Source organism: Homo sapiens, chromosome 4 (assembly GCF_000001405.40).
Source record: "Homo sapiens chromosome 4, GRCh38.p14 Primary Assembly".
In the NCBI taxonomy this organism is placed as follows: Eukaryota; Metazoa; Chordata; class Mammalia; order Primates; family Hominidae; genus Homo; species Homo sapiens.
This window is the reverse complement of record NC_000004.12, coordinates 43,447,864-43,519,952: the sequence shown is the minus strand read 5'-3', so window position 1 is coordinate 43,519,952 and position 72,089 is coordinate 43,447,864. Positions and strand designations below refer to the sequence as shown.

The 72,089-nt window shown below is 34.2% G+C and overlaps 1 long non-coding RNA gene across 1 annotated transcript; it reads left to right on the top strand.

Moving 5' to 3' along the window:
* Nucleotides 1-27,409: 27,409 nt before the first annotated feature.
* Nucleotides 27,410-62,423, top strand: LINC02383 (long intergenic non-protein coding RNA 2383). The gene is made up of 3 exons (NR_146993.1): nt 27,410-27,517; nt 61,144-61,373; nt 62,183-62,423. It is a non-coding gene; the product is annotated as a long intergenic non-protein coding RNA 2383 (long non-coding RNA).
* The last annotated feature ends 9,666 nt before the right edge of the window (nt 62,424-72,089 follow it).

The window sequence follows — 72,089 nt, the reverse complement described above, 5'->3', positions numbered from 1 at the left end:
GTGGAGGTTGCAGTGAGCTGAGATAGTGTCACTGCACTCCAGCCTGGAGACAGAATGAGACTCCGCCTCAAAAGAAAAAAAAAAATGTTTTTTTTGTCATGTTCATGTACCATAAAAAGTGATACCTCAAGGTGTTACGTTTTCCTCTAGCCAGTAACTATGTTTACAAAGATAAAGAAAACTGAACAACTGACAATTATTTGTATCTGTTATATAATAGAACCACTAGTTTCTGAGAAACAATAAGTTGAGGGAATGACTAAATTACCTAGAAAAATAATTTTATTAATCATATTGAGTTGGTTGTGTTTAGTAGGTTCTTGTTCAAGTTTTCATACTTTTAGAAATAACTGAAACGTTGAGCTAGAATGTGGTTGGAACATTGAGTGGATTCCTATTTCTAAGAAATACCAATTTCATCCCTTATATTCCCACCATGATTGTGAACTGCTGGGTTCCCATGTTGTTTTATTCCTCCTGTGAATAAGTGGAAAAAAGGGTAATAACCTGAGTTGATTTACAGGTGTGTTCTTTAGCAGCAACTAATAAAACACAGGTTGTAAAGCATTTGGAAGATATAAAATTTAGGGCTAATGCATAATTATTTGTGCTGAAGATACCATGCTGCAAAAAGCAACTTGAATATTCCAGGTGTTTATAACCGAAAAAGGCTAATGACACCACAGCAGCTATAATTCATAAACAATAAAGATCTCAGTTCTGCAAGCCAGAGAAGAATGCAGTACACATTATAGGACATTATTCATTATTATAATATACAAAAAGTAAATAACCTGGGCCTCAAGGCAAGGAATGCTGTGGCACTATAAAATTGATTGCAAAGTAGTTTTTTAGTTTATGCTGACTTTCAGGAGAAGTAAGCTATGACTTATCCTGAAACATTTTTCATTTTAATTTTTACCAAGATCTGTAAGAGCCAAATACCCACACCAAAAAGAAACAGATGATTGTCAATTCCAATGTGTTTTATTGGCTCTATTCCTTCTTTTTTCAGCTTTTTGTTTGTTTCACTGACACAACCCCCTTAATGCTTTGTACTGACCCAGTTCCTGGGCCAATTCTGATTAAGCCAAGAAATATAGCCGTACTTCAATCAGAGGGCTTATAAAATCAATAAGGTTCTCACTTTACAGTCTATGTGATTGCTTTATGTATTATCTCTCACAGTTCTTCCCTTGAGAGAGTTCACTTCAGAAAATTTATCTCCATTGAGCCTTGATTCCATGTTAAACAGAATATATGCCCTATAATTATTTTAACTTTAAATATAAAAAGATGAGTTAATCATATGCCTCAGTTCATGGTACCTAATCATCATTGGTCACTGCAACACTCTTTGTAAGATTATTTCATTAATTATTTTGTTATCCCACAGTCTCATTTCCTAAAGTCTTCCCCAGCTCTTAGGGGAGAAATGCTTGCTACTGCACAATACTAGTAGGAAGGAGTACACGAAATGCTGGAGTCTCTCTTGGTCGTCTCTTTGTACTCATATGTCTTATAATAACAGTAAATGAAAAACTACAACTCAAATAGACAGGACCCAATGTAATAGACTTTTCAGAAATGAATTTTGAACTCATCATACCAGTCAAGAAACCATAGTCATCTGAGGCACTTTCTGATGCCAAAGAAAATATGAAATGGATTGTGGAAAATAGAATTTATTAATACCAGCTATGATTACATTATAATATGCTGGAAGGAGGACTAGCAGTTACAGGTTTCTTTCTTATTTGAGTTTGTGTGTATGTGTAAGTTTATGCATATGTGTATGTATCTGCATGTGTGTGTATATATATGTAAAATATTTGTGTATGTGTATATGACAATTGTTATTCTTTTTATTTTTTCACTCTAATTCCTCTATTATTAAAGAGAAGATGTGCTAAAAATGGTTAAACTTATATTTCAGTATTTAAGTTAGACGCTATTAAAGTTAACAAATATTAAAGAGGAAGTGTGACTTAGACAAATGAACATCACCTCAAGATATAAAAAGTAAGACTTTGTGTATCCTGTTTAGGAGAGTGGGGTAATATTTGGGAGGAGGGATTTTTACATGACACAATTTTATCTTGTCAGATGGAAACTTAATATTGCTATTGTGTTTATTTGGAAGTTAAATATGGTTAAAATGATGTGTATGGATACCAAGCAGACAAGGTGTAGACCATGGTGGACTGTTGTCGATTGACTTACCACACTGAAAACTATTTTTTCAAGAATTCCTTTTCCTGTATGGTTCTTAATTAGCACTTTCCAAAACAAAAAACTCACATGGGATTTAGAACGCATAATAGAAGCAGTAGACATATGATATGGTTTGGATTTGTGTTCCCACCCAAATCACATGTCGAATTGGAGGAGGGATCTGGTGGGTGGTGATTAGATCATGGGGGTGGATTTCCCTCTTGCTGTTCTCGTGATAGTGAGTGAGCTCTCATGAGATCTGGTGGTTTAAAAATGCATGTGACTTCACCCTTCTCTCTCTCTCTCGCCACCATGTGAAGAAGGTGCTTGCTTTCCCTCCACCTTCCACCATGATTGTGTTTTGAGGCCTCCCAGTCATGCATGCTGTTAAGCCTGCAGAACCATGAGTCAATTAAACCTCTTTTCTTCACAAATTACCCAGTCTTAGGTAGTTCTTTATAGCAGTATGAAAACAGACTAATACACCATAACTGTTACACTATACTTGTGTTCAGATGTGGTAACTTACAGATTTGAGGATAAATGATGAATTTCTGTCATCACTGTGCTCTTCTCCATGCTCAACTCTTTCCTAAACGCTGGTCCTTCTGATCAACCCTGACCCTAGGCTTACCACCACCATATACCTGGCTGTTAGTCCACAGAGACAGTAGTTACACAGATGCAAAAAGATGTACACATAACTCTCCATGAGTTCTCCACTCGTGATCTGCTTCAGCAGCTGAGTAGGTTTGGCTTCCTATATTGAGAGGTTAGTGACATTCTGCTAGAGCTTCTCCCCATGAACTCCAGATTCTATCCAACAGACAGCTAGCTTATTTTGATGCTAATAGACATCAAACACTTTTTTTGATGTATATGAAACTCACAATCTCAAAATGAACAATACCCAATGGTTGATCATTCCACATAAAACTTCCTCCCCCAGCTACCACATCTTCATTATCTCACTAAATGTTAACTTTATCTTTCTAAGGTATTGGTGTTATGTGTTTCTCTCTCAGTCTGTAGTTAATTTATCACCAAATCCTATTGGCTATTCTTTAAAATTCTTACAGAATTAGACAATATCATCTTAACGCCCTGACTTAAATCAGTACCATCTTTTACCTGGATTATTGCAAATAATCTCCTAACTGATATTTCTGCTTCTACTCTTAATATCCCATTGTCTACTTTCAACTGAGCATTAACAGTAGTTATTTTCAAATACATGTCAGGACTATGAAGAATATTGAGCTGTAAACCCTGTCAGAGATAGTGAAAGGGGCTTCAAAATATTCCTCATAAGGCTCTTTTACTCAAAACCTTGTAATAGCGCCCTGTTTCAGTATGAAAGATAGCATCCTATGATTTCCTACAATACCTCACATTGGTGGTTGCAAATGGAAAAGATTCCACACCCTGCACAGCATTTAAAATTTAATTTAGAAATATTTTTGTATTTCACAATGATTCAATGGTCACTGTGTGGATAGAAACAGTGATAGTTTACATCCTGCAACATAAGGGACAGTCTTATGCAACAAAATATTTGCCCTTATCTGGATAGCTTGACTCTCTTATTGGACAGTACTCTGGGTTAAAAGGTATTTATAATTATCTAAAACTGGAAACCATTTTGCATGTAGACACAAAGACTTCTGTGTTACTACATACACTGATGTTATAAGAATAAAACTACCATATTAATCAGTGGCAAATTATACATTGTTTTGTTCATATTTTACAAATAAATATTTATTTTATTTTGAAAATCACATTATTGATGGCAACAGTGCTTGTAATATTTAAATCACAAAAATTATAAAATAAAAATTATAATGGACACATAAGTCTTCAACTCTGCCATTATTCTTGAATTGCCGCTCTCTAGGGAAGCATGAGTAATTTTTTTTAGTTTTTAATTTTTAAAAATATATTTTGTGGGTAAATAGTAGGTGTATATATTTATGGGGTACATCAGATATTTTGATGCAGGCATGCAATATGAAATGAGTGCATCAATGAAGAATGGGGTATCCATTCCCTTAAGTATTTATTCTTTGAGTTACATACAATCCAATTACTTTCTTTAAGTTTCTTAACAACATACAATTAAGTTATTATTAACTAGAGTCACCCCATTGTGCTATCAAATTGTAAGTCTTATTCATTCTTTCTATTTTTGTTTGTACCCATTAACCATCCTCACCTTCCCTTAAAATCCCCCACTACGCTTCCCAGCCTCTGGTAACCATCTTTCTACCCTCTGTGTTCATGAATTCAATAGATTTGCTTTTTAGATTCTATAAATAAGTGAGAACATGCAAAGTTTGCTTTTGTATGCCTGGCCTATTTCACTTAACATAAGGCTTTCCAGTTTCACCCATGTTGTTGCAAGTGACTGGATCTTATTCTTTTTTTTATGGCAGAATAGTCCTGCATTGTATGTTAAGTACCATATTTTCTTTATCCATTCATCTATTGATGGACACCTAGGTTGTTTCCAAATATTAGCTACTAAAAACAGTACTGCAACAAACATAAGAGTACAGATATCTTTTCAATATACTGATTGCCTTTCTTTTGAAGGTGGAAGCAAAATCCAGAATGCTCAAGTTCCTTATATAAGATGGTATAGTATTTGCATATAACCAATGCACATTCTTCTGTATACTAGAAATCATCTCTGGATTACTTATAATACCTAATACAATGTAAATGCTACATAGTTGTTATATTGTATTTTTATTTTGTGTTGTTTTATGCTATTTTGAATAAGGTTTTGCTTCGTTTTTAATATTTTTAATTCCTGGTTGTTTGAATCCAGGAATTTGGAGCCATGGATTTTGAAGGCAATTGTATTGAGGAAACAAAATGTTTCCACTTTATCAACTAAGTTGATAGTACAAATGTAGAAGAAAGCATATTTTTACTAATCGGTATAAATGTCAAATTTTTTATAGGACTTGGAAGGTCAAGGAGGCCTTCCAAGTCACATGAAAAATGGCCTATGAGGTACAGAAAAGGAGGTAGGTCTTTTGACCTAGGCAATCCCAAACAGAATCTAAAAGGTAATTTTTCTTTGTCTCTTTCTTAAAACTCTTCCTTTCCACTTTGCTTTCCACTATTGCATTATTTGTTCTGGTAGTTGGAAATGGCAGAATAATTGTCATGTTATTGAAATTTTGACACTTGTAAAATCTTAGTGAAAACTTCTAGTAGTTTGAAATAATTTAATCAGGTTTCATTGCTTGACAGTCAGTACACCAGATATAGAATGCACTAACAGGTACTATTTACCTGTTTTCTGTACCATAATGCAGCTCTCTCCCTTCTCAAATCAGAGTATTTGTTATTTGCATTTTGGCCATGATTGTAGTATATGAGACAAATGTTATAAATGATATTTGATAAGAAGACTTAGAAATTAATCATAATCTAAGCTGAAAATCAATTATTATAATAGAGAAATATTTTGTAAATGTTCTTCAAATTCCAGAGGTAATAAGGAGTAATGAATAATTTAATAACACTAAACATGTTTTTATATGGCAAAATTCTTTATAAGCAGGAAAGGACAGCTGGGAAAATCTTTGAATTGTAGTGAAAACATTCATTTTCTTAATATAAAAACCTTATAAAAGAAGATAAGAGAAATATCCACATCAGTATAGAAAAACAAGAAGCACTGAAGTTCATTGAAAAATAAGTGCAAAGAGTTTTTAAACATGTGAAAACTTTCAACATCATTGATAAGAAAGATAAAAGTTCCCTATTTAATAAACACAGTTGGGAAAACTGGCTAGCCATATGCAGAAAACTGAAACTGGACCCCTTCCTCACACCTTATACAAGAATTAACTCAAGATGGATTAAAGATTTTAACATAAGACCTAAACCCTTAAAAACCCTAGAAGAAAACCTAGGCAATACCATTCAGGACATAGGCATAGGCAAAGACTTCATGATTAAAACATTGAAAGCAATGGCAACAAATCCAAAATTAACAAATGGGATTTAATTAAACCAAAGAGCTTCTTGAACAGCAAAACAAGCTATCATTAGAGTGAACAGGCAACTAAAGAATGGGAAGAAATTTTTGCAATCTATCCATCTGACAAAGGGCTAATATCCAGAATCTACAAGGGACATAAACAAATTTACAAGAAAAAAAAACCCATCAAAAAGTGGTGAAGGACTTGAACAGACACTTTTAAAAAGAAGACATTTATGTGGCCAGGAAACAAATGAAAAAAAGCTCATCATCACTGGTCATTAGAGATCTGCAAATCAAAACCACAATAAGATACCATCTCATGCCAGTTAGAATGGTGATCATTAAAAAGTCAGGAAATAACAGATGCTGGAGAGGATGTGGAGAAATAGGAATGCTTTTACACTGTTGGTGAGAGTGTAAATTACTTCAACCATTGTGGAAGACAGTGTGAGGATTCCTCAAGGATTTAGAACTAGAAATACCATTTGACCCAGCAAGTCAATTACTTAGTATATACCCAAAGGATTATAAATCATTCTACTATAAAGACACATGTACACGTATGTTTATTGCAGCACTACTCACAATAGCAAAGACTTGGAACCAACCCAAATGCCAATCAATGTTAGACTGGATAAAGAAATGTGGCACATATACACCATGGAATACTATGCAGTCATAAAAAGAATGAGTTCATGTCCTTTGCAGGGACATGGATGAAGCTGGAAACCAACATTCTCAGCAAACTAACACAGGAACAGAAAACAAAACACCACATGTTCTCACTCATAAGTGGTAGTTGAAAAATGAGGACATATGGGCACAGGGAGGGGAACATCACACACTGGGGCCTGTCAGGGGTTGGAGGGCAAGGGGAGGGATAGCATTAGGAGAAATACGTAATGTAGATGACAGGTTGATGGGTGCAGTAAACCATCATGGCACATGTATACCTATGTAACAAACCTGCATATTTTGCACATGTATCCCAGAATTTAACATACAATTAAAGAATGGACAAAAAGACTTATATGGACAGACTTCTATTGGTGTTGTACATAAAGAATGGCACAATTTGTGCAATTAACAGCAAAATTACATATGCATCAGGACTTTATTCAAGCAATTCTACTCCTAGGAATCTAACCCCAAAATACACTTGCAAAAACATAAAAATAAGGTATTTATATGGCTAATCAGTACAGTCCTCTGTGCTATGGAATGGTTTGAACAGATGACTAATTGAAAACAATAAAAAACTAAGGTAAGCCTCCCAGTGGAATACCATACTACTGAGAGAGAAGAAAAAAGATCACTATGCACCACGATGATTAATCATCTTTGCAATATAGATTTAGGTAAATATATCAAGTTACAAAAGAGTATCTGTAGCCTCTTGCCTTTTATCTAAAAATAAAGACTACAAATATGTGTCTATGTATGTCTGCACATAATTATATTTTAGACAATAAAAAAGGAAGTGTCAATAAAAAAATATGTGAAAAGAGTTTTCTATTGTGGAAAGGAGAGTGGAGAAGACAACTATGAAATTTAAGCTTACTTGACTATACATTGTTTTGTCATTTTGAATTAAGATTCATGTAAATGTTTTATAAAAGTATAAAAAAATTAAATTTAAATATAAAAAGCAATCTCTCAAAAATCAAAAACAATGTAAATGCAATAAATTCTCTTATCTTAGCATTGAGTATTCAACTTGTTTAATATATTTCTTTTATCTCTCTTTGTTTTTACAAATCCTGAGTAATTAAATGGAATAAAAGAGAGAAGAGCAGTAGGTTCTTTTATTTTAAAAAATGTAACTTGCATACTCAGTATATGCAAGACAATCATTATCTGGGGATAATGAGATAAAAGACAGTGTCCCCTTGTAAAAGAACTTATATTTCAATGGCAAAGATGGATACATATATTACAAGATGATATAAAATGTAAAACAGCAAGAAGTGGGAAACAGTATCAGTCACCTAATTCAAAACAGGTGTTGCATTTTTCTTTCTTGTATTCCTGTTCTGTGGTTAATTTGTTTATTTCTTTTGATCTCAATTCCAATTATTCCACAGATGTTTTCCCATTGTTTCTATTTTCTACTGTATTTTCCATTATCTACTCTAAGGAGGTTGGAGTGAATAGGAGAGAATGAACAGAATAGCTAAGTATTGCAGAAGAATACTTAACATATGCAGTCAGAATATCTGTGCAATAAATGTACTCTAAATGTATTCATCTTGGAAAAGAGTAATTTGGAAAATAGAAATTTCAGTTTTATTAAGAAGAAAAGATGTATTCCAATTATCTGTCTCTATGGGATATGGTTTGGCTGTGTCCCCACCCAAATCTCATCTTGAGTTGTAGCTCCCATAATTCCCACATGTTGTTGGAGGGACCTAGTGAGAGATAATTGAATCATGGGGGCAGTTTCCTCCATACTGTTCTCATGGTAGTTAATAATTCTCACAAGATTTTCTTTATAAATTGCCCACTCTGGGGTATGTATTTATCAGCAGTGCAAAAACAGACTAATATAGTAAATTGGTGCCAGTAGAGTGGGGCACTGCTGAAAAGGTACCCAAAAATGTGGAAATGACTTTGGAACTGGGTAACAGGCAGAGGTTGGAACAGTTTGGAGGTCTCAAAGAAGACAGAAAAATGTGGAAAAGGTTGGAACTTCCTAGAGACTTGTTGAATGGCTTTGACCAAAATGCTGATAATCATATGGACAATAAAATCCAGGTTGAGGTGATCTCAGATGGAGATGAGGAACTTGTTGAGAACTGGAGTAAAGGTGACGCTTTCTATGTTATAGCAAAGAGACTGGTGGTGTTTTGCCCTTGCCCTAGAGATTTGTGGAACTTTTAATTTGAGAGACAAAATTTAGGGTATCTGGCAGAAGAAATTTCTAAGCAGTAAAGCATTCAAGAGGTGACTTGGGTGCCATTAAAAGCATTCAGTTTTAAAAGGAAAACGAGCATAAAAGTTTGGAAAATTTGCAGCCTGATTATTTGATAGAAAAGAACAACGCCATTTTCTGAGGAGAAATTCAGCTGGCTGCAGAAATTTGCCTAAGTAATAAGGATGAGGAACCAAATGTTAATCACCAAGACAATAGGGAAAATGTCTCAAGGGCATGTCAGAGACCTTCACAGTAGCCCCTCTCAACTCAGGCCAGGAGGCATAGGAGGAAAAAAATGGTTTCATGAGTCAGACCCAGGGTCCACCTGCTGTGTGCAGCCTAGGGTTTTGGTGCCCTGTGTACCAGCCACTCCAGCTTTGGCTAAAATGGACCAATGTACAGCTCAGGCCATGGCTTCAGATGGTGGAAGTTCCAAGCCCTGACAGCTTCCACGTGGTGTTGAGCCTGCAGGTGTACAGAAGTCAAGAATTGAGGTTTGGCAACCTCCACCTAGAGTTTAGGGGATGTGTGGAAACACCTGGATGTCCAATCAGAAGTCTGCTGCAGGGGTGGGGCCCTCATGGAGAACCTCTGCTAGGGTGATGTGAAAGGGAACTGTGGGTTTGAAGACCCCAAACAGAGTCCCCACTGGGACTAGTGGAGCTGTGAGAGGAGGGTCACCATACTCCAAACCCCAGAATGGTAGCTCCACTGACAGCTTGCACTGTGCACCTGGAAAAGCTGCAGATAATCAATGCCAGCCTGTGAATAAAGCCAGGAGGGAGGTTGTAGCCTGCAAAGCCACAGAGGCAGAGGTGCCAAAGAGGTGGGGAACCCATCTCTTGCATCAGTGTAACTTGGATGTGAGACATGGAGTCAAATGAGATCATTTTAAAGCTTTAAGATTGACTTCCCTGATAAATTTTGGACATGCATGGGGCCTTCAGCCCCTTCCTTTTGGCCTATTTCTCCCTTTTGGGATGGGTATATTTATCCAATACCTGTACCACCATTTATCTTGGAAGTAACTAACTTGATTTTGATTTTACAGGCTCCTAGGCAGAAGGGACTTGCCTGGTCTCAGATGAAACTTTGGACTTGGACATTTGAGTTAATGTTGAAATGGGTTAAGACTTTGGGGACTGTTGGGAAGGCACGATTGGTTGTGAAATGTGAGGACATGAGATTTGGGAGGGGTCAGGGCCATTCCCACCCAAATCTCATCTTGAGTTGTAGCTCCTATAATTCCCACATGTTGTTAGAGGGACTGATGGGAGCTAATTGAATCATGGGTGTGGTTTCCCCCATATTGCAATCTTTGTAGTGAATAAGTCTCAGGAGATCTTATGGTTTTATAAGGAGAAACCCTTTGCACTTGATTCCATTCTTTCTTTGTCTGCTGCCATGTGAGACATGACTTTCGCCTTCCGATATAATTATGAGTCTTCCCTAGCCACTTGAAACTGATTACATTAAACCGCTTTTTCTTTATAAATTACCCAGTCTTGAGTATGTCTTTATCAGAATCATGAAAATGAACTAATACACTAGGTAATAAATCAACAACATCAGCAATGGATCTTTGTGGCTGCACACACCAATTGGAACTCAATCCAGGCAAGAAAATTCATTTATAGGAGGCTTACTCAGTGGCTGGAAAATTAGTAAGACTCTTCATGGGACTGCCTCATCTTCCTCATGGCATGGTGGATGAATTTCAGAGAGCATTCCAGGATCCATGAAGTTGAAGCTGTAAGTTCCTTAAAGACTTGTCCTGGAAACTGGTGCATCACTTTGACTCTGCTCCACTGTTCACTAAACTTGGCCAGATTCAGAAAGAGGGAACATAAACTTTACCTCTCTATTGAAAAAATGTAAAAGCATTTGCAACTACTGTTAATCTACCACCAAGCTACCCAAACGAATGAGGATATACTTGTAAAAATAGATAAATAAATTATATATATACATATATATAGTACATGCATGCACACATACATACACATATAAAAGGCAAAACAAAACAAAAAACAAAATCTTAATGCACTAACTAACTAAGTGTGTTTATTTCTTAATACATGTCACAGTCCAGTGCCAGTTAGTGGGAGTTGGAGGAGGGGCTTGCTCCAGAATATCATAAACACACATTCCTTCTTCCATGTAATTATGACATATTCTTGGACTTGATCCTCTTCTACTGTCAGCTAATACCTGGGGAAAGACAGTAAGCATGTAAGATGGTGAAGAAAGTGTTTAAAAATGTCAGTCCTAAAAGTGACATAAATCACATATCAGCAAAAATTCAGTCACATAATTATACCTCACTGAAAGGGAAAATAGGACATTTGAACTACCTCTGGACTTAAGAATAAATAGGTTTGTGAGCATCCAGCCAATCTTTGACACACCCCATGTCTAAGACTGTTCAGTCTGCTATCAAAGATAACTTATATTGGGTAATTTATAAATAACATAAATGTTTTTCTCATAACTCTAGAGGCTGAGAAGTCCACGATCAAAGTGCCAGCAGGTACAGTGACTAGTGGGGGCCCATTTCTTATAGATGATGCCTTCTCACTCTCTCCTCACATAGCGTAAAGGTAAAAGGAGTGAACAACATTTCTCAAGTCTCTTTTATAAGAGAGTTAATCCTATTCATGAGAGCTCTACCCTCATGTCTTAGTCACATACCAAAGGCCCCACCTCTTATTACCAACTTATTGGGGTTAGATTTCAACATAAATATTTTGGAGGGACACAAACATTCAGACCATAGCACCCTCAAAATTACAATTGTATGATAGATACCTGTGTAAACTAGCTGTGAATTTTATGAACATTTTTCTATTAGTTAAATGAAGGAGCAGATGATCTTTAAATTCCAATATTCCAATAATCTGATTTTTGATTAGGATTGTTCATAATAAGCCTATGGCTTTAGACAGTAAGAATCTACCTCAATGTCTAAGCTGGGCTGTCACTCTTTGAGAGTTTTGAATCCCTCATATCTTAGTTCATTTGTACTACTATAATAAACTAGCACATACTGGGTAATTTATAAATAACAAAAATTTATTTTTCACAATTCTAGAGGCTGGGAAGTCAAAGATCTAGGAGCTAAGAGGTTCCATGTCTGATTAGGGTCTGTACTCTGCTTCCAAGAGGACACCTTGAATGTTCTGTCCTCACATGGCAGATGAGGAAAGGCAAAAAGGAAGTATTCCCTTTGGCAAGCTCTTTTATAAGGGTAGCTAATTCAATTCACAATGGAGGAGCCCTCATAGCCTAATCACCTCTTAAAGGTTCCACCTTAATACTATCACATTAGCAACATCTGAATTTTGGAGGGTACACATTTAAATAATAGTTCCTGGTTTGTTCAACAAACCAAACCCTGGATACTTACTTCATGGTAAATTTTGTTTCTTCAGCTGTTCCTTATCTCCCGGCTTTGGACCTCATTCACTGTGTCCTGTCACACATTGAATATAATGCCACTGATCCTGGTGTTGTGCTAATATTAGTTCATGTTGTGTTTAATTCTTCTCTTTAGATTTGCAGCATTTCTCAAAGCATGTGCCCCTCATCAACAGCAACAGCATCACTTAGGATTTTGGTATGTCCCCCATCCCAGACCTACTAAATCAGAAACTCTGGAGATGGAATCCCACAGCCTGAACTGTAACTATCCATTTAGGTAACTGATAGAATAAAGTGTTAGAACCACTGAACTAGAATATGCTGATTTCTCTGTTTCTATATCCATAATCAGCTGTCCATCTAGTTTCTAACCTGTGTACTAGTGAGCCGTGTTTCTGCTATTTTCCCAGAAAGGAGTGACTATGTAAGTATTAATCTCTTTGCTTAATTAATGTTAGTTCTATAAGGAAATAAGTTAGGGAATTTGCTGCAGCTTATTTAATACCTAGAATAAATTTTGAGATTAGCTCTTATTTACACCTTTTATTTATATAGTTGCTATGAAGAAAAGCTGTCTAGTTTGTTTTTTCACATTTTTCCCTGAAAGCTTTAGTACCGTGTTTGTTATTACTCAGCTAAAAACCTAATTGCTTCTCCTTTTAGGAATTTTCACTGGATGGTTATGCAGCATTTTAGAAATCTCTTGATTTGTACACTTCTTCAGTTACATGTTGGTGACCATAATATTCATATTATAACCAGTCATGTGGTTACAAATTATTTAATATTGTTTATGTCTAAAAATCACAGCTATTTGAGATGGAGTACAAGTCAAAATGTTGAGTCTATCCCTGTTAAGTTCTTAATTACTCTCGTATATAAGTGTTTTTACCTAAAATGTCTTTCTTTTTTTTTTCTTTATTATACTTTAAGTTCTAGGGTACATCTGCACAACGCGCAGGTTTGCTACCTAGGTATACATGTGCCATGTTGGTTTGCTGCACCCATCAACTGGTTCTTAAAGTAAGTTAATACTAGAATAACCCACATAATATTTGTGATATAGTGAATAAACATGTTTCTCTGAACTGCTGCTTTTAGAGGGAAATTTAACAGTGTTATGCAATATACATGATGGTGTTTTGCTGCTGCACAATGGGGAATCCGTTGTAAGCTTGAGACCAAGCAGAAAATGATTCGTTACATCAAAGATACTGAAAACACTTCTATGACCCAATAGCATAGGCTGAAATATTATAGTAGGAAACACACACACATAGACACACACATGCAACGCTCATGTTAGAGAAAACAAGAGCTTCCTGTCACAGCCACTTTCATTAAAAAGTAAAACGAGGCCGGGCGCGGTGGCTTACGCCTGTAATCCCAGCACTTTAGGAGACTGAGGCGGATGGATCACGAGGTCAGGAGTTCAAAACATGACTGGCCAAGATGGTGAAACCCCATCTCTACTAAAAACACAAAAAAATTAGCTACGCATGGTGGCGGGTGCCTGTAATCCCAGCCACTCGGGAGGCTGAGGCAGAGAATTGCTTGAACTCAGGAGGCGGAGCTTGCAGTGAGCCGAGATCACACCGCTGCACTCCAGCCTGGGCGACAGAACGAGACTCGTCTCAAAAAAAAAAAAAAAAAAAAAAAAATAGAAAAAGAAAAGTACAATGAGTAGCTAGTTTTAAGCAACATTTATTTAAAAAGAAACAAGTTCTTCTATAAAAATAGAACTCAGACATGATAAATGCCTTGCTGAAGTTAGTAATGAGCTCCTTTAAGCAGTAAGTGAATATTCCAGCATTGGTATCTTAGAATGGAATAATGGCAAATAGTTTAGAACAGAACCCTTGCTCTACCTGAAAAAAATCCAACCCTATTGTTTAGGGGTATTCACCAGTCTCTTTGAAAGCATATCCCTGCAATTTTATAATAGAAATCTTGGTACACTTTTATTTTTATTATTTTTATTTTTCTGAGACAGAGTCTTACTCTATCACTCAGGCTGGAGTGCAGTGGCTCGATCTCGGCTCACTGCAATCTCTGCTTCCAGGGATCAAGCAATTCTCCTGCCTCAGCCTCCGAGTAGCTGGGATTACAGGCATCTGCCACCATGACCGGCTAATTTTTGTATTTTTAGTAGAGATAGGATTTCACCATGTTGGCCAGGCTGGTCTCGAACTCCTGACCTCAAGTGATCCGCCCACCTCGGCCTCCCAAGGTGCTGGGATTACAGGCATGAGCCACCGCACCTGGGCTCATTTTAAATTTGTTCTATAAAGTGTACATAACTTGTTATCATCAGAGAGTGTGAGTCACTCTTAGTACATTATTTTGTGGTCTCTGTAAATTTCCAAGTTATGTAACCTCTTCAAGATTATTATAAATAGCTCTGTGAATAAGGTGGACTCTATATGGCTGTTAATTAAGTAGGGCAAGAAGAAACTTAGGAATTCTGCTTCAGCAAAAATTGAATTTTAATTCAGAAAGTATAAATTAATTAGCTTCTTCCTGCCATGTTATTGAGCTAGCTGAGCAGGTAGTTCTATGAACAACTCAAATATAGTCTTTGTCCTTATTTGTTTTACATTCTTGTGAGGGAACAATCAAAAACACTGTAAGCAATAAAATATATAAAATAATTAAAGCTATTAAGGAAAAACATGAGAGTTCAAGATAAGTATAATATTAGAGGAAGAAGTTTCTAGATTAGAAAGGCTAATAATAGAATTTTTATAAACAAAAGCTAAATTGACCTCTAAAGGATTCAGTTACATGAAGATGGAAGAAATAATGATCTCCCCTGCAAATGAATTCTTTTTATAAAGCCACATGGTAAAAAAGTAGCCTTAGATAGAGAGGAACAGGATCATGCGTGACCTTTTAGGTCCTGATACAGAGTTTTAATTTCATTTTAAGTGCAGTGACAACCCAATAAAAATTTTAGACAGGAAGTTACACAACTCTATTTACATTTTCAACAGATATTTTGGAATAATTTAGGTGAAAAAAGAAATGGGATAAATTTGGATTATAGATACCAGTTGCAAGTCTGGGGCAATAGTTCAGACAAGAACATTTTAGAGCCCAAACATGGGGAGTGCCAAGGCACATGGAAGTAATTGAAGAAATCCGAAAAAGAACTGACAAGGTTTGCTATGAATTATATGTGGAGGATGAATGAAAGTGAGGAATCAAAGATGGTTCAAAGATGAGTGACAATGCTCTTTGATGGGAAAAGAAGATAGCTCTAATACAAGGTTGAATAATAATGAAAAGAGGCATTTTTAAATAAAGTTGTGACATCTGTGATACATCTAGTTGAAGCTATCTGTTTGGGCAACTGAAAATATGAACATGGGGCTAGAATGAGAGTTTTGGCAGGAAGTCCACATTAGGAGGTCATAGCTATGTAAATATTATGTTAAAATGTGTAATGGATATACCTGCCTAATAAGACAGAGAAATGAAGTGGACTCAGAATGGAATCGTGTTAAGTATGGGATAATATGGGGTAAAGGAGTTTATAAGGGAGTGGCCAAGAAGGTAGGATAAAATTCAGGAAAAAATGACATCATGAGAAAAAGGAATGAAAAAAATTAAAAAGAGGGAGTCTTCAACATTATCAACTTTTATTGAGAATTTTAGTGAGGTGAGTACGCAAAGTAATTCTATGGACTTGGAACCATGAACAGACTTACTGACTATGGTAAAAAACTGTCAGTGGGTGAATGAAGAAGCCAGAGAGAGACTGACTGGGGAATAGGGAGTGGGAAAGTGGAGGCAGCACGTGTAGATTTCTCAAGCAAGTAGAAAGAGAAATACAATAGGCATGCTTGATACTATTAAGTACCAGTTTGTGGCCTCTATTGATGATAATGATTAATTTAACTGAAACTACTCAACTCAGTTATATGATTTCCTTCAGCTATTCAGGCTGGTTTTACTTACACATTGAAAGTGCAGCTGTTACACGCTATTCATGTTGGAGTTTTGAAAACAAATTCAACAAAGAAAGAGAGGATTAAAGGGAATGAAGGTACTCATGAAGAAATTCTTATAGTAATGAACCATTAAATCTAGTAAAGTGAATAGAAATAAAGGGAAACTGGGTGAGAAAGTAGTGAAATAGATGCATATGAGGGTTTGGGTGACATCTAAATGTGGTAATGGCAGTAATTCAGGAAATGGCTGGAAATGAGGAGCTCCATTGACTCCCTGAGTGGTCAATGTTTGAAAAGTGGAATTTCATGGCTGGCTAATATTCATAAGGTGAAGTTGTTGATAATGGCAAAGTTCAGCATCATTATAGATCAGGATGAGTGAAAGAAAATCATCTTGGAGATGGGTGAGTCAGTGACCTTGAGGTCAAAATGTAACATGCGTCATTGATTCAGATAACAAAGTAACCAAGGATGCTGCCAGAGTTTAGGATGGTAGGAAAGACATTAAGCCAGGAGGAATGATACACCAGGATAGTTTTGATCCCAGCTTAAAAATTTCAGAAGGTGCAGTAGAAAAGTTAATGGGGAAGATGAGTGAAGTTTGCAGAGTAATTTGGAGGTGTCCAACTGTTGTTCTGTATATTGCATTAGTATAGGCATTTTCTACCATATTTCATGGCTCAATTTTACCCATAAGCAGAACCCATTTGATGAAAAAGTTAGTGGACTTCTTATGTTATAATCAGTGTGTTATTTAAAATATATGTTATAAAAGTTGGGTTTCTTTTATTACTAAAGGAGAAAGAAAGAATTTGTAGGAGTAGTTAGCAGCTCCTGCCTTAGGAAACATTTATTGGCAAAATCTAGAAATCAAAATAAAGTTACCTCCTTGAACTTAACGTTTTTTGTTTGTTTTCAGCTAAGGGAAGTATATAATCAGTCTGTCATAGAGGCTGATAATACAGATTGATGGAAGAGTCCCACTTAATTTTATTTCAATTTGGATGATAAATGTTGTAGTCACCTTATATATGATAGCTTTTTAAATTTGTTATTGTCAATACAATGAACCATTTCCAATTCATGTTAGGGAAGGAATATGTTATAAACTATTAGATTTATAGAGGTTAAGAATTCTAAAAAGGTAAACAGTCATACCATTCTGAAAATATGCTCCATATCTTTAATGAAAGGCAGTTAATTAACATCTTGCTTTTCTGTAAAACTTCATCTGTGTTCTTTTCTCTGAAATGTTCCTAAAATTTCAGAATTAGAAATTAGAGCCTGTAACATTTTTACTTCTGCCTCTAGACCATTACTATTTCTCTCTTTCTAAATATTCTTGTTTCCTTAGGTACAGTTTAACTTCTTCTTCATAATCATTTCCACACCTCTAGTCACTCTACCTTCCTCACTGAATATTTTAACTCCCGGACAGAGTCATCTTCACTCCAACTCCTGTCACGATTATAAATAATTTGAACATTCCTGTGTACAGCTTCAAATAGGAAATGTGATTTAAAAGTTCTCTTTAAACATCAGAGTTCCCAGCTTCTTCAAAGGGAGTCTTTCTGAACGAGATCCCCTATAGGAGGTGTTCATAAAGTCATAAATTTTACTTAATATTTTACCAAAACTTATAATTATGTATTTATTTATGTAATTATTTGTTTAATATCTCCGCCACTAGATCCTAGATTCCGTCATGTCGAAGAATATTGTTTGTTTTCCATTGTATCCCCAAAACAGGGACTCAGAGACATTTATTGAAGAATTTATTAAAAACATAATTAAATAAATGCACTTTAAAAAGAAAAGATAAATACAAGGCAAAGCAGGATATGTTATTAATTTTTAGATAATTTACATTTGTGCTGATTCCATGTATACCCCCAAAAACATTTAAAGCACTTTACAAGCAAATACATAATAAAATTGAACAAGCATATTGAAAAGAAAATATTCGGCAAAACTGTTTAGAAATATATCAAGTTGCTGTACCTGCTGCTAGAGATTGACCACAGTTTGGCTCTGGGCTTCCTAGAGAAATAAGAAAAAATGGGAAATGGAATCTCCTGCAAGCCTTATAGGTTTCATAACACAAAACAAAACAGTTGCTCAAAGGTAGGACTTTCATGGAAAATGGGATCACCTGCAAGCTTCATAGGTTTTGTAACGTAGAACAAATCAGTTGCTCAAAGGTAGGGCTTTCATGGAAAATGGGATCACCCGCAAGCTTCATAGGTTTTGTAATGTAAAACAAATCAGTTTCTCAAAGGTAGGGCTTTCTTCTGCTAAGACAAAAAAATAATATTCTCTGCACATTCTTATAAAAGAGGTTCTCATGACACATAACAGAATTATTCTTAATTATCATTGTATTGGTTTAATAAGACAATATTGTAACATTCTTCAATAAAATCAAATGGAATACCTAAGTTAAAGAATTACTTTGTGGTTAAAGCAATGAGAATACTAAAATGTTAAAAACATTTTTAAATGTTTTAAATGAATGAGTAAATGTATTATCCTCCTAATACAAGGATAAAATTATCTCTGAGCACAGATAGTGATTATGTTTTCTGTAATGGCCATGAATGTTTATGAGAAATGGTCTGCGTTCTAATAGCAGTTCACCTTGAAGTTTAATGGGACATATGCATCTTCCTTTATTGAGAATTTCAGTAATCTCTTTAATTGTATAATACATGTACATATTTATCTTTATTACAGTTTTATTGCAATGTGTAATTGCTACACATGATTATTAGTATATATTCACTTACTAATATTTATTAAGCCTCTAAACTATATTATCTTTTCTTGAGAAATAGTAAAGTAGATAGCATTAGGAGATATACCTAACGCTAAATGACGAGTTAATGGGTGCAGCACACCAACATGGCACATGTATACATATGTAACAAACCTGCACATTGTGCACATGTACCCTAAAACTTAAAGTATAATAATAATTAAAAAAAAACAAAAAAAAGAATCATTTTAATGTATATATTTCTGCTATCTCTCTCATAAATATCTCAAATTTCACTTCAAATATAACTGTGTCTTACTTATATTTTAATCCCAGTTCTAATTTCAAAGCTGGGATTATACACATTTTCAATCTCTGCTTATTGATTTTGTAAGCAATTATACAGAACTGTGGTCAAAGAATATATTGTTTGTATTAATTTAGATAATACTTGTTGCTATAAAAAACACCAGTTTTCCAATAGTTTAATAAACTAGAAATTTATTTTTCTTTTATGTAAGCATCTAAAACAGATCCTGGTTGGCGGTGAGCTTTTTTCATCTATATTGTGATTCAGGTGCCCACATTACTTCCATCTTGTGTTTCCACACCCCTCAGCCTGTCTCACTAGGGAAGAAATTCTCCAGGCAATTAAGCCAGAATGTTCTAAGGCATCCATTGTATGTAATGAATTAACTTCTCTCCTAGACCTCTAACAGCAATAGTTATGTGGATCCCAAGGAGAACTGAGAAAATAGTCAATCAAATTACTTACTCTGTTCTATGGTTTAGCCAAGAGCCCCAGCTGAGAAAGCCTCTCTTGGAATCTCCTTAATTGAGTTAGCAGGAAGAGGAAGAGAGACTGGTGAAAGCATTTCTTCAAAGATTCAGGCAATAAGTGAAACACAAAACTATTACATATTTTATTGGCAAGAACATGTCACCTAGGCACAGATGCCCAGGTGCTAGAGAAAGCAGAGCCTCTGGCTGAACAGCCTCCTTCCAGTGGTAGCTCTACACTCTGGAAAAGGAAACAGAAATTTTGCTACAAATCTCATTGCCTTTACGTCACTGTTTTGTGTAAGATCAAAGGTAATTCTCATACGATTAAAAATAATACTTATACCTATTCTTTATTAAGCATTTCTATGAATAAAGCCATGCAGTAATTACATGATGTAACTTCTTAACAAATTTTACAACACAGTTAAATTTGAACCCTAATCCAAGGTTCCATCTGGGAACTCTACTTCTAACACTGATTTGCTAGTATAATCAGAGCTAACACAAAATTGAGAAACACATATTTAGTAACTTTTATTTTCCTATGAACTTAGAGAAAAATACCAATATTCTGTTTTCTCGAAAGGAAAATCTGATTCAATTCATTAAACATCTCTGAGAATGTAATTTGATAAAGAACATTCTAAATGTTGATCATCTCTTTGGTATTTATCCAAAGGAGCTGAAAAACTTACATCTCCACAAACACCTGCACGTTGATTTTATAGCAGCTTTATTCATAATGGCCAAAACTTGGAAGCAACCTTCAGCAGGTGAGCAAATAAGTAATCTGGCACATATAGATAATGGAATATTATTCAATATTAAAAAGAAATGAGCTATGAAGCCATGAAAAAACATCAAAGAAAGTTAAACACATAAAATATGGATATGGTTTGGCTGTGTCCTCACCCAAATCTCAACTTGAATTATATCTCCCAGAATTCCCACATGTTGTGGGAGGGACCCACGGGGAGGTAATTGAATCATAGGCGCTGGTCTTTCCTGTGCTAGTCTCATGATAGTCAATTAAGTCTCACAAGATCTGATCGGTTTATCAGAGATTTCCACTTTTGCTTCTTCCTCATATTTCTCTTGCAGCTGTCACGTAAGAAGTGCCTTTTGCCTCCCGCCATAATTCTGAGGCCTCCCCAGCCATGTATAATAACTGTAAGTACAATTAAACCTCTTTTTCTTCCCAGTCTCGGGTTTGCTTTATCAGCAGCATGAAAACAGACTAATATAAATACAGTGAAATAAGCCAATCTGAAAGGCTATGTACTATATGATTCCAACTATATGACATTGTGGAAAAGGCAAAACTATGGATAAAGTAAAAAGATCAGTGGTGGCCAGGGGTTGAGGGTAGGAAAGAGGATTTTTAGGGCAGTGAAAATACCCTGTATAATACTGCAATGGTGGATACATGTCATTATACATATGACCAAACCCGCAGAATGTACAATACCAAGAGCGAACTCTAAGGTAAACTATGGATTTTGTATGATAAGGATATGTCAATGTAGGTTCATGGATTGTAATAAATATATTATTCTGGTGGGGGATGTTGATAATGTGGGAGATGTTCCTATAGGGTAGTATGTGGGCAATCTCTACCTTCCTCTAGATTTTGTTGTGATTCTAAAACTGTTCTAAAAAACCAGTCTTTAGAAAAATTTGAGCAAGAGGGACAGAAGATTTAAAGCACTGACTTGTGAGAGAAATGTTTATAGCAGCTATTATTTTTCTTATCCCTAAATAACAGCAGAAAGTCATTTTTGAAAAATAATCAAGTAATACCAAATAATATAAAGTAAAAGCCTAAAGGTCCCTCTCTGTTTCCAACCTCTCTCAATATTCTATCCCATGGTGGAATCACTATTAAGGAGGCGTGTGTGCGTGCGTGCGTGTGTGTGTGTGTGTATACATTTAACAACAAAAAAAACAAAAAATAGTGTTATTTCATGCATATTATTTCACAATCTTTTTATAAAAACAGTATATCTTAAACTTTTTCATGTCATGGCATATATATTTCTGTAACATCAATATATAAAGGTTAATAATGATTTTCTTATTTTAGACATTTGTGTAATCTCTATTTTTCTACTATGATAAATTATGAATTTGTATTCAACAATATATTTTTAAACAATCTCATGCCATGCATATAATTCTGTATTAAGTATATATCAAAAATACTTCACCTATTGATAGATATGAGATTGTTTCTATTTTTCCATAACAATACTGCAATAAGTATACTAATAAATACATTTGTTGTAATATGCATGCACTTAGGTTTGATAAATTGTTCAGGCTGTGAAAAAGTTGTAAAATTGTATTCACATATGTTTCAAATTTTTTGTGTGATGTGAACATTTTAAACTTTCAAATTACATTTTCTCATAGAATAATAATAGCATATAAGAAAAGATTTAATTTGGACTGATGATCATACACCTACTTTGTGAGTACATGTATTTACATTTACCAAGAACCTATTATTCTGTTCTATAATGAATCATATTCTTTTCTTGTATTCTTTCATCTAAATCTTACCAAAAGACTGTAATATTATTATCTCCATTTTAACAAATAGCAAACTGAGGCTGAAGTGATTGTTTTCTGACAACCAGCAGCAGAGGGGTATACAATTCAGATCCAAGTATATCTGTCTCTATAGTCTAAACTCTTTGTGCTATACTGTATTCAGGTTCTAATGATTTCTCATTTCAGGATCATATTTTGTAAGTAAACTTTTTTTTGCAAATACTTATAATTTTGATTTTTATTTCTCATATTGATACATATTTTTTCTCTCTTATTTCTTAGGCTGAAATATGAGTCTTATTTTGTCACTGAGAGTCTTAATCAAGTTTTTCCAGTATTCTGATATTTCAGAAAAAGCATATTTGTACATGAACACTCTCTGAATTCATTATTCCAATAGGGAAGCACTTAGGAAACCTCTCAAAATTTTAAGTGCTATAAGAAAATGGTGAAGTTAAAGATTCTGAAATTTATAAGCATTTGGGTTAATCTTTTATCTCAAATACCAAGTGAGCAACTTCTTTAGAATTAAATTTTTTTGGCTGACTCCGCAATTTTACCTACTTCACAACGATAGCACCTCTTCAGTATAATTTTGTAGTCTAGTGCTTATTTCCTAATTTTAATCTATAGCATAGTAGATAAAGATTTACCTTTCCTCTAAACTCCCATGTTTTTTGTCTAAAATCTAACTTGGTATCTTTTAAGCTACAACTAAAGATCTGTCTTTTGTGCCTTTGCCTACACAAAAAGGACATTGATAGGAATAAAACTACCATTTTGAATGACTACTCCACATCAGGAATGTTGAGAAGCACTTCTGCTTATTTTACCTGTTACTCTCATTTAATCTTCACCAAAAAAGTATGATGTTGATATTATTTTTCCTGCTTCTAGATGTCAGACTACCACCTTTATGCTCCTTGGTCACTTCATTACTCCTTTTTAAGCATCAGGGCTGCTGTTTGCTTCTCCTTTCACTTTCAGTTAGCAAATGTGATTTCATATGTATGTAGTTGAATACATGAAAAAAATGTTTGCAAAATAATTAGATAGTGTTGCTGAGAGAGCTTAGGCTACAAATCTTGGTTTACCTACCAACTCTATTATTTACTACATAGTGAATTGGTGCAAGTTGCCTAACTTTATGTGCCATAGTTTCTTCACTGATAAAATGAAAATAAGACTAATATCATAGCATTAGTGGAATGATTAAATAAGAGAACATGTGTTAAGTGCTGAGTTGCGAAGTGTGGCACAGTGTATATTAATACAAACTGATGTTAATAATATGCTTTCAAGACATCTAGTCAAAAATGAATAAAAATATTTACTAGCATTTTAGAATATTTTTGCTAAAATATGGCTCTATTTGAAAACTGAAGAAATTTTGAAGGAAACAATATTTTGTTATAAATATTATTTTATCAATTCTAATATAAAATTAGCAAAACATAATATTTATTAAAAAGAGAATTAAAAATCAGGAGTATTCTAAGATCAGATAATCAGAATAAAGAAATGGCAAACCCTGGGACTTAGAGGATTTTTCACCAAGAAAGTGTTAAAGTTTGTTTTTCCATTACCTACATGTCTATTTCTTTTAGTACTGTTTAGAAATATCCCAAACCACAAAACTATCTAGCAAATGGAATTAAAAAGTCATTTTTAAAATGTTTACTGGCTTAATGCTATTAAATACATATGTAATCCAAATATTTAGTTTCAAATGTTTTTCTCAAAATATTTTTCTGCCATAGTTATTTTTTCATTTGTGCTTTTTTCTACACTCATTTCATGTCATCTAACCAGAAAATTGAGATACATTTTATAAATTATTCAAAGATTTATTGCTGTTGCACTTGAAGCATAAAAATGTGATTGATTCAGTGTTGCCAGAATGTTATATGGGGTATAAAAATTAAATAAATAGAATGTATACTTGGAGAATGTCATAAAAATTAATTATTTCAATAAACTAAATATGTTAGATTCTTAAAAATTACCTTTAGGAATCTAGGTTATTAAATAATGTATTGTTTTATGTTTGTCAAATGGCAAAAATTTCTAGCTAATATTTTATGTTGACTATTAGAAAATTTCTTGATGTCTTTGTTTTAAAGTTTCAAGATCAAAATTTATGAAACTTTCTTATATGTTCACTGCATTCTGTCACTGCTAGAATAAAATGGCAAAGGAAACACAAATCAGAAAAAAATAATCTAAAGTAGGAACTATGGCAGTTATAGATATAAGCCACTCAGATCTTCTCCAAAAAACAAACAATTGCTGTCCAGTTGCAACGAAGGTAGGTCAATAGGATGCCTCCAAATGTCGATTCTACAGGATCCACCTCAGCCTTCAAGGTCATGATATTCTTGGGACAATCCCTATGCAATTACTACACAGGTATTATTAGTTTAAGATCCTAGTGGTTTCCATCCAATGTGGGACTTTTCTAGCAGGCAGGCTTTGCTCTAGAGCTTTATCATGCTTTAACATTTTTGGTCAGGTCTGCATCTTGATCTGATGGCTCTCCTTGCCTAATTATATTTCATTTTCTTTCTCTTCACAGCTAGTAATTCCTGTGAATCTTTTGCACTGCTTACTACTTCTAAGTTTCTAGCGCCCAGAGAATCCAATCAGCTCAGGAATTAAATTCAAATGTTTTTCCAACGACATTATTGCATTTGAAGAATGAAATACTATTTTTCCAAAACAAAATATGCTTACCAAAACACCTAACTTAATAACTGCTTGAGTACAACTTCAATTTTTCCCCAACATGGGTGAAACTATTTTGCCTGTCTAATTTATATCTGCACATATTATTTATGACTGATCTTTTCCCATTACTGGTCTCTTTCTATTTTATTAGGTGAATGAATATGGATGGGTAGATTCATGACCAAAAATTATATAGCATAGTAATACTGTTAGTTATGCTATTGGGTTTTAAAGTACAGATTTTAAAAATAGTATCATTAAATTATATCTTAAGATATTTAAGTTGAATTAGAGGGAGATAAATTTCAGTGGGAATCAGTGAGAAATCAAGCTTTGCAGATGAAACAGGATTGGGAATCTCTGACATTTATGCACAATAACAGCTGACAGAGCGAATCATGTTAGCTCACTCACATTAGAAAGTATGAATATAATTTTGTCTTGTTTTATTTCTATCCTTGATGTGTGTTGTATAATATTTCTTTGGCAGGAAAGATAAGAAGCAGAGATTAAAACCATTCTATAAAGAAGACTTCAGTGCATGTGCCAGAGTAATCCATAGATATAATAACTTCTTAAATGAATGATCTCTCTGAAATATCTGTAAATATGTTTTTCAATTGAATGTTTTCATACTTGGATTTATTATAAATTCATTAAGGGAGCTTGCAGAATGAATGAATTTCTTTTGCGAATTATCTTGGAAAATTAATAGTCAACTCAATTTACTACTAGTATGTTGAATTTTCTTAAGATAAGAAAATCATGTATATTCAAATATCCTCCATGAGCACATGTTTTTCTCTCTCTTTTTTAAATTTTTTCTTTTGAGAATGAAGTTTCGCTTTTTTGTCCAAGCTGGAATGCAGTGGCATGATCTCAGCTCACTGCAACCTCCACCTTCCAGTTTCAAGCTATTCTCCTGCCTCAGCCTCCCAAGTAGCTGGGATTACAGGCGCCTGCCATCACATCCAGCTAATTTTTAGTAGAGACTGGGTTTCACCATGTTGGCCAGGCTGGTCTCGAACTACTGACCTCGTGATCCGCCCACCTTGGCCTCCCAAAGTGCTGGGATTACAGATGCTATACATAGCTACAAAAACCAACATACATCAAAATTAAAATATTGGGAAAAAGCCAATCTTAGATTGTCTGGCATTGAGGAAATAATTCTGCTTCTAGAAAAAAAAATGTACTAATAAAAACATAAGTGGAGTGCTTACATGTATAAACAGCATAAAATGAGGAACAACAACAGAAACATAATAATTTGTATGACAACTTTCCTCTAAAGAGATCAAAGTGCTCTCCAGGGCACTACCTCATTTAACCTTAACTTCCTCCCTGCTTGAAAAGTTAACAATTCAACATCTATTACATTTCATTAATTCCCAGCTCCCTCTATTTTTCCTGAAGTAGAAAAGCTTAAATCAGACAAAACTTTTACAAGCTTGCTTCAAAGTTGAATCTAAAATATGGACATTATTATTACTACCACAAGCTCTAAGATCACATATTTTTAAGACAAGAATTCCTAAAATATCAATCTGTTCTAGATATAATTACAGACAGTTGCAGGAAAATCATGAATTTTTCGATTCAGACAAACAGCTTTAAATCAGGCTGCAATCCAGAAATTTAAATAACTGGTGATTTAACCTACTACATAAATAGTTCAGGTTTACAAAAAATGCCTCCTTTCTCAGGAATCTCTTAATCTAAGACATAAAAATTGCTATTCTTGCCTCTATAGTCTCCAACCAATAGGCAGCCTTTCTTTTAAAATGAAAGTTATAGAATGTTTACATGGAATTTATGTTACAGGCAGTAAGGTATTATATATCTCTGTGTGTTTGTGTATGTATGTGTGTGTGTACACACATACACACACACATACACACATATATACCTTATAATATATATGTTTGGAACACATACACATTATATGTGTGTATGTGTGGATTAAATGTGTTTTGGAGATGGGACAATTGAAAGGTAATTAGGTCATAAAGGTGGATACCTCATGAATGGAATTAATGCACTTATGAAAACAGGCCAGAGAGCTAACTAGATCTTTTTCTGCCATGTGAGAATACAACAAGAAGTTAGCATTCTGCATCCCAGAAGAGGACACTCACTAGAACCCAACTGTGCTACATCCTGATCCTGATCTCAGATTTCCAGTTCCCAGTACTGTGAGAAATAATTTGCTGCTGTTTATAATTCATCCAGTCTATGGTCATTTGTTTTAACAGCCCAAACTGAAATAGACAATATGACATTAGAAAGTTAGGAACCAGACTTTCCTTTCCTTGTGATCTTATGATATTCATCTATTTTTTTCCTCCAACATGCTAATCATAAATCTGATGCAGGGTATTTGTACTTGCTCTTCCTTCTGCCTGGATCTCTCCTTCCCCAGAATTCACAGAGGTCTCCCTCACCTTTACTTTATTCAGGCATCTGCTGAAAAATCACCTCCTTTAAACACTTATCTGAACGACAGATATTTAAGTAAGAACCTACATCTCCACCCACCAGCCTCTAAAACTTGCAGTCCTTTCTTTTTCATGTATAGCATTCTTCAGTCTGACAATACATTATTTATATTTCTGTTGTATTCATTTATCATTTATCACTGGTCTCTCCCTCTGAAATTCATATGCCATAAAGGCAGGTAATGTTATTCACTGCTGTGTTTAGAGCAATGTTTGGTCCATAATATTGACTCAATATATATTTGATGAACAAATGAATTAATGAATTCATCTAAACAAAACATCTGCTATTTTCTCTCTTGAAAAAAATTTCACCTAATTAATAATAAAAGGATTATTAATTAGCTTAGACATTACTATTCAGAATCTTTTCAAATAAGTTGGCTTCTCAATATAAGATTTTTAGGAAGCAAACAGGATGTGTTATATGTAAAATATAACATAAATGACTAACGAATACACATTATAAGGTATTTTACAATGTCACTGGAATGATATTGTTTTGCCGAAATCAACCCTGGAAGAAATGGTCAATTCTATCATTATAATATTCCCCTATAACAATGAGATTTAACTTTCTGGGTAACAAAATATCTTAGAGTTAATAAAACTATAAAAATTATTTCCTGCAAAATGTGTTTAAGCAAATATCTTTTTTTTTTTTTTTTTTTTTTGAGACGGAGTCTCGCTCTGTCGCCCAGGCTGGAGTGCATTGGCGCGAGCTCTGCTCACTGCAAGCTCCGCCTCCTGGGTTCACGCCATCCTGCCTCGGCCTGGCCTCTCAGAGTAGCTGGGACCACAGGTGGCCACCACTGTGCCGGGCTAATTTTTTTGTATTTTCAGTAGAGACGGGGTTTCACCGTGGTCTCGATCTCCTGACCTCGTGATCCGCCCGCCTCTGCCTCCCAAAGTGCTGGGATTACAAGCGTGAGCCACCGCGCCCAGCCGCAAATATCTTAAAATACGATATATTCAATGTCAGTGAGCCTGGATGTAAGACTAAGAACTGCAGCCATAGACCAAGAGCATTTAGTGTTAGAAAGCAGTTTTAGAATCCTCCAGTCAAAATCCCTCATTTTAAAAGTGAATAAATAGAACCATAGAGAGTTAACATGGCTTGTGGAAGGACACACAGCTGCTAAGTGGTAGATCAATATTTTAAACAGAACATGAAAACTTAGTGCTTTTTCAATAACATATATGCTAAAAAGACTTTCAAAAACAAAATTTCTGATACAACAGCTTGCATACGTTATGAAGTCACTTGAATATCTCTGATGAAATAAAATGGTAAATGCCACAAGAAAGTTCCACTAGGTCTTGTACTTCATACTTATTTTTCCAAAATGCTTTATAAATACTTTTTTTCACCACTCCAACCGTCTATGTATATTTCTTCAATGTCTTTTAAAATCCTCTCAATAAAGTATATCATCATATATGCCAAATAAATATTTTCTTAAACTAATATGTCCATTTTTTAATATTTAATGAAAGTAAAATTTTTGACAAAGGCATGCTACACTATTATTTCTTATCCTGATTTGTTGGAGAAAATTTGTATGTACATTTTCTCATTTTTAGGCTTTTATTTATATTTTTATGTACATAATTTTTTATATATGCCTTTGGGAATATTAATTTTTCAATGGAGAAAAAATGTACAGTGAAAATGTTAAGAGTTGATTGAAATAAAGCCTTGTTTGAGTGAAAGCCTTTTTTGACTTCTCTTCCAGCAACAGTATGAGAGCTTTTCCGATGTTCACTGATTCAACTATGACAGAATGTCTATATAGTATACATTTTCCATAGATTTTTAAAATTCATTTAAAAAACTGTTTCTTTTTTAGCATCCCCCCTAATTATTCTAGACAACATGTAAGTGTGGCTAACAGTTTTGGTGGCAAAATATGTAAGAAGAGAACAGATATCCCATAGGGAAACTACTCAATAGAAATGTAAAATATGATAAGTAGAGTAAATTATCAGAAAGAATGCTAACCTAATAACATTGTTACAAATTTAATTATGGATGAGTCATAATCACTTCAGTGCAATAATTTCCTAAGCACAGGTAAGATAAGAAATACATTAATTGATCTTTTCTCTTTAAGCAGTTCTTGAATTATAAAGTGATATATCAAAGACATGGTGCTGCAAGACATACATGAAGTTTTGGTGAAGATTTGAGAAAATGTAGTACTGTCCTAGAAATAGCTAATAGCAGAAGAGTAAAGAAAAATATCCATAATACTCTAGAATAAAAATTTTAGGTAATAGCTAGTTAATTTGGGACATAGAAGAGAACAAAAGAGGTAAAACCATGGGAAAATGTTTATCAATTAAAAATTAAAATATTTAAATACACTTTTCTAGTGTGATATAAAATGAAATAATAAGTTAAAATGATGAAACAACGTCCAAATATATACATTATTATGATGAATGCAAATGGACTAAATTTAAAAGTTAAAAGATAAAAATTCACAAATTGGATAAAATGAATGCAAATTCCAGAAATTCACTGTTTACAAGAGGCATGAAAAAGCATAAAATCAAAAAATTTTAAAGAACTGGGAAAAGACACATGAAGCAAATGTTAACTCCAAGATAATGTTTCAGTTTAGTATCATATACAATAAGATTAAAAGGTAAAGATATAAACCTACAGAAATGACACTAAGATGTTAATTATAAAGAAAAATCAATTTTATACTGTAAACTACTTATAAAATAAGCTCAAAACATGAAGCAAGACTTGATAGAACTATAGAGAAAAACTGACAAATCTACCATTATAAATTATTTCTCTATTATTCATAAGTCAAAAATTTAGCAATAATATAGCAAGGGCGTAGAATATATAAAAACAAAGTGACAATTTAATCTAATGAAAACATTTAGTCATGAAGTCTTTGCCCATGCCTATATCCTGAATGGTATTGCCTAGGTTTTCTTCTAGGTTTTTTATGGTTTTAGGTCTTACGTTTAAGTCTATAATCCATCTTGAGTTAATTTTTGTATAAAGCGTAAGGAAGGGGTCCAGTTTCAGTTTTCCACATATGGCTAGTCAGTTTTCCCAACACCATTTATTAAATAGGTAATCCTTTCCCTATTGCTTGTTTTTGTCAGGTTTGTCAAAGATCAGATGGTTGTAGATGTGTGGTGTTATTTCTGAGGCATCTGTTCTGTTCCAGTGGTCTATATATCTGTTTTGGTACCAGAACCATGCTGTTTTGTTTACTGTAGCTTTATAGTATAGTTTGAAGTCAAGTAGTGTGATGCCTCCAGCTTTATTCTTTTTGCTTAGGATTGTCTTGGATACATGGGCTCTTTTTTAGTTCCATGTGAAATTTAAAGTAGTTTTTTCTAATTCTGTGAAGAAATTCAGTGGTAGCTTGATGGGGATAACCTTGAATCTATAAATTACTTTGGGCAGTATGGCCATTTTCATGATACTGATTCTTAATTAAACTAAAGAGCTTAATTAAACTAAAGAGCTTCTGCACAGCAAAAGAAGCTATCATCAGAGTGAACAGGCAACCTACAGAATGGGAGAAAATTTTTGCAATCTATCTATCTGATAAAGGGCTAATATCCAGAATCTACAAGGAACTTAAACAAATTTACAAGAAAAATAAAAAACAACCCCATCAAAAGTGGGTAAAGGATATGAACAGACACTTCTTAAAAGAAGACATGTATACGGCCAATAAACATGGAAAAAGCTCATCATCACTGTTCATTAGAGAAATGTAAATCAAAACCACAATGAGATACAATCTCATGCCAGTTAGAATGGTGATCATTAAAAAGTCAGGAAACAACAGATGCTGGAGAGGATGTGGAGAAATAGGAATGCTTTTACACTGTTGCTGGGAGTATAAATCAGTTCAACCATTGTGGAAGACAGTGTGACAATTCCTCGTGATCTACAACCAGAAATACCATTTGACCCAGCAATCAATTACTGGATATATACACAAAGGATTATAAATCATGCTACTATAAAGACACGTGCACACATATGTTTCTCACAGCACTATTCACAATAACAAAGACTTGGAATCAAACCAAATACCCATCAATGATAGACTGGATAAAGAAAATGTGGCACATATACACCATGGAATACTATGCAGCCATAAAAAAGAATGAGTTCATGTCCTTTGCAGGAACATGCATGAAGCTAGAAACCATCATTCTTAGCAAACTAACACAGGAACAGAAAGCCAAACACTGCATGTTCTCACTTATAAGTGGGAGTTGAACAATGAGAACACATGGACACCTGGAGGGGAACATCACACACCTGGGCCTTTTAGGGGGTACGGGGCTGGGGGAAGGATAGCATTAGGAGAAATACCTAATGTAGATGACGGGTTGATGGGTGTAGCAAACTACCATGGCACACATATACCTATATATCAAACTTGCATGTTCTGCACGTGTATCCCAGAACTTAAACTATAGTAATAATAAAAAAAGAAAGTCAGGAGGTAACATTTAAGCTGAGACCCATAAGATGACAAGAATCCAACTATGCTGAAAGTCACAGAAATAGTATGTTCAGGCAGAAGTGTCAACATGTGAACAGGCCAGATAGCAGAGCTTGCTGTATTTCTCTCCAGAGAAAATATGTATATATGTGTGACTGTATTTGTGTGCACACATAGGTTGGTAAACATCTATATAACTAAAGCTATCTCAAATGGCATAATATAAATGCATGGGCTCTGGAATTAAACAGCCCAGGGGCAAATCCTGCTGCTTACAATTAGCAGCAAAGGATGTTCTGCAATTCACTTAACTCTTAGTTTCAACACTTTCTTCTGTTAAGTGAGGCTTGTTATATACATGCAGCAGGACTTTTGTGGGGGTTAAATGTGATTATGTATGTTAAGTATCTAGCAAGATAGTAGAATACTATATAATGTGAAAAAAAAAGAAAATATTTGGAGTTCTCTGTACAGCAATTAGAGTGAATATGCATCTGTATTAACACTCATGGAACATTTACAATAATGAGTTATTTACAAGGTAAAATTCCTCAAAACATAAATAATAGTTGTCAAAAATATAATCTTTCACTATAATACAGCAGTTATAATTAGCAAAAAGATAAATTTTAAATCATATATTTGGAAAGAAAAAAATACATGTTACATAACTAAAGAATAAATAATAAATAATGTAAAAAATGGAGCAAATAGTAGAATGCATTAAAATTACACTGTAAACAGCACATGTGGGGTTTGAGATGTAACAATAGTTGTGCATTATGGAGAAATCTGTAGTCTTGCATGACTATATTGAAAAGACAAAAATTAATATAAAGAGCTTAGGGTCCATCATTAATTAGTAGAAAAAAACAGAATGAACCCAAATGAATGGAATGATAGATTTAAAAATAAAACCAGGGATTAATAAGCTACAAAATAAAGATACTATACAAAAAACAACAAAGCCAAAAGCTTCTTCATTGTAAAAGCTGACAATATCAACAAATCTCTGGCAGTGCTTATCAAGAGAAGAGAAGAAAAGTAATAAAAACTATTTTGAATAAAAATAGATACATATATATAGGCAAAAGATATTAGACAATAATAATAGAACATCAATAACAGTATACCAAATAGTTTTAAAATGTAGATAAAAGGCACAAATTTCTTGAGAAATTCTTTCTACTAAAAAGGCTCTACAAGAATGAAAAGTTTGAAGATTTCTATAATAATTAAAGAAACTGATGTCAGGATAAAATTTTTCTGCATAGAAAACATCAGGCCCAGAAAGTTTCATAAGAAAATTCTATTAACCTTTCAAGGAACAGATTATCCCAATTCTATTTAAACTTTTCCAGACAGTAGGATAAAAAGGAAATTTTCTTCAATTCATTCTAAGAAGCCAGCATAAACCTGATACACATATTATCCTAAATGTAGAAATTTTAGAAGACTTATTATCATAAAGGTATCAATTTGCTACAAATTGACCTGTACATTTCATGAAATTCCAAGAAAAATCATATATTTTAATGAATTTTAGAATTACTATAAAATTTACATGAAGAGCTATAATTCTAAGAAAACAGAATACATCCAAAGAATAACCAAAGGGGAATTGTCATATAAGAGTTTAATTCTAAGAAAACAGAATACATCCAAAGAATAACCAAAGGGGAATTGTCATATAAGAGTTTAAGCTTTTCTATGAAGATATAGTTTATAAGTTGACTGAGAAGAGAGAGAGAAAGAGAGAGGAGCCAATTAACTGACCTACCTATGTAGGAAACTTTTGTATATGTTAAAACTGCCAGTTCAGATAAGCACTAAAAGAAAAACTTTTCAATTAGTGGAGTTGGAAAAAAAATGGTTTTCTTAAAGAATATAGCATTAAATCCTATCATCACTATATATTATAATCAACTCCAGATGCATTACGGAGTTATGTGCCTAAACTCTTAGTAGAAAACAACTTAAAAACTGAGGAATAAAAATATGCATGGCTTTCAATCTGTGTATTTATATTTAAATAACATCTCTTCTAAAGACCATAAAATTTAGTATTAAATTTATTCAGCCTGGCAATCAATGCATGATATAATTTTGCCGAGTCCACACCCAAATCTCATCTTGAATTGTAGTTCCCATAATCCCCACGTGTTAACAAGAGGGACCAGGTGGAGATAATTGAATCATGGGGGTGGTTTCCCACATCCTGTTCTCATGATAGTGAGTTCGTTTTCATGAACTCTGATAGTTTTCCCAGGCACTCATTCTCCTTCCTGCTGCCCTGTGAAGACGGAGTGTTTGCTTCCCCTTTAGCCATAATTGTAAGTTTAGTGAGGCCTCTCCAACCATGCTGAACTGAGTCACTTAAACCTCTTTTCTTTATAAATTATCCAGTCTCAAGTATGTCTTTATTAGCAGTGTGAGAATGAATGAATACAATAAATTGGTACCGCAAAGAGTGGGGTGCTGCTATAAAGACACTCGAAAATGTGGAAGTGACTTTGGAACTGATTAACAGGCTTTATAAATTACCCAGTCTCAGGTATTTCTTCATAGCAGCATGAGAACAGACTAATACACTGCCTTTAAATTAGAGTGCTTAATCCGTTTACATTTAATGGAATTAAATGTCCTCATGTGTCCTCTTCTCTGTGTCAGTGTCTCCCTGGTATCTCTTCCTCCTCTTATAAGTATACCCGTCATATTGGATTAAGACACCACTGATGATCTCATTTGACCTTCATTGCATTTTCTAAGGTCCCATTCTCCAAATATAGACAATTTAGAGTTTAGGGCGTCAATATATGAATATGAATTTTGGTGGTCACAATTCCATCCACAACACTGTTCTCCACTTCTGTCGTTTTTCATCATATCTTCATTTTATTGTTTAGTCATAAGTGTATTGTCTTGAAATTGTAATGCACATCCCTAACTTATCAAATTCTACCTGAGACTAATATTATGCCACTTTACATATTATCTAGGAAACATACAACAATATAATTCCATTGACTACTCAGTTGTTTTGATTATTGATGTCACGTTTTGTTTCTCCTATGCATTAAAAAAAACCCAAAATACATTATAGAATATTTTATTTATTTATTTATTTTTCATTATTTTTTCCCATCACTTCGAGGATTGTTCTTTTCTTTGTGTTACAAACAATCCAATTATATCCTTTTCATTATTTAAAACTCGACAATAAATTATTGTTGACTGTAGTCACCCTATTGTGCTATCAAGTGCTACATCTTATGCATTCTATGTAACTATATTTTTACACCCATTAACCATCCACCCCACCCCACCCATTACACTTTCCAGCCTCTGGTAATCATTATTCTGCTCTCTATTTCCATGAGTTTAATTGTTTTAATTTTTAACTCCGACAAATAAATAAGAACATGCTTGTGTTTCTCTGCCTGGCATATTTTTGCCTAACATATTGTCCTCCAGTTTCATCTATGTTGTTGCAAATGACAGGAACTCATTCTTTTTTATGGCTGAATAATAACCTATTGTGTATATGAATATTTTTATTTATTTAAACTGACAATTATTTTATAAAATAAATTAAGAAAACACAAAGTAGTCTTTAACGCGAGCCTGCATATTTACCATATCTGGTACTCTTTATTCCTTCTTCTACATTTGCATTTCCTTCTTGTATTATTTTTCTTCATCCCTGAACAATTTTTCTTAGTGTCTGTTTTAGTACATGTCTGCTGGCTATATACCTTCATACCTTTCATTTATCTAAAAATAGGTTTATTTGGTCCTGATTTTTAAAATATAATCTTAATAGATATAAAATTCCATGTTTAAAATTTGTTGTTTTCTGCCTTCTGGCTTACATATTTTTTAATAATAAGACTATTATCATTCTTATAATTATTCCTCTTCATACTATGTATTTTTTCTCCTGGATGCCATTAACATGTTCTTTTGGTTTCCAGTGATTTAACTACAATGGCCTTGTTGGGGTTTTCCTTGTTATATTTCCACTAAGTATTTGTTGTTACATCAGTAGGTTGAGATTTTTTATTCTCCCATTCTTTTCTTCTAAGCCTTTAATTACACTTAAGATAGATTTGTTGATATTTTCTTATAGGTTAGTGATACTCACTTTACACTTTTTATTCTTTTTACCCTCTCTCTTCCTGTTTTAATTTAGATAAATTTTATGTTAGTTTATTGATTTTTTTTCTGCAATGTGCTTTTACCCCCATGCAATACTTTTTAAAATGTCAGGTATTTTATTTTTCATTTCTAGAATTCATAATTTATTCATATTTTATTTACATCCATTATTATTTGCTAAGCCTAAAGAAAATGGGAATTTTCCTCTCCATGTTTTTCAAGTTGTTAACGCAGTAGCAAAAGATTTTCACATAGTTCCATATCTTAGCTAGAAGGGTTAGTGCACAAATGTATATGCCTAGGAAGATATTTTAAGGGCTAATGGCTTCAGGAACACCCTCCCCAATAAACTAACTAAATAAATAAAAATAATAAATTCTTCTGAAAAAAACAATAACATTAAAATAATTCAAACTGAACAAAATCTGTACTCTGAGATTTTTTTCTAAATTTTAAACTTAATGTATTTAAAGATTTCGATGAACAGATTTTTAAAACCTCACAAGTACCCTCTTGAATTACTATCTCTACATATTTATATATATATAATTCTATATGTAATATATATATTTTACCAACCTTCTAAAGATAACTCAACTACTATTCAGAAATACTTATCTCAGTACATGCCAATGTTTAAAGTTAAACTAGTTTCTATAAATTAAAAATATATATTGAGCAAATTGTTTTTAAATAATGAAAAAGAAATACAAGTAGTTTATTTCTTATGATTCATGTATTATAATGTTTCAGAATTACATAAGTTGCCATTAACTAAGAAATTTATCTGCTATTTTAGAGGCACTTGCTAAGGTGGGAAGTTTAATCCCTGAAATAGATAAATATCAATGTAAGAAAAAGTTTCCTTTTAGTATTTCTCAAATCGGTTTTATCCCATTGTCATAAGAGCATTGAGGATGTGGTGCAAACATTTAGTGCTGTGGGATTACAAATGTGGAGAAATTAGCACCAAAGATTGAAGGAGAGTTGGATTTTGGAAGGCTTCTATACTTGTATCACTGATTATCAAAATTTCTGGGACATCAGAGTTATCCCGGCATTATCCAGACCCAGGAATCAGAATGTGGTAGCAAGTCCTGACATTTATCTTTTAATATGTCTTCCAATTGGTTATGCTAATCAACCAGGTTACGCTAATCAACCAGGTTTGGAAATACTGAATCAGATGTCATTTGAGCTGAATTCTGAAGAATGCATAAACAAGCACAGAACAGATTAGTGGTAACTTGCTTTTAAGAAAGAGAGATGAACACTAAGATATGGCCATATTTTAAAAGAAAAAAGGACACCAGTTAGGCTTTGTAATTTACAAGAGTGAGTCTGCCAAGAATATAAGAATGGACAAGAGTGAGAGAAGAGAAGAGAGACACTTGATTAGGGAGTTTATTTAGATAGGCCAGGAGAGAACTAATGAGAATTTGAGCTATGAGAAGTAGAGAATCTGGGTGACTTACAGATGTAGCTGTTCTCTCATAGTGTAGCAATGCATTTTTATTTGACAGTATCTTCAGTGCTTTTTGAACAGAGAAACATTGTGTAATCTTTAACTTGGCTCCCTTAGAAAGAAAACCTCTTCTTAGGTAATGCCTTTGTAACTGGCTTACAGGGTCCTCAGGTCTGTGCTTTTTCTCTTCTGAGAAAAGGTCCTATTTTTGTCACACAAGTAAGTGGTAAATGTCTCAAATTAGATCTAACGTAAGGAGTAACATCTTGACTCTGTGGCTGATTTAAGATAAGGGCACAAGGCCCATGAAGGGCCAAACTACCTGCTTCCCTTTTTATCTGTGACTGATAGTTGGAAGAATATGAGCAGGGGCTCTGTTGTGTTACTCCCTACATTAAGACAGCCCACTTACATTAGGAAAGAATAAGGCCAACACAGAGAGAAGCAGAAACATAGACAAACCTGTTAATACTATATTTCTTTTTCTTAGTCTTCCCCAAAACAACCTACAAATCTGCGCTGAACAAAGTTTCTAAATATGAGCAAAAAATGTCCCATTTGATTATACCAGAATACATAGCTTAAGTTTTTCTCTAACACAGTAAAGAAGTCCAACACCTCCCATTACCACTGTCAAGCCCACTCTTAAAACTTGCCGCATCTCCCCAATCACCTATCTCAAGCTGCTTCTTCTTAGTGGAATCAAATCCCTATTAAGTATGGAACAGCTCTCTTTCAAGGGTGATTATCCGCCTGTCTCCTTTAGTCACAGATTACAATTGCCATTAAAATTGGAGGAGTTCAGAGGATATACAAAGGCATAAGTAATAGAAATTTGTGTAGTTTTTAAAAAAAAAAAACTTCATCTTATATTTCTGGAAAAAAGACAACCTGAAAGTTTAAATGTTTGTACACGTGCCAATGCTACCCTTCTGTCATTACTAGGTGGAATGAGAATCTCTCAGGTTCTTCACTGTTTTGTTTTTGTCCTTTTCTAAAACTTGTTAGACAATAATTTGGGCCATTTTCATTCACTAACCTTCCATGTGCTTGCATAAATAAATAAACAACCACTATGATGTCTCTTTTCCAAAGGAAAAATACAAAAAATTTTCTCCTTAATTTTTATTAACTGAAAAGAAAAACAAATTGAACACTGAAAGGTCTTTCGTAAAAAATAAAAATAATAAAAAAGAGGAATAAGGCCCTTTATTGTATAGTATGTAAAGAGAATTATCCGCTATGGCATTAACCTTTTAAGTAAACAAGGTCTTATAAAATAGAAGTTTATAAATTTATGATCTTTACTTTTCAATATTTTATAAGACACAGATTAAAATAATGGTACTAATAATATATGTAGTATATGCCTTTAAAATTTGTCAAACTTTTTATAACTGCTCATGCATCTTTTTCTCACATTACAGGATTAAACAATTAAGCTTTCTCCATGGTAGAGTTCAACCTAATGGTATAATAGAACTAGTTAAACCTAGTATATTGAACATCAAAATATAGACTTTTTCACAATAATTCATCTGCTTTGATGAATTAGAGAAAATTCAATATTATCCTTGTAATAACTCAGTCATTTTCATTGTTAAATCTTTTCGCCTGTGTAGGTGAAAAGGACATGAAGTAATGGATAATGTGCTTGGAATTCAGCACACTATAACCTGCCTTTTTTTCAGCCTCAGCCCTACAAAAGATTTCATTTAAGGACTTAATTGTTATGTTGAATATAGATTATGAAGGAGCTTTATTTTGTTAAAAATAATTTTGGCTTCATTAAAATATGAATGTTTTTCTAGCATTGTTATGCATGTGAGTAACATCCATTATAGTGACCAGTGGCCATTCATTTTGGGAGAAAGGGGATTGTGGATCAACAGATTGTTGATCAACTAGATTGTGGATCAACTAGATTGTCATCTTTAGATTGTTGATCAACTAGATTGTGGATCAACTAGATTGTCATCTTTACCTACTCAATAAATCTTCACTGGGTTCCCAATATGTGAAAAGGCTCTAAAACGCTGTTAACTCTAATTTCTTGTAATTAGTAGAAGAAATATTAATATTAAATGGTAAATTTTTCACCAATATCAGAGTAGTATTTTTTGTTGAGTTCATTTGCTGCTACTTACACCTACCTCATTGTTAGAAAAATATTTTTAAAAGACTGTCAGTTCTCTTGTTCCCATAAGCTTGGATTAAGGAAGAAAAATTAGTCTAACAAAAATAAGAATGTAATGACATTTTGAAAGTTTTCACATGATTTGGGGATATATCATCAAATTGAAGGGCTGTTAAATTAAATAAGGCTTCTTTTAGCTGCATTTGTTTAGGCTCCTTAAGCCAAAATGTCAGAGGTGTTTGAACCAAAGCAACTCCATCTTGAAGAGGGGCTGGATAAAATAAGGCGAAGGCCTACTGGGTTTCATTCCCAGTAGGTTAAGGCATTCTTAGTCACAGGATGAGATAGGAGGTCTGCACAAGATACAGGTCATAAAGACCTTGCTGATAAAACAGATTGCAATAAAGAATCTGGCCAAATCCCACCAAAACTAAGACGGCATTAAGAGTGACCTCTCATCATCCTCACTGCTACACTCCCACCAGTGCCATGACAGTTTACAACTGCCAAGGCAATGTCAGGAAGTTACCCTATATGGCCTAAAAAGAGGAGGTCTGAATAATCCACCACTTGTTTAGCATGAAATAACCATCAAGAAATACCCATAAAAACGGGCAACCAGCCCTTGGGGCTGCTCTGTCTATGGAGTAGCCATTCTTTTATTCCTTTACTTCCTTAATAAACTTGCTTTCACTTTACTCGGAAGACTCACCCTCAATTTTTTTTTTTTTTTTTTATGCATGAGATCCAAGTACCATCTTTTGGGAGTCTCAATCAGGATCCCTTTCCTGTACCAATCCATTGTAAAATTCAATCTGATTAATGCTAAGCATACATATGCCCAGTAGCAGAGACGTGACTATGCAGTTTCTGTTAACGATTTTTTCTAAAACACAGTGGCTTACAAATAATTGTATTCTTAATTTCAAGGTCTTTATTACTATTCTTTTAATTAATATATGTGTGTGTTTATATATGTGTACATACTATATAGGTATATATTCTTTATTATGTATATACTCTTTGACAACTAATTTGTATTTTTCTTTTTTCATATTAATGATCTTCAAAACCAATTTTAAAAAGAATTATAGTTAAAATATCATTAAGCTAAAATGATAAATTATCAGTTATTATCTAACTCATGAGATATTTAAAAAAATACATTTCTGGAATCAAAAGAGAAACCAAAATGTATCTTGAGACAAACAAAAATGGAAACACAATATATCAAAGTTTATGGGATGCAGCAAAAGAAGTTGTAAGGTTAAAATTTATAGAGATAAATGCCTACATTAAAAAAAAATCTCAAATACACAACCTAACTTTAACCTAAGGGGATTATAAAAAGAAAAACAAACTAAGCCTAAAGTTAGCAGAAAAAAATAAAATAGTGATTAGAGCAGAAATAAATAAAGACTAGAAAAAGTAAAAATATCAATGAAACTAAGAGTTTATTTTTAAAACCATGAATGAAATTTACAAACATTTAGCTAGACTAAGGAAGATAAATACAAGATAAATACAGAAAACTCAAATAAAAATATAATAAAAGAGGAGATAATACAACAGACGCCACAGAAATGCAAAGGATTATAAGAGACAATTATAAACAATTACATGCCAACAAATTGGATAACCTAGAGGAAATCGATAAATTCCTAGAAGCATGCAATACATCAAGACTGAATCGCAACAAAATAGCAAACCTAAACAGAAAAATAAGTAAGGAGATAGATATAGAATAAAAAACCTACCAACCAAGAAAAGCCAAGAACCAGATGGCTTCATGGGTGAATTCTACCACACATTTAAAGAATAGTTAGTACAAATTTTTCTCAAACTCTTCCTAAAATTTGCAGCATAGGAACCCTTCTAAATTCATTTTATGGGGCCAGGATTACCCTCATACCAAAGTGAGATAAGTACACTATACAAAAAGAAAATTACACACCAATATTCCTAATGATCCATGGGATGCAAGGATGATTCAACAATGTCAAATCAACAAATGTCATATACTACATTAATAGCATAAGGAGTGTGAATTATATAATCATCTTAATAGATGCTGAGAAATCATTTGACAAAATTTAAGATGGTTTCATAATAAAAACTCTCAGAAGATAAGGTAGACAAGAAATGTACCTCAACATAACAAAGGCCATTTATGACAAATTTGCTATTAATACCATGTCCAACTATGAAAAGTTGAAAGCTTTTCCTCTGAGATAAGGAACAAGACAAGAGTGCCTGCTCTCACCATGACTTCTGTTAACAGAGTACTGGAAATCCTATCCAGAGCAATTAGGCAAGAAATAGAATTAAAAATCATCCAAATGTATCTTTTAAATAGTTAAATTGTTTCTGTTTTGAGATGACATAATCTTATATACAGAAAATTATCAGGACTTAACCAAAAATCTGTTAGAAATAATTTTTAGAAAATACAGGATACAAAAATCAACATGCAGGAGAAAGGCAGAGGAAGATGGCAGGATAGAATGCTCTAGTTTTCCCCACCCCACAAAGACACCAATTTAACAACTATCTACACAGAAAAAAAAATACATTCATAAAAAACAAATCTAGATGAGCCTTCATGGTACCTAGTTTCAACTTTGTATCATTGAAAGAGCCACGAAAAGATGGAAAAAACAATCCTGAATCACTGACATGAACCTCTCCCTGACACCTTAGCAGCAACTGTGTGTTGTGTATAGTCTCTGCATGCTGCAGGAGGGAAAAAACAGCAATTGTGAGGCATTGAACTCAGTACTGTCCTATTACAGCAGAAAGAAAAAATGAACCAAACTCAGCTAAAACCTACCCAGAAACAGCCCTAGCCAGAAGGGAATCATGGATCCCAGTGGTCATAACTTGAGTTCCCACAAACCTTACCACCTAGGGCTACAGTGCTCTGTCCCCAAGTAAACTTGAAAGGCAGTCTAGACCATTAGGACTGCAATTCTTAGGCCATGTCCTAGTGCTGAACTAGACCCAGAGACAATAGATGATAAGAGCCCATGACATACGAAGATGCTGGCTGGGGATGCTAAGGGAGTGCTGGCATGAGCCCCTCCACTAAACACAGGCTGCACATCCACTAGTTTCAAAAAAGACCTCTTGCTTCCCCTTTAAAAGAGGAGAGGGAAGAGTGGGAAGGACTTTGTCTTGCATCTTGGATACCAGGTCAGCCACAACAGGATAGGGCACCAGTCAGAGTCCTGAGGCCACCATTCTGGGTCTTAGCTAAACACCCTGGGCCAGAAGGAAACCCACAGCCTTGAAGAAAATGACCCAAGCATAGCAGCATTCATTACCTGCTAATTGGCAAGTCCTTGGGCCATGAATAATCAGCAGAAATACCCAGGTATTACATGGGGGGCTTTTGTTGAGCTTGAGACTTGCTGGCTTCAGGTGAAACTCAATACATTGTCAGCTGTGTTGACTATGAGGCAAAGCTTCTGCTTAAGAAAAGGAGAGGGAAAAGGAAAGGGAAGTTTGTCTTGCACCTTAGATACCAGCACAGCCACAAGGGAGTACAGCGATCAACAGACTCTTGAGGTCGCTGATACCAGGACTTGATTCTGTGATAGCATTTCTGGACCTTCTCTGAACCAGAGGAGTGCCTATTGCCCTGAAGAGTGAGCGGCAAGCCAGGCAGCATGCACTACAAGCTGACTTAAGAGTCCTTGGACCTTAAGGGAATATTGTGGTGGTCTGGCAGTACTCCTCTTGGCCTGGTTGAGACTCTTCTGCATTTCAAAAAGGGAAGGGAGAGTAGGAAGTACAGTGACTTGTGGTCTGAGTTCCAGCTCAGCTGCAGTACAATAGAATACCAGGTAGACTTTTAAAGTTTTTGACCCTAGTCCCTATCTCTTGGATGACACCTCTGGACCCACCTGGGGCCTGAGGGACCTTGTTGCCCTAAACAGAAGAATACAGGCCTGGCTGGCTTTGCCACTGGCTGATTGTAGAGTCCCAGGGCCTTGAATGAACATAGGTAGTAGGCAGGAAGTGATGACAGCAGACCTTGGGTGAGACTCAGTGATGTGCTGTCTTCAGGTCTCACCCAGCATAGTCATGGTGGTAGTGGCCACAGGAGTGCTTGTGTCCCTCCACCCCCAGCTTTATGTGGCTCAAAAGAGAGGGAAAGAGTCTGTTTGTTTGGGAGAATGTAAGAGAAGATAACAAGAGGGTCTGTTTGGTAATCGAGAGAATTCAGCTGAATCTTGTGCAAAACCATCAAGGCAGTATCTCAAGACTATCACAGCTTAAAGAACCACAGTATTGCTGGGCTTGAGGTGTCCCCTAAAGCAGATATAGCTAAGAACACAACACCCAAGTTGTTTCAGATATCTGAAAGCCTTCCCAAGCAATGGTTACAAATATGCCCATACAGTGAATACTACAATAAATACCTAACTCTTCAATGCTTAGATGCCAAAGAACATCTACTAGCATCAACACCATCCAGAAAAACATGACCCCATCAAGTGAACTAAATGAGGCAATAACAACCAATCCTGGAGAAACAGAGATATGTGATTTTTCAGACAGAGAATTCAAAATAGCTATGTTGAGGAAACTCAAATAAATTCAAGAAAACACAAAAGAAATTCAGAATTCTATCAGTTAAATTTAACAAAGACATTGAAATAATTTAAAAGAATCAAGCAGAAATTCTGGGGCTGAAAAATATAATTGGTGTACTGAAGAATGTATCAGAGTCCTTTAATAGCAGAATTGATCAAGCAGAAGAAAGAATTAGTGATCTTGAAGATTGGTTAACTGAAAATACACAGTCAGAGGAGACAAAAGAAAAAAAAAAACCAATGAAGCACTTCTACAGGGTCTAGAAAATAGCCTCAAAAGGACAAATCTAAAAGCTATTGACCTTAAAGAGGAGATAGAAAATGAGATGGGATAGAAAGTTTATTCAAAGGGATAATAATAACAGAACTTCCCAAACCTAGAGAAAGTTATCAATATCCAAGTACAAGGAGGTTACAGAACACCAAGCAGATTTAAATCAAACAAGACTACCTCAAGACATTTAATAAGCAAACTCTCAAAGGTCAGGGATAATAAAAGGATTCTAAAAGCAGAAGGAGAAAAAAAATTAAATAACATGTAAAGAAGCTCCAATACATTTGGAAGCAGACTTTTCAGTGAAAACCTTACAATCTATGAGAAAGTGGCATGACATATTTAAAGTGCTGAAGAAAAAAAAAAAAACAACTTTTACCCTAGAATAGTAGATCAAGAAAAAATGTCCTTCAACCATGAAGGAAAAACAAAGAATTTTGCAGACAAATAAAAGCTGATGGATTTAATCAATACCAGACTTGTCCTACAAGAAATGCTAAAGGGGGTACTTCAATCAGAAAGAAAAGTATATTAATGAGGAATAATATCACTTAAAATACAAAACTTATTTGTAATAGTAAGTACACAGAAAACCATGGAATACCATAACACTGTAACTGTGGTGTGTAAGCTACTCTTATCCATAGTAGAAAGACTAAATGTTGAACCAATAAAAAAAAAGTACAATAAATTTTCAAGACATAGTACAACAGATATAAATAGAAACAACAAAAAGTTAAAAAGTGAGGGGACAAAGTTAAGGCAAGAAGTTTTTTTACTAGTTTTCTTTTTGCATGCTTATTTGCTTGTTTATGCAAACAGTGTTAAGTTGTTATCAGCTTAAAATAATGTGTTATAAGATAGTATTTATAAACCTCATGGTAAACTGAAACCAAATAACATACAATGGAGACACAGAAAATAAAAAGCAAAGAGCTAAATCATATCACCAGAGAAAATCATCTTCAGTAAAGGAAGACAGGAGGAGAGAAAGAAGGAGGAGGAGACCACAAAATGACCAGAAAACAAGTAACAAAATAGCTTGAGTAAGTCCTTACTTATCAATAATAAGATTGAAAGTAAATGGACAAAATTCTCCAATCAAAAGACAGGCTGGCTGAAAGGAGGAAAAAAGAAGACCCCTTGATTTGTTGCCCACAAGAAAGAGTTTACCTATAAAGAAACACATAAACTGAAAATAAAGGAATTGAAAAATATTCCATAACAATGGAAAACAGAAAGGAGTAAGAGTCACTATATTTATATCAGAGAACATAGACTTTAAGACGAAAAGTACAAGAGGAGACAAAGAAGTTCACTGTATAATGATAAAAGGGTCAATACAGAAAGAGGATATAACAATTTTAAATACATATGCACCAACACTGGAGCACTCAGATACACAATGCAAATATGATTGTGCTAAAGAGAGAGATAAGCCTCAGTACAATAATAAATGCATTGGACAGATCTTCTAGAGAGAGAATCAACAAAGAAAGCTCAGACTTAATCTGCACTATAGGCCAAATGGATCTAATGGATATTTACAGAACATTTCATCAAATAGCTGCAGAATACCCATTCTTTTCCTCAGCACATGGATTATTCTCAAGGATAGACCATATGTTATGTCACAAAACAAGTCTTAAAACCTTCAAAATATTGCAGTAATATCAAGCATCTTCTTTGATCACAACGGAAATTAACTAGAAATTAGTAACAAGAAGGAATTTTGAAAACTATACAAATACATGAAAATTAAACCATATGCTTCTAAATGACAAGTGGGTCAATGAAGAAATTCAAAAGGAAATTGAAAATTTCTTATTAAAACAAATGATAATGAAAATACAAAGAACTAAAACCTATGGGATACAGCCAAAACAGTACTAAGAGGAAAGTTTATAGCTGTAAGTGCCATATCATAAAAGAGGAAAAACTTCAAATAATCTAATAATGCATCTTAAGGAACTAGAAAAGTAAGATCAAACCAAACCCAAAATTACTAGAAGAAAAGAAATAATAAAGATAAGATCAGAAAAAAATAAAATTGAAATGAAAATAACAATACAAAGATCAATGAAAAAAGAAATTGGTGTTTTGAAAAGTTAAACAAAACTGAACAAACCTTTAGCCAGACTAAGAAAAAAAGAGAGAGGGTCCAAGTAAATTTTTGGGGTGATCCAACCCAACACCAGGACGTGGGTGTGACGAAGTCCAGCACAGTCAAAGGAATGAGAAAAGACAAGTTAAGAGAGAAAGTGGGACCAGGGGGCCAATGCTAGTATGGAGGCTGCGAAGTCCCCAAGCTCTGGGAGCCCACGCTATTTATTGGTGATCAAACAAAGAAACAGGTGGTAAGGATGTGTGGGTTGAAAGGAAGTGGTGTATCAAGTGAATGAGCTACAGCTGTGATGGTTTAGTATTTTCTTTGAAACATATGGCTACTTGAGATAATGGGAGTGCTAGAAGTAAGGAGGCAGCAAGTCTAGCAGACATGCAAGCCCTGCCTCAGTTTCTCTCCCAACACTCAGCTTTTCTCCCAACATGGCCCCCTTTTCTTTTTTGTAAAACCACCACAGCTATCATTGTTTGTTCTCGACCGTGGCTTTCTCTCCAGCAGCAGCTTCCGCATCTGCAGACCAAAAGGAGACAGTACAAGCACGTAATTATTATAACAAAATCTGCAAGTGTAGAGCTTCCAATGACCTAAATCCATTTAAGAGGACTGATTGTAGACAACCCATCGCCTGTCTTGTTCAAAATATCAGTTCCAGGGAGCAGGGCTAAGTGAGCCTGAGAGGCTTCAGAAACCTGCTCTTTTAGTTTCTCAATATCGAGGGTGAGATTTTCATCTCTGCCCTCCAGATGGCGTTTAAGAGTAACCTAACACAACTTTGAATCCAGAAGATCCTCTTTTTTTTTCTTAAATTAATTGATCAAGGCAATTGCAGGCTGTGCAGCCCTTAATTGCCGATTGGTGGTCCAGCTTCATTTTTCTTAGCCCTTATTTAAAATACAGTTGCTGTGGTTTGAATGCTTCTTACATATTTCCCCTTTCCCTTTTACAAGAGGACCCTCAGTTCTAAGGTTCCAGAAGGATGAAGGTCTGTCTTCTGTAACTTCTTCATGCTGAATGGGGGCAATGATATTCCTGCCTACCTATTAGGATCTCTTGTATTCAGGGTAGAGAGGAGTTCAGTCAGAAAGCATTGGTCCATGAAGCATCTATTGTACCTCTGAATCCCAGCAAAAGGTAAAACCCTGGCACTCCAGCAGTTTCTCAGCTTCCTGTGTGGTTTTTTTAATCTGTCCCCATGTTATGGGGGTTGATGTCAGTGTGACTTCAGTCAGTCCTCATTCCATCTTCGCATTCAGATTCAACTGGCTCATGGCTCATACTGGGGGAACTCGGTCCATGGTTGGGATCCATGGGTCCCTTCAGTCTCGCATTCCATGGTCATACACATCTTGAGGGCACCCATATGGTTTGTTCATCTCCTGCAAAAACACAAGCATACCCTCACCCCCGTGTTAGTAAATCTACTGAAACAGAAGCAAAGATTTTTGTTTTTTGTCTTTTTTTTCTTTTTTTTTTCTGTAGCTGGGAAGCATGCCATTGCTGAAGCATTTATAACTCAGCTTCTGCCTCTTTGGTTAATTACCGCAGGGTAAAACTTACCATTGATAACAAGAAGCAGGCTTTTTCTGATTAACAGAAGGCATAGAGAAAGCAAATTGAGGCTTATCCTTCTTGTACAACAGTATAGCAAAACAGCAATCCTTAAACCTTCAATGTGCACTGTACAGGTGGGTCCACTAGATGTTGTGGCCCATGATAGGTCTTCAGATGTTTGGTGGGCACCCACACAGGCACCTTATTGTCACCTGGAGAGACACAAGCAAATCCCCTTCCCCATATAATTATCTTTCCTTTTTCCCAGCTCTTTGTATGTGCATCCTTCCACCATACATCTTGTCTAGCCTTTTTGTTTTCCTTTTGTCCTGTCAGGTGTTGTTCAGCTGCAGTCATGGGTTGATATTTTTGTAAATTTTAAAAATTTAATGTTAATAAAGCTAAATGCAATTGCATATGCAGTGTCTTATATTCCTGATCCCCTCCCTTTTGCTTTCATATTTTAGTTTTTAAAGTACGATTAGCTCTTTCCACTATTGCCTGTCCTTGTGAGTTATATGGAATACCCGTAGTATGGGTAATATTCCATTGTTGAAAAAATCTAGCCATGGCTTTACTACAGTATCCTGGTCCATTATCAGTTTTGATTCTTTTCGGGGATTCCCATAACTGAAAAGCAAGATGAGAGATGTCTTTTAACATGAGCTGTGGCTTCCCCTGTTTGACATGTGGCCCAGATAAAAAGTGAATAGGTATCTACTTGAACATGAACAAAGGACAATTTTCCAAAAGCAGGAATATGTGTTACATCCATCTGCCAGATGGAATTTAGAGATAAACCTCTAGGGTTAACTTCTGTTCCTTGATGTGGCAGATGCAGGACTTGGCAGGCAGAACAGTGTTGTACCATTTCTTTAGCTTGTTTCTGTGATAGACCATGTCTTTTTCTAAGGTCTGTGGCATTAAGATGGGTTAAAGAATGGAATGTTTGTGCATCAGCAAAGACCGTAGACACCGATGCATCTGCCCTTTGATTAAGTTTAGTTAAAGGGCCAGGGAAGTTAGTATGTGCTCTCATATGAGTGATATAGAAAGGGGAATGCCTTTGTTGCACTGCTTGCTGTAAAGAATGAAATAAAAGATTAAGTAGTTCATCAGTCACACTTCAAATTAAGGCACATTCAATATTTTACATGGTTTGCACTACATAGGCTGAGTCGGAAACAATGTTTACTGGCTGTTTAAAAGTTTTTAACACTGTTATCACAGCCATAAGTTCAGCCCTTTGAGCAGAAGAAAAGTCAGTTTGAAAAACTTGCTGCTGAGGTCCTGCAAATGAGGTTTTTCCATTACTAGATAGCATTTCCTTTTCTACATTCCTTTCTTGTGTGTCCAAATTGGCCACAATTGAAACAAGAGCCTGAGAAATGGGGTATATTTTTTCCTACTTTCAATCCGGCCATAGCCTGAGCTAAAAGAGTAGCCTTATGTAAGTTACCTCCAATGCCATAGCAAGCCTTAATATATTCAGCTAATTCATTCTCTCACCCATTAAGAGGAGAGAGAGGAGGTGGCCATTCACTTAATTCAGCAGGTGGAGCCAACAGGCTAGTAAAACATACTTTTTTTAGTTTTCCTTTCTTTTCTTTAATCTCCTCTGGTAGTTGTTCCTCACACTCAGAGTCTGAAGTTAGTTTAGTTTTTTACACGCATCCTCCTTTTCCTCATCTGAATCTGCCTCATCATCTGTTTGAAATGGCTCAAGAACTGCCTTTATTAGCGCCCGCATTGACCAAATGGAAACTGGAATTTTTACTCCATCTTTATAAGACTTTTAAAAATCTCTTCCAATTCTCTCCCATTCATCCAACTCCATAGTCCCTTTTCCGAAAACCATGGGCAAAACTGCTTTACTGTACTAAAGAGTGATGACAAATTCTGAGTACTAACTTTCATTCCCCCTCTTCATAATATATGCCTTAAGAAATTCAAATAAGCAAATTGTTTGCTTTCACTTTGTCCCATTGTTACCCTGGTTCTTCTGAGTGCTCAGCTTTCCCACCGAGCTTCTTTCAGTCATCCTCTGGTGTCCTCTGACAATGCATCCTCTGCTTTCACACACTGTAGCGTTCCTTCACCAGAGTCTTCATTGCCCCATGTTGGGTGCCAGGAATGTTGGAGTGATCGGACCCAACACCAGGCTGTGGGGGCTACAAAGTCTGGCAGAGTCAAAGGAATGAGAAAAGACAAGTTAAGAGAGAAAGTGGAACCAGGGGGCCAATGCTAGTATGGAAGTTGCGATGATCCCAAGCTATGGGACCCCACGCTATTTACTGGTGATCAAATAAAGAAACAGTTGGTGAGGATGTGGGGGTTAAAAGGAAGTGGTGTATCAAGCAAATGAGCTACAGCTGTGACAGTTTACCATTTTCTTTGAAACATAAGGCTACTTGAGATAATGGGAGTGCTAGAAGTAAGAAGCCAGCAAGTCTAGCAGACATGCAAGCCCTGACTCAGCTTCTCTCCCAACACTCAGCTTTTCTTCCAACATAAATAAAATCAGAAATAGTAAAAGACATTACAACTGATACTGCAGAAATTCAAAAGATCATTAGTGGCTACTATGAGCAACTCTATGCAAATAAATTGGAAAATCTAGATGAAATGGACAAATTCCTAGACACATACAACCTACCAAGATTCAACCAGGAAGACATCCAAAATCTGAATAAACAATGAGTAAGAAGATCAAAAGTGTAATAGAAAGTCTCCCAGTAAAGAAAAGCTCAGGACCTGATGGTTTCACTACTGAATTCTATCAAACATTTTAAGGAGAATAATACCAATCTTACTAAAACTATTCTGAAAAATAGAGGAAGAAATACTTCCAAACTCATTCTGAGTCCAGTATTACCCTGATACCAAAACCAGATCTACATCAAAAAAAGAAAACTACAAGGTAGTATCTCTGATGAAGATTGATGCCAACATTCTCATCAAAATACCAGCAAACTGAATTCAACAATATATTAGAAAGATCATTTATCATGACCAAATAGGATTTATACCTGGGCTACAAAAATGTTTCTACATATGCAAATCAATCAATGTGATACATTATATCAACAGAATGAAAGGGAAAAGCCATGTAATCATTTCAATACATCCTGATAAAGCATTTGATAAAATTAAAAATTCCTTCATGATAAAAGCTCTCAAAAAAAAAAACTGAATACAGAAGAAATATATCTCTACATAAAAGTGATTCACAACAGATCCACAGCTAGTATCATACTTCATGGGAAAAAAACTGAAAGCTGTTCCTCTAAGATCTGGAACATGACAAGTATGCCCCCTGGCACCACTGTTATTCAACACAGTACTGGAAGTCCTAGGTAGCACAGGCAGACAAACAAAAGATATAACTGGAAAAAAACAAAGTCAAATTATCTTTGTTTGCAAATGATATGATGTGATATTTGAAAAAACATAAAGACTCCACAAGAAAACGATTAAAACTGATAAATTCAGTAATGTTGCAGGATACAAAATCAATGTACAAAAATGAGTAGCATTTCTGTCAACACTGAACAATGTGAAAAAGAAATAAAAAGGTAATCCAATTTATATTAATTGCACATACAATTAAATACATAGAAATCAACAACTAAAAAGTGAAAAATCTCTATAATGAAATCTGTAAAACACTGATGAATGAAATTGAAGAGGACACCAAAAAATGAAAAAAAAAAACTCCATTCATGGATTGGAAGTATCAATATTGTTAAAATGTCCATACTACCCAAAACAATCTACAGATTCAGAGCAATCCTTATCAAAATACTAATGACATTCTTTACAGAATCAGAAAAAAAAATCTAAAATTTATGTAGAACCACAAAAGACTCAGAATAACCAGTATCCTAAGCAAAAAGAACAAAACTGGAGGAATCACATTAACTGACTTCATATTACCCTACTGAGATATAGTAACCAAAACAGCATGGTACTGGCATAAAAACAGACACATAGGCCAATGAAACAGTAGCAAGCCTATAAACAAGTCCACACACCTAAAATGAATTCATTTTTGACAAAGATGCCAAGAACATTGGGGAAAGAACAGTCTCTTTAATAAATGGTTCTGGAAAAACTGGATATCCATATGCAGAAGAATGAAACTAGACCTCTATCTCTTATCATATACCAAAAAATGAAAATGGATTAAAGACTTAAATCTAAAACCTCAAACTATAAAACTACTACAAGAAAACATTAAGGAAACTCTCCAGGACATTGGTCTGGGCAAAATTTTCTTGAGAAATACCCCGCAAGCACAGACAGTCAAACCTAAAATGGACAAATGGGATTACATTAAGTTAAACAGCTTGTGCACAGCAAAGGACACAACCAACATAGAGACAGAATAGGAGAAAATACTTGCAAACTATCCTTCTAAGAAGGGACCAAGATATGTAAGGAGCTCAAACAACTCTAATGGAAAATATACAATAATCCTATCAAAAAAATGGCAAAGCTTTTGAATGGACATTTCTCAAAGAGGACATATACAGATGGCAAACAGGCATATGAAAAGGTGCTCAACATAATTCATTATCAGATAAATGTAAATCAAAACAATAATGAGATATTTCACCCCAGTTAAAATGACTTACATCTAACAGACAGGCAACAAGAAATGCTGGCAAAAATGTGGAGAAAAGGGGACCCTTGTACAATGTTGGAGGAGAAGTAAATTAGTACAACCACTATGGAGAACAGGTTGAAGCTTCCTCAAAAATCTAAAAATTGAGCTATCATATGATCCAGCAGTCCCACTGCTGGGTGTATACCCCCCCAAAAAAGAAAATCAGTACTTCAAAGAGATATCCACATTCCTATGCCTGTTGCAATACTGCTTACAATAGCTAAGATTTGGAAGCAATGTAAGTGTCCATCACCAGACAAAGGGTTAAAGAAAATATGGTACATGTACACAATGGAGTACTAATCAGCCATATAAAAGAATGAGATCCAGTGATTTGCAACAACATAAATGGAACTGGAGATCATTATGTTAAGTGAAATAAGCCATGCACAGAAAGGCAAGCATAACATATTCTCATTTATTTGTGGGTTCTAAAAATTAAAGCAATTGAATTCATGCACATAGAGAGTAGAATAATAGTTACCAGAGGCTGGTAAGTGTAGTGGGGGTCTAAGGGAGGAGGTAGTAATGGTTAATGGGTACAAAAAATAGAGAGAATGAATAAGACCTGCTATTTGACAGCATAACAGGGTAACTATAGTCACCTTAAATGTACATTTTAAAATAACCTAAAGCATGTAATTGGATTGTATGTAACTCAAAGAATAAATGTTTGAGGGAATATCTACCCCATTCTCTATGATGTGCTTATTTCACATTGCACACATGCATCAAAAGATCTCAGGTACCCCATAAATATAAACACCTACTGTGTATCCACAAGAAAAATAAATAAAGAGTGGAGTAAAAAAATCTTAAATGAATATGCAAAAATCAGTTGTATTTCTATACACTAAAAATAAAATATTTAAAAACAAATCAAGAAGCCAATCCCATATACAATAGCATCCAAAAAAGTAAAATACTTAGAAATAAATTTAACCAAGGAGATGAAAGATCTATACACTGTAAACTATATGATACTATACAAGAAATTGAAAAAGACTTAAATAGAAATATATCCCATGTTCATGAAATGGAAGAATTAATATTGTTAAAATTTTCATATTGTCCAAAGCAATTTATAGATTCAGTGTAATCTTTATTAAAATTCCAATAGCATTTTTCACAGAAAGAGAAAAATAATCCTGAACTTTGTAATAAACCACAAAAAATCCCAAATTATAAAAGGAATCATGTGAGAAATGAATAAAGCTGGTGATATCACACTCCCTCATTTTTTAATTATAGAGTAATCAAAATATATGGTGCTGGCATAAAGATAGACAATTTGCCTTGGCACAGTGGCTCACCCCTATAATCCCAGCACTTTGGGAGGCCAAGGCGGGTGGATCACGAGGTCAGGAGATCCAGACCATCCAGGCCAACATGCTGAAACCCCATCTCCACTAAAATACAAAAAATTAGCTGGGCATGGTTGCGAAGGTCTGTAGTCCCAGTTACTCAGGAGGCTGAGACATGGGAATCGCTTGAACCCGGGGAGGCAGAAGTTGCAGTGAGGCGGAGGTTGCAGTGAGCTGACAGAGCCAGCGACAGAGCCAGACTCTGTCTAAAAAAAAAAAAAAAAGACAACTAGAACAATGGAATAAATAGAAGGCCCAGAAATAAACCACATATATATGGTTAACTTTAACAAGTGCGGCAAGAATACACAGTAGGGTAAGGATTGTCTGTCTCTTCAATAAACAATCTCAGAAATCCTGGATATCCACATGCAAGAAAATGAAATTAGTCCTTAAGTTATACCATATAGAGAAATAAATTCAAGTTGGATTCAAGACTTAAATGTGAGATCTGTAAAACTATTAGAAGAAAACATAGGGAAAAATTTTTGACATGGATATTCACAATAATTTTTTGGACATGACACCAAAAGCACAGGCAACGAAAGCAAAAATAAATAAGTGGAACTACATTAAACTAAAAAGATTCTGCACAGTGAAGGAAACAATGAACAAAACAAACAGACAACACACACAATGGGAGAAAATATTTGCCAACCACGTATCTAATCAGTTTTTAATATCCAAAATATATAAAGAAATCATATTATTCAATAGAAAAAAAACAAGTTAAACATGACTAGAAGACCTGAATAGACATTTTTTTTCAAAGAGGACATATTGAAAAGTCACGAGGTATGTGAAAAGGGTCTCAACATCATTAATCATTAGGGAAATGCAAGTTAAAATCATACTGAGCTATCACTTCACATATGTTAGGATGATTGTTTTCCAAAAAATTAAGATATAACACCTGTTGGTGAAGATGTAGAGAAAAGGAAACTCTTGTGCACTCTTGGTGCAACTGTGTGTTTATATAGCCACTATGGAAAATAGTATAGATTTCCTCAAAATACTAATAATATAACTATAGTGTGATCCAGCAATCCCTTTTCGGAATATATATCCAAAAAAAAATGAAATTTGCATCTTTTTTTTTTTTTTTTTTTTTTTTTTTTTTTTTGAGACGGAGTCTCTCTTTGTCACCCAGGCTGGAGTGCAGTGGCCCGATCTCAGCTCACTGTAAGCTCCACCTCCCGGGTTCACACCATTCTCCTACCTCAGCCTCCCGAGTAGCTGGGACGACAGGCTCCCGCCACCACGCCAGGCTAATGTTTTGTATTTTTGTAGAGACGGGGTTTCACCGCGTTAGCCAGGATGGTCTCGATTTACTGACTTCGTGATCTGCCAACCTCGGCCTCCCAAAGTGCTGGGATTACAGGCCTGAGCCACCACGCCCAGCCGCCTGCATCTCAGAGATTTCTTAGCTCCTATGTTCATTGCATCTTTAGTCATAATAGCCACGATATGGAAACAACCCACATGTTCATTCATAGATAAATGGATAAAGAAAATGTGTTCACACACACGGGCACCCAAACACACACAATGCAATATCATTCAGCCACAAAAAAAGAAGAAAATCCTGCCATGGCAACAACGTGGGTATAGCTGGAAGACATTATGCTAAGTGAAATAAGCCAGACACAGAAAGATGAATACTGTATAACCTCACTTATATTTGGAAACTAAAAAAGTCAAACTCATAGAAACAGAGAGTAGAATGTGCTTGTTTAGGGATTGTGGGTTGGGGGATATGAAGAGATTGGTCAAAGAGTGTGAACTTTCAGTCATAAGATGAGTAAATTTGGCCAGGCACGGTGGTTCACGCTTGTAATCCCAACAGTTTAGGAGGATGAGGCAGGTGTATCACCTCGGTCAGGAGTTTGAGACCAGTCTGGCCAACATAGTGAAACCCTATCTCTACTAAAATACAAAAATTAGCTGGGTGTGGTATCGTGCGCCTGAAGCCCCAACTACTCGGGAGGCTGAGGCAGGAGAATCGCTTGAACTCGGTAGGCGTAGGTTGCCGGGAGCCAAGATCATGCCACTGCACTCCAGCATGGGCGACAGAGCAAGATTTCGCCACAAACAAACAAACAAAGATGGATAAGTTTCGGGAATCTGAAGTATATCATGGTGACTATAGTTAACAATACTACTGTATTGTTTTGTATTGTTTACTTGAAATTTACTTACTTAGATTTTACATGATCCCACCACACACACACACACACACACACACACAAAATAGTAACTATGGGTAGTGATGGATAGGTTAGTTACTTTGATTGTGTTAATCATTTCACAATGTATACATTATACATACATTAATATTATATCATGTAGACATTGAATATATACAATTTTTATTTGTTAATTATATCTCAATAAAGCTGGAAATAAACACTCTTCTGGTTTTGGACAGTGAAACCTCTGATCTGATTAAATAGAAACTCAACTATCTCTTTTTAAATCAGACTTTAATATTTCAATAAAAATCCTAATTAAAGAGGTTTTTATCTATTAAAATTAAATATTGATGTTCTTATAAAATAGAAGAAAAATAAATGATTATTCCTAAGCATATGAAACTATTCAGTAGCTAAAAAAAAGAGACCCTTTTGGCAGAATAAAACAAAAATGCTTTTTTTCCCTGAAGGACAAATTTGCTATAAGAAAGTTTAAAAAGTCAACTAACTATAATTTATATACTCAACAATATTCAAAAAGTCATTATATCTTTAAAGCAGAATAATCTACGGTTACGAATGTGGCTTTCAAACATGAAGGTTAATTACCAAAATATATAATGCAATCAACACAATAAAAAGCAGTTTAAATATTGTAAATAATTAATCAATTATCTTTTAAAAATACCTTAAGATACATTCCCTGAACTAAGGCAAAAAAAGTATTCAACAACAAAGGAGATCTACTTTTTAAAAAAGATTTAGAGGTTGGGAAATTTTCTGAATTTTAATAATAAATTGAAGCTCTTGAGCGTGCATGTGTATATGTGTATATGTGTGTAAAGATGTATAGAGGGACAGTTTGTTAGTAGGAAAACAAAAGCAAATTGCCATCAAACATTTCTGAACCAAAAAATGTAAGAAAATAATGCAATATGTGTCATTTTCTAAATACAAAGATTGTACACCTCATATTCTATGCCAAAGTAATATATTCTTTATGAGTTAGAAAAAAAATTAACACAAATTGTCTGATTCTTAAGAACTTAGAAAACATTTATAATTTTTGAAACTAGAATACTCAGAATTATTCCAGAGTATCAGTAAAGAGAAATATTTCTCTTTTCAGAATTCCAACTAAAGAAAATAATTATTTCCTAAAATTCTTCCTTTCATGGTGGGACATCTACTTTCCCAGGAGAGATATCCTATATCCCAGACGATTAAAAAAAGAGGGGATAGATAATTAAACATACATACACTACGGGCTATAGAAAAGCATTCCACTCACCAATGCCTATAAAACCCATATACTGAAGCTCTGCCTATTCTGTCTTGAGTTTTTTCTGGGCCCAGCAAACAAAGACATAGTATTTTCATGTTGAACCATATCCATGGAAAGTGAAGCTATCTTTAAAATCTCAGGTTTCTTAAGGATGACCCTAATTTCCATACAACCCAGTCCTGCTTCAGTATTCCAAAGCAAGATCTCATTCACTAATGTTTCAGATTGAGGGCTTGGATATGTTTGTCTCAAAGCCAATAGCCACTCTTGGTAATGTACCTCACCACAACTCTGATTTTTATCATATTGTCTTTTGTTCCTTAAGATAGTGGCCTGGCATAGCTATGGCAAGAATTATTGGAGACCCCAAAATATGAGGATAATAGGTTTTATCCTTGAAGTGAGGGGAAAGAACAAACTAAAATATTTCCATGAGTTTCAAAGAGATTGGAGAAATTGATCATTTTTGGTCGCATGCCAAAATGGATCTGATAAGACTGTGTAGTTCAAGGCAGAGTACTTTCCTATGCCCCAGTTTCATATGCTATAAGAGAAACAGGGAGTACTTATCACACAAGGACAAAAAGGCCTTGGCCCTCCTAACATCCAGCTGCATGAATCCAAAGGGCAAAAAAGGTAACAGACTTAACCTAAGTCTTGTTACAATACAACTGCAGGAAGCACAAAAGGCAGCCCAGAGCATGCATCTTAACTGTAGTACAAAGGATCCCTAACCATGTGGCCTATTTAAATTCAGTATGACTGAATATCAGGTCTCCAACAGATCCCAGTTTGCCTCAGATCAAATTTTATAAAATAATTTTGAACAAACTGTTTGAAGAATAAGGGTAAGTAAAGAGAACATTACATTTTCAGAACTTTGATGATATGACAAATTTAAAGGAAAATGATTTGATTGAATTACTTTATTATTAAACAAGAAATAATGAAAGTAAACATGCTAGGTTTATAAAGTGCTTTAGCATTGCAGAAACTAACATCTAAAAAAAAATGATAATTGTTATCATCATTAAAAAATATAATGATTTGAAATAATAATGAGTCTCCAGAAAGGAAATCTGAAAGAAGGAATTCATAAACATAAAGACACCAATAAGAAGAAAATTATTGAAAATATTAAAATATCAAAGAAATTTTTTATTTCAAAGTCACAAGAAAATAGATAAAGCTCAGAAAAATCCAACCAAGAAAAAAGGTAAGAAAGTCAAGGTAAAAATGAGAGTAAAGCATTCAGTGAAACCACAGATATGAAAATAAGTAAACATTAGAAGAGGTTGTGAAGCACAACTCTTTACACTATATCAAAGATCAGTAAAATGTAGACATTTCACTTGAAATACACAATTATTCATTTTAAATGAAGAAGAGGCAGAATGCAGACAAAACTCATAGAGTTAAGACTCCTCTTGATGAACAGATGAAATAAGGATGCAATTTGAAATATTTCAATATTTGTTTTACTCTGAAGTGCCTTGGTCCATCTTCCAATCCTTTTCTCAGGAGTGTTTCTTTTTTGTTTTTGATGTATCCAATCCCTGCTTGATTTCAGTTTTGAAAGTTTCTCAAAATGTCTAGTCCACCAATAATGCATTCTCATGCTTTCCTATTAGGTATTACCAAAAAAAAATTAACACAATTTCTATTTCCATAACATTAATGGCAGGAATTTAGTTAGAACTGTATTCAGCCTCTAATCTTATATCCATATTCCAAGTATTCTTTATTTATATATGTATATATAGATATATATTTTTAAGCTAAAATTACTTTGAGTTCAGGCTTTGATGACATAGCACACACACACACATACACAAATTACACAGCAATATATCAAGAGTATTAATTCTTAATCAATGCATTTAAAGTTACATGATGTTCCAGTGAGAAAAATATCAACCAGGATTTTTTTTGGAAGAATACAACTTCCTGAAGTAGAAACCTATAAAAATTATTTTAATATTATAAAATATGTGATAAAGATAGGAAAGGTTGTTCCTACCAGATATTAAAATGTATTATAAAGACATTCTAATTTAAATAATACAATATGTGTTTGGGAATTGGTATGCAACTGTGGAACAGAAGAGAAGGTAGAGTTTCAATCTCAAATATATATAATATTTTAATATTGAAAAGTGACATTTCAAAGACATTAAATATAGGAAGGGGTTATTTAGATGACACTAGGTTTAACAATTCTATTTTATTTTACCTTACACCTAAAAATGACCACTAATAGTATAAATTTAAGTATTAAACACGAGATGATTAACACTTCATAGCATCAGTAAATAAAACATGGCAATGGTCGTAACAAGTTCACTTCATCTATAGTTCTTACCTGAGCTCAAGTAAGCAATTAGACTAACAAGGTCACAATAGGCCTGGCTGGCACCAGTTTACTCAGAAGGAATTGAACCAGAAATGCAGTAAGGCAGCAGGGCCTTATCACATGTTTCTTTTTTTCACCATGAGTTTTACAGAATTCCATAGAGCAAACAAAGTTCTATTCTTGCTGAAAATCCGGTAACAGTTCAAGTAAAAGGAGATGAAATATACACCAGTGAGTGCAAGGTTCAGAAACCAGTTCCTGCTTTACTTTCCTGGGATACTCAATAGCTGAGCTTGCTTCCTTCTAGGTCTAGTCATGTATTGTTATAATTTGACCCTCAAAAGTTGAGGAGAAATCAAAAATTAAAATTATAAATCAATTATAAGAATTAAATAAAATATAAAATTAAATTAAAATAGTTGTAAAAATACTTTAAAAATGGTTTTATATTAAAACTGTTAGAAAATTCTTTAATTTTAAATTTTAGAGATGTATTACTTATTTTGTAGAGATATTTTTAAAGTGAAAATATCTGCTGATTAGAATTTTATTGGGTTAAGATTTAATGAAACACTGTGTGTGTGTGTGTGTGTGTGTGTGTGTGTGTATTGCTAGTGCTTTATAACATCACTATTATTTATTTATTTATATAGCGTTGTGGACACTATGAGCTGCCCAGCTGCCCCTTAGAGGAAAAATTTATTGTTCTAGCTTCTAGGAATGTTATTGGCAGGTGGCATTTAAATCTCAGCCCCTTCAGGGTTTACCTGAACTGCAGAGAACGAGCCTACCTGACCAAGTACAAGATCCTTTCCAAGTCAGCCCAGGAGGGATGACTGACAGAGCAGAGGCAGAAAGGACCAGCCATTCTGGAGCAGGATAAGTAAGTTTAGGATGCCATACCGACTTGTCACCTTGTGTGAAGCCCAGTGGGCTCCTTTCACAACCCATGCACCTAACTCTTTTGCAAGATAAGCGGTGCTACATGATACCAGCTGCCAGGTGGATACAAGCTCCTGATACGCCCAGGGAAAGAGAACAAAAGCCCTTGTTTATGATGAGGCTCCCCTCATTTCCAGCCTATCAGCATCAAAAGCCCAAGAGGCTCTTAGCTACAATTTCCTGCCTTGGAGAGCTAGAGACATCTCTGAGGTCCCACTTGAGCAGCTAGGTTCAGGATTTAGATTGTAATGACATTTTCGTCATTTTAATAGTAAAAAACCACACTCCTAGGTGGAGATTTTAGATGCTAATGATTCATAGAATGTGTGTTAGAGCATGTTAATGCTGAATGCATGCGCCAACCTCAGGTCCACCTTTGCATACTTGACCTCACTTTTATGTATTTTATAAATACATATGTACAGCTCCCACAAAAGGAATTCCCCTTAAGGCACTAAGGGCTTTCTCTCCCTTGAAGCATCCTACTCAGCCTCTCAGAGTCTACTTTTGCTTTGCAATAAATTCATTGGCCTACTCTTACTTTGGACTTGCTCTCAAATTCTTTTTGTTAGTGAAGTCAAAAACCTGAACTGACTCACCAACAACAATTCTGGCCCAATTTGAGATAATGCAACAAGACATTTTAACTCCAAAGCTCCAAGTGGGATTGGCTAAGACCATTGCTGGCTCTGGATTACAGCACGACATTTCCCTCTGCCTAATCCTTTTCCCCTCCTTTGCTATCCACAGGTGTTGATCCCAAGGGCTCGCATAGAAAACACGTGCACATTAAACTCAGTATCCTAATCTGCTTGTAGACAAATGTTACCTGCAACATCCAGTGGAAGAGAGTAGGAATTCGGGAAGATTAAAGTTGCCACCATTGCAGAGAAAAATCATTATTGAGCCGGGTCTCAAATTTATTATTATTACCATTTTCCACATACTGGTGTCCGAAAATAAACCTGAAATAAATGCTTAAGAAAAAAAATCATTTGAGTACTGTCTTTTATCTATACACTCAGAGCCAAATACACTTTTGAAAATTAATTTCTTGGAATAGAGTAGCCTAAAATACTTATGCATTTTATATGAATAAAAATGAGAAGCAGTATATTTATATCAGCTTTTCTTTAGAAAAAAACATGATTTTATTTACAGACCTATTTTCATTGTGATTAATTTGAAACTATCTTCCAAAACTTCCAGTTGTTCTTAATACCTCTGTGTTTTCAGTTCCAGCTGCAAGATAAAAAGTTGTAAGATTCTATATCTTTTACATCACCATTTCTTCCCACAACACACACACACACACACACACACACACACACACACACATACTTTGAGGTAGATTTGAGTGACTTTTAAAATCAATTTAGTTGAAGAAAGGTCAAGAGGAATTATATGATGTTAAAAAATAACAGTTTAAGAAATTTAGTAAGAAAAAGAAGAAATTAGTGCCATCTAGCATATCAGTATGGACTAATTATTGTGAGTTTGTTATTTTGAGTTATATGGCTCTGAGGCTAGGTGTCAGTCAGAGTTTCAGGATACAAATAACATAATCCCTAGCCGATTTAAGTATAAAAGAATCTTCAGATGGAATAATTCAGGCTTATATGGGAAATAGCCAACAAAGTCCAATTTGTACCTAATGGCTGCCCTGGTAAGAACCTAATTCCTCTGTCACTTGGCACAGACATTGTTGCAGCTTGCACCACTGAGGCAGGACACTGGATATGAGAAATTCTGCTTCCACTTCCTCAGAAAGCCAGACACTGTGTGAGAAGCTAAAAGCCATGCTGTTTCTGCATTCTCCCTTTGCTTTCTTCTTGAGCAGACTGAGGTGGTGTGACTTATTAGTGAAGTCTGTTTCACATGAGTAGGAAGAACTTGGAAAGTGAGTTTCCGGCTTCTAACTTAAGGAGCTAATGCTCATATTACAGGAAATTCCATAGATATTAGAAATTCATTCCAAAGTTGGCCACCAGTCATGGCAAATAGCCACAAGATCTACACCAAATTTTCCTGCCAGTTGGTGTCTGAAAAGCATGCAAACAAACAAAACCTGCTTCGATAAGTTTAGGCTATTTGTTTAAATATCTTAAACCTTTAATATATACTTAATAATACTGTGCTAAGCAAGTGGGAGGATTGGCTTGTCACACCAAAGGTGGTGTATTTGGAAATGCCATGAAAGAAGAGATGGTGACTTTTCTGGAGATTTGGAATGTAAGCCATGCTTCAATATAAAAGTGCTATAAGGACTGAGTTGAAAAGTACATATGTTTTAGACAAATTGGAAAAGTTGTGTGTGTGTGTGTTTATGTTTCTTTATATGTATGATAGAAGGTTGCTGAGAAATGGGAACAGAGAGCAGAAGAAAGGATTTGTTAAGAGTAAGGGCAGTGCTAGGTAGATTAGGTAATGGGATACAATCAGTTTAAGAAAGGATGAGCTACAGAATAAAGGTTAAAGCAGTTATGATAGTCGATCTTTTTCTAGGGTGTAACTTTCATTTTAGTTTTTCAGGATGAATAAAAAATTGTACTGCCTTTTACATCAGCTTGATATACAAAATAAAAGTATTGCTTCTTATTTGCAGAAAGTTATGAGAGAGTACTTAGCATTACGACAACTGTGCCACTTAGCTATGCCCCAGTGCCAGGTTGACTCCCAAGGATAGCTATGGGGTTTCGGGAAGTCTATAGGTGGCAGAGAAAACCAACAAGTAAGAGACACATTTATCTTCTGAGATAAGCAAGAAGACAAATAGGTATGGAAACTTTGAAGAATGAAATTTTCCATATATCCATATATAACCACTCCCATTGTGGCTAGGGAGAGCAGCAAATAAGAAACTGTTGTTTGAAGAAAAGGACTAGATAGAAACATTGAGGGAGATGATGAGGTCACGACACAGTCAGCAGTGGGCAATTGAAACTCTAAATTGAGGGAAACTGCCAGGTTAATAACTCCTGCACACACTGGGTATTTAGAGTTCAGTTGCAGAGACTTCTAGAAAATAGATTTATTTTCCTCCTAGAGTTTGAATGAAAGTCCCTGTTCTGAGGGACTAGGATGCTGTCCTATGATTAGGCACAAGCTAGTGACCAAAATCATCAAGTTCTACTGGAAATTGTGACTATTGAAAAAAATAGTTTAATCTTTCAGAAGAAATAGACTCTTGGGGAAGTGGACATAAAAGTACCTTGTAAGAAAAAAAAGCCAAGTTGACAGATTTGGAAGCTCCACGTATAATAAGGGAAAAGAGGATAAATTTAGCAACAAGAAAAAGCATGGCATAATGGAAAGCGTCTCTGCACAAAATTCCGAACAGCATCCTGATTAAACAGAGAACTCAAGATGACAACAGTGCAGGAGAAAAGCTGATAGTAGAAATGAAAGTGGAGCCTGGCTTCTTTAACTTGGCATAACCTCCCCCAGTTCCATCTATGTTGTCTCAAACAGCGAGATACTACGTGATCGCACTTATATGTGAAATCTAAAACAGTTGATCACGTAGAAACAGAGAGCAGAAAGATGGTTTCCAGAGGCTGGCAGGGAGAGGGTGGGATAGGGAAAGGGAAGATGTTGATCAAAGGATATAGAGTCTCAGACTGGAAGAATAAGTTTTAGTGATCTACTGCACTGCAGGCGACCACAGTTAATAAAGATGTATTATAGATTACAAAATTGCCAAAAGAAGAAACTTTTAACCCTCTCACCACAAGAAAATAAGTTGGTGAGGTGATGTTAGGTTAAGTAGCTTATTGACTCTTTCTACTACTACATGTATAGATCAAAGCATCACATGGCACTCCATAAATATATCAATTATTATTTGTCTATTAAAATAAATTTTAAAACATGAAAATTGAGAAAAATAGATAAGAAGTATTTCAGATAATAGATCAAGTTTTAAAATGCCATTTTAAGCACCCAAATGCAAGTATGCTTCATACCTGTTATCTAATATTTGAAATAGAAAGTACCATTTTTTAAATTGCACTCATTTTAGAATATTTGTCACAATTGTGTTTTTGCAGAACCACATTACTAATGTATATAGTAGGTAAGCCAATTTGATTTTATCTTCACATTACTATGGACTATAACATCCTTAGGAGAGGTTCTAGAACAAGTTCTTCTTAGATGGAATTTTATATGATAATGAGTCTCAAAATTTAACATTATAGTTTGCTTGAGCTTTAATTACTCCTAGAAAATCTTAAGGTAATAATTTTAAATTTCTACGAATATAAGTTTAATTTGCTTATTAGCCAATTTTTATATTTTAACTTAAATGAATGAAGAAAATTCTATTCTTTTGTATAATAGTAACTTATAGAGCAGGCTAAGCTAGTCTGTATCCTTCAAAATTTGTCCCTGTCTACAATACACAGAAGCTGATGAGATTTTTAGCCACCATTCAGCATTTGTGTATGTACTAATTCTTGAATACTTTTTGTGCCAGAATCTGTGTTATTTGCTGTATAATTGCACTTTAAAGTTATGCTGTAAAAGTGACTAATATTAGTAAAAGAGACATTCGTATGTCTTATACATTCTATAATATTAGGAAAAGAATTGACAATCCATGACAAAAAGGACTTCCAAAATAGGAAGCAGTCATGAGAAATAGAGGCATAGAAAACCAGATATTGGTGGAACGGGTAACAAAGAAAGTAAGAACAAGAAGAAAATAAGTGAAATTTTCAAACAATAATGAAAATTTGCCGCTACCTCAGTACAGAGTAGAAAAATTTAGCTTGTGTTTCTGTGTGTATGCCTGTGTATACGTGTGAATGTAAAATACATACGTTTGCTCTTTCTGTCAGATTATTTTCTGATAAGGGCCTGAATCTATATTTATTCCAATAAATTGATATAGGGATTTATAAAAAGGTGCTGTTATTGAAAAACAGAAACTAGAAAATATGGAAAGAAGGTTTAAAATCTTTAACACTTAAAACCTAAAACTCATGACTCTTAGCTATTATTTTCTAGGACAATCTTAGCTTAAGTTAAAAACGGAAACAGCTAGGAATGTATAGCTGTTTTGCTTTGCTCTGCAGGAGTATCCAAAAACCTCAATCCTTAGAAATATCAGGGCATAGAAACTGTCCTTGTTGCCTTAGATCTGAGAAGGCAATGACAGTCAGTTTTGCAATGACATGAAAAGGCAAATGCTTCTTTCTCCATGGAGTGGCCATGCAGCTTTCTTGGCTATATACTCTTCTGGAGATTTTAAGCACCAGGCTTAGACTCTCCAGTGCAGTTACAAAAACCAAAGGAGAGGGAGGATGTGATGGTTAATACTGAGTGTCAACTTGATTGGATTGAAGGTTGCAAAACTTTGATCCTGGGTGTGTCTGTGAGAGTGGTGCCAAAGGAAATTAATATTTGAGTCAGTGGGCTGGGAAAGGCAGACTCACACTTAATATGGGTAGTTACCATCTAATCAGCTGCCAATGTGGCTAGAATATAAAGCAGGCAGAAAAATGTGAAAAGACTAGACTGGTCTAGCCTCCCAGCCTATATCTTTCTCCCCTGCTGGATGCTTCCTGCCCTCAAACATCGGAATCCAAGTTCTTCAGTTTTGGGACTCAGACTGGCTCTTCTTGCTCCTCACTTTGCAGATGTCCTATTGTGGGACCTTGTGATCATGTGAGTTAATAAATTCCCCTTCATATATATATTTAATATTATATATTGAATATATTATATATTAAAAATATATTTAATGTTATAAATTTATACTATAATTTATAATATTATTATTGTAAATATTATAATACAAATATATAATATATATTAAATATATAATATATATTTAATATATATGTTAAATATATAATATATAATTTATTTATATATTATATATAATTATATATATTATATATAGTAGTATATAATACATTATCGTATATATGATATATTATACAATTAATTAATATATAATTAATTATATATTTTAATATATAATTAATTATATGTATTTTAATATATATAATTAATTATACATATTTTAATATGTATAATTATATATATTTTAATATGTATAATTAATTATATATATTTTAATATATATAAAATATAAATATATATAAATATGTATAAATAAATATATAATACAAATAATAATATATAATTAATTATATATAAATATATAAATACAATTAATTATATAATATATAATATATATTATATCATTAATTATATATAATTAATTATATAATTTATATATTACATATAATTAATATATAGTATATTATTATATATAAATAATATATATTAATATATATTATATATTAATATATATTAAATATTATTAATAAATAATAATACATATATTAAATATTATTAATAAATAATAATACATATATTATATATTATTAATAAATAATAATACATATATTATATATTATTATATATCTAAATACATACATTATATATTATTATATATAATTACATATATTATATATTATTATATATAATAATATATATTATATATTATTATATATAATAATATATATTATATATTATATCTATTAATTAATATATATAATAATATATATTATATATTATTATATATTTAATTAATATATATTATTATATATTATTTATATATGATAATATATATTATATATTATTATATATTTAATTAATATATACTACATATCATCATATATTTAATTAATATATTATATATTATTATATTAATTATATATAATTAATTTATATTAATTAAATTAATTATAAATAATATATATAATTATATTAATTATATTACATAATTTATATATAATATGATTAATATAATTATATAAATAAGACTATATAATTAATATATATAATATTATATATTATATGTTATATAATTAATTATATTTATATATTCATATGTAATTAATTATATATATTTATATTTTAATATATATAAATATATATAATTAATTATATATAAATTAATTATATAATATGTTATATTATATATTAATTATATAATATATGATATATATCTTAATTATATAATATATTATATTTTATAATTAATATATATTAATTATATTATATATTAATTGTATATATAATAATATATATTAATTATATAATATATAATCTAGTATATTATACATTAAATATATAATAGATTATTACATTAAATATATAATATTATTATATTAAATATATAATAATATATTATTATATTAAATTTAATACTAATATATTAGTATTAAGTATATAATAATATATCATTATATATTTATATAATGATATATTATTATTAATTAATAATAATATATTATTATATTAATTCATAATATCATATATGATATATAATTAATTATATAATATCATATATTATATAATATTATATTATATATTATATCATATATAATATTATATATTATATCATATATAATATTATATATTATATCATATATAATATTATATATTATATCATATATAATATTATATATTATATCATATATAATATTATATATTATATCATATATAATATATATGATAGAATATATTATGTATTATATTATATTATAGAAATAATATTATATATTATGTATTATGTATAATATATAAATAATATATAGTATAATATATAATATATGTGATATAATATATATTATATATTATATATAATATATATAAATAATATATATTATATATTATATATAATATATATAAATAATATATAATATATATTATATTATATTATATGTTAAATATATATTATATATAATATAATAAGTATATTTATAATATATATTTAATAATATATATATTAAATGCAGATTAAATGCAGGGACTCTGCATTTAATGTTACAGCTCGGGGGATTATGAAAGTTCTAACAGTTTATTTGCTTGGTTAGCTGCAAAAGATGGCTCACTGTGAGCAAGCTGGAAATGCCTAATCTCCCTTGGTCTAATGTAGAGTAAGGGGTCAAAAGGCTTAGGATGGGCCTGCCACGGTGGTTCATGCCTGTACTCCCAGCACTTTGGGAGGCCATGACAGGTGGATTGCTTGAGGTCAGGAGTTTGATACCAGCCTGGCAAACATGGTGAAACTCCATCTCTACTAAAATACAAAACTCAGCCAGGCATCGCGACGCATGCCTCTAATCCCAGCTACCAGGGAGGCTGAGGCAGGAGAATTACTTGAACCCAGGAGGCGGAGGCTGAGACAGGAGAACTGCTTGAACACAGGAAGTAGAGGTTGCAGCGAGCCGAGATCATGCCACTGCACTCCAGCCTGGGCGACAGAGTGAGACTCTGTCTCAAAAAAAAGAAACAAAAGATTGGGATGGTGGAGTGGATTAGTCACTTTAGTCCTACTCATCCCAGCTGGAATGATCCAGAAGATATACCAGTGACCAATGCCTTGTGAAATAGATTCATAAGGACAGCACCTGCATCTTTGAAGAGCCCTGTAATTGCTCTTCTCTATATGTCAGATCTAACAATGGGAACCACAGTCACTCAATTACAAAATTTAAATACAGTGGAAATAATTGTATCCTGAGGTGGCAGGGCCCAAGTGGGATCACTTTACCATCAAAGGCAAGGTGGGCATAGCTACCATAATGGACAGCAGAAACAAAGCAGCTATCAGAATAGTCTGACTCGTGTAGCGCTCTGGCATTGGCTAATCACAATTCTCCTGAAGTTAAATTGATGGGAAGCCTACTGCATTCCTACTTAATTTATATAAGCAGAAAACTTCCAGGTCGAATGGACAAAAGACTAATTTGAATTATAAAAAGAGAATCATGGCCTTTCAATAAATTTCCAGACTTAAGCCAGTTTACAGTCACAAAACCCCTTGAATGAAGGGGAGTCTGGGTCCCCTAGAGGAAGGACCACACTACAGTATTGACAATTTATGCAGTGAATCTTTCTTCCATTCTTCCCCAAGGAAGCCTCTGGCCATTCACCAGGGTAACTGTGCATTGGGGGAAGGGAAATGATCAGACATTTTGGGGACTACTGGACACTGGCTCTGAGCTAACGTTGATTCCAGGAGACCCAAAACATCACTGTGGTACTCCAGTTAAAGTAGGGGCTTGTGAAGGTCAGGTAATTAATGGTGTTTTAACTCATGTCTGACTTACAGTGGGTCCAGTTGGTCCCCAGACTCATCCTGTGGTAATTTCCCCAGTGCCAGAATGCAAAATTGGCATAGACATACTTAGCTGGCAAAACCCACACATTGGCTTCCTGACTGGTAGGGTGAGGGCTGTTATAGTGGGAAAGGCCAAATGAAAGCCATTAGAGCTGCCTCTACCTAGAAAAATAGTAAATCAAAAACAATATTGCATCCCTGGAGGGACTGCGGAGATTAGTGCCACCATCAAGGACTTGAAAGATGCAGGGGTGGTGATTCACACCACATCACCATCAAACTCTCCCATTTGGCCTGGGCAGGAGAGAGATGGATTTTGGAGAATGACAGTGGATTATTGTAAGCTTAACCAAGTGGTGATTCCAATTGCAGCTGCTGTACCAGATGTGGTTTTATTGTTTGAGCAAATTAACACATCTCCTGGTACCTGGTATGCAGCCATTGACTTAGCAAATGCCTTTTTCTCCATTCTTGTCCATAAGGCCCACCAGAAGCCATTTGCCTTCAGCTGGCAAGGCCAGCAATATACCTTTACTGTCCTACAACAGGGGTATATCAACTCTCCGGCTTTGTGTCATAATCTTATTCAGAGAGACCTTGCTTTTCACTTCTGCAAAATATCACACTAATCTATTACATTGATGACATTATACTGACTGAATCCAGTGAGCAAAAAGCAGAAAACACACTGGACTTATTGGTGAGACATTTGTGTGCCAGAGGATGGGAAATAAATCCAAGTAAAATTCAGGGACCTTCTACTTCAGTAAAATTTCTAGGGGTTCAGCGGTGTGGGGCCTGTTGAGATATTCCTTCTAAAATGAAGGATAAGTTGCTGCATTTGGCCCCTCCTACAACCAAGAAAGAGGCACAATGCCTAGGGGGCCTATTTGGATTTTGGAAGCAACATATTCCTCATTTGGGTGTGTTAATATGGCCCCATTTATTAAGTGACCCAAAAGGCTGCTAGTTTTGAAAGGGGTCCAAAATAGAAGGCTCTGCAATAGGTCAAGGCTGCCATGCAAACCGTTCTGCCACTTGGGCAATACGACCCAGCAGATCCAATGGGTGCTCGAGGTGTCAGTGGCAGATAGGAAGGCTGTTTGGAGCCTTTGGCAGGCCTCCATAGGTAAATCACAGTGGAGGCCTCTGGGATTTTGGAGCAAGGCCCTGCCATCTTCTGCAGATAACTACTCTCCTTTTGGGAGACAGCTGTTTGCCTGTGACTGGGCTTTGGTGGAAACTGAACGTTCGACTATGGATCATCAAGTCACCATGCGACCTGAACTACCTATCATGAACTGGGTGCTTTCTGACCAATCTAGCCATAAAGTGGGTCATGCACAGCAGCATTACATCATCAACTGGAAGTGGTATATATGTGATTGGGCTTGAGCAGGTCCTGAAGGAACAAGTAAGTTACATGAGGAAGTGGTTCAAATGCCCATGGTCTTCACTCCTGCCACCCTTCCTTCTCTCCCCTAGCCTACACCAATGGCCTCATGGGGAATT